Source organism: Ailuropoda melanoleuca, chromosome 5, assembly GCF_002007445.2.
Source record: "Ailuropoda melanoleuca isolate Jingjing chromosome 5, ASM200744v2, whole genome shotgun sequence".
Taxonomy (NCBI): domain Eukaryota; kingdom Metazoa; phylum Chordata; class Mammalia; order Carnivora; family Ursidae; genus Ailuropoda; species Ailuropoda melanoleuca.
In genome coordinates, this window is record NC_048222.1 from 21890066 (window position 1) to 21961511 (window position 71446).

Sequence of the window (71446 nt, forward strand, 5' to 3'; positions counted from 1 at the left end):
CATACAACTATGTAGACCACAATCCAGGATTCCCAATTAGCCGTTCTCTTTATAGGCTTCCAAACTGTGCTGTACATTAGAATCACCTGGGGAGTTTTAAATGATCCCAATGCCCAGATTTCACACCATAGCAATTAAATAAGAATGTTAGAGTGTGGGAGTTAGGCATCAGTACATTTTAAAGATTGCAAGGTGATTCCAATGCATAGCAAAATTTGAGAACCATAGTACCGTAATTACTTCTTGGGACTCAATTTTGCAAATATTAAATGGTGCCAACATACACATGAGCTGCTGTTCTCATTTTCCTTCGAGTGCCTGACTTTAGGGAAACTTTCTTTTATATGTTATATATAGGTGGTAGAAGACATTCACAAATACTTTTGGGATAGGATGCTTCATACATGTTCTATTATGCATGTTGCATTATGCATGGAATTGATCTTCAGGGCCTCATGCTGGATGGGCCCAGAACTGTTTTCTTTTTTTTTTATAATAATATTTTTTATTATATTATGTTTGTCACCATACAGTACATCCCTGGTTTTTGATGTAAAGTTCCATGATTCATTAGTTGTGTATAATACCCAGTGCACCATGCAATATGTGTCCTCCTTACTACCTATCACCAGCTTATCCCATTCCCCCATCCCCCTCCCCTCTGTTTTCTAAAGAAGATCTGAACTGGGGAGAATGTTCAGTTGGTCCATCACAATAATTCTTTATTGAGGCCCAATGTAATGGTGAAGATTTACCCAGCATAAGGGTGATGATTCACTGTGAAGTTTCAGAACACTGGACATAGAGAGGAGATCTTACACGCTTTCAGAGAGGAAAGCAAGACAAAATAAACAGGCCCCATATGAAAAGGTCAGATATCAGAATATCCCTGCTTTCTTAATAATAACACCGGTAGCCAGAAGATAACCGAGATGCACACCATCTCAAAAATTTACTTTCTACACACAATGTTCAGAAAGCCACTGGAAGATATGCTTTACAAAAACAAGTAAGTAAACCAAGAAAGAGAATGACACATAACATAGGAAACAAGATTTCCAACACTAGAGAGAGGCAAAGGAAATATCTACCACAATGGTGAAGGGAGAATTTGGATGACATCTGGCACCAACAGAAAGCAACAGGTCAAGACTGAAACAGATAAAAGGTTTAAGGAGAGACTTCTTTTGGAAGATAAGATGATAAACTACTTCATGCAGATGAATGTGTTGAGAGATTTAGACAAATGGTGAAGAATTTAGGGTTGAGTTAGTAATAAGAACATGGAAAACTTACCAAGCAAACAACAAGAACCTCATAATCTCTAGGAAAAACAAAAAGCTGTACAGGAGAGAAAAATAATCACAACTACTACATAGTTTGGCTCTTAATAGCAAAAAGAGTCAGAATAATTAAACTCTGAATTTTAATCCACTTAGAATTATAACATGACTACATTAGGATGAAGGGATTGGATAAGTTGGATGGAAGGGAAGGCAGGGGGAAGGAAGTAAGATAAATCCTCATCTTGAAGACTGGGAAGTCAATAGGCAAATACCTAAAATTCAAAAATTTCATATTAAAAAGTATATAAGTATATTATTTAGAAGTATGGAAGGCAATATACCAAAATCAGCTAAAAGAGTTGAAAGTACCTGGCATGGCAGGGGAGATATGTTGAAGATTGCTCTTTGCCTTGACAAATCTTATAATATCAGTGGGTTCTTTAAATCATATGCATGTAAAACTTGAATAAAAACTTAAAATTTAGGGGCGCCTGGGTGGCTCAGTAGTTAAGCGTTTGCCTTCAGCTCAGGGCGTGATCCCGGCGTTCTGGGATCGAGCCCCACATCAGGCTCCTCCGCTTGGAGCCTGTTTCTTCCTCTCCCACTCCCCCTGCTTGTGTTCCCTCTCTCGCTGGCTGTCTCTGTGTCAAATAAATAAAATAAAATCTTTAAAAAAAAACCTTAAAATTTAAAAACTTCTGAGGATTTTTATTTATTTGCCTGCTTTATAATGTTAAAGTGAACCTCATCTACCACTCCAAAAAAACGATCAGTATGATGTACATTTCTCATAAATATTTTGCGGAGTAGATACCTGTGGTAGAATTCCTGCTACAAGGTTGACACTGGCAAGCAACTTCCAACGAGAGGCCAATCACATACGGTTGGCTCTCATTTATATCTTTTATGAGGGTTCAACTTGAATACAGTTTTTATATATATTAAAATTAAAATTCCAGCATGAAGCCTCAATAATTTAGTTAGTCAATGATTTTTACGGTCTGTGCGAATTGGCTAACTTTTTAAATCGCCATATATCGACTAATAGCCTATGTTATTAAGCCATACATAATATAACTACAGCAATATAAAATATCGTAACCTCACAACATTATCGGTTCTTTTATTAGATTTATTAGATGTTTCCTATTACATGTTTTCTATTTAAAACCTTGTTAAGTGGGCCACCTGGGTGGCTCAGTCGGTTAAGCATCTGCCTTTGGCTCAGGTCATGATCTCAGGGTCCTGGGATGGAGTCCCACATCGGGCTCCCTGCTCAGTGGGGAGTCTGCTTCTCCCTCTTCCTCTGCCTGCTGCTCCCCCTGCTTGTGCTCTCTCTCTTTCCATGTCAAATAAATAAAATCTTTTTAAAAAATAAATAAATAATAAAATAAAATAAAATAAAATAAAAGCCTTATTAAAAATAGGCCATTACTACCTGTTGGGGAATACTGTGGTAACCAAATTTAAGGATCCACTAACAGGAAAGGGAAGGTGGAGAGGAGAGGAAGCAAGAGGGTGAAGGTAAGGCTAAAGGCTGGACAACCTTGACACATCAGCCTGTACAAATGGTGCGTGAATATGATCAATTTCACATGAAATACCAGTCTTCGTTCTCCTTATAATTTACAAGTACTTATCCCCATTCTTGCTGCTACATTTATAAATCCTCTTTCCATTTTCAACCTTTGCATTTTCCCCATGTTCTGTTCTACCATCACATTAAAAGTCAGTCATATTTCAGTTAAAAGTTTACCTCATTCAGCTTCACTCATTCTTCAGAACACTAAATTTTTTTTTCTCCCTAAATTAATCTCCCTACGTATTATAGTTTGCACACACACCCTTTTAAGAGGAAAAAACCGTAAGTGCCACTTTCCGTCGCCTGCATTGTGTACCTTTCTTTTTTACTACCTTTTGGGCTCACTGAGTATCTCTCTCTAAATGTATAGGCTTCTTTCCTGTCAATTAAAATCAGCAGGAGTATCAGTGATCTGTCCTCGTTTATGCTGCAAAGTTATTTACCGAAAGGACACTGTTAACTAGAATTTATCTAATAAGAACAATTTCACAAAGGAGGTTATATAGATATTTATTTAAACACACACACATGAATAAGAAATGAAGCATTCGAAATTATCTCCCTAATCCAAGCAATAAAAAAAAAAAAAGGTGAATAAAAGTGCCAGCTAAATCATCAAACTTTTTTTTCTGTGCTAATTTACCACAAAGAGGATCCAAGACCCCGAATTACACCTCGAAGGTAGCTTTATATGGCTTCAGTTGTACTCCAACAGACTATGAGATAAATGAAAAATAGGAACTCATTAAATAAGAGACCAAAGCCCCTACTTCCTCACTGTGCTGAATGGTACCCTTAAATCCCATGAAAAGGGTAGGCAAACTGTACATGTGAATCATGCATTATCTTTCGAAGATGTATCATAGCCTTGACGATTTTATTAGGTTCTCATTCCATTACTCTACATAGATTGAGAATTACTGGCAAAATATAAAAATAATTACACTGAGTATTAAAACTAACTTAAAATGTAACAATAAGTTAAAATAGTCATCGTAGAGATGATACTAAATTGACCACAAAGGACAAAACCATTCTTAAAAAAGTATTTTAATAATGAAAAATTGGTAATAAATATTTGATAAGTTGAACATAGATTTTACGGACTTTTCTATAATTATGGTGTATTTCACCCCCCAAAAATTCTTTTTAAAAAACTACACATCCAGACAGAAAGAGAAACCTGTGTTTGCAGTCCCTGATTACATTTTAAAAGACTAGAAATTGAAAAAGAAAGGATTAGAGAAATAAAAGCACGATAAATGTGTTTCCATGCATGGGGATGAGTTTAAAGTGTGGTTTTATTCTTGATTTTATAAATCAAGAAGTGCGTGTTTAATTATATAGGTAACAAACAAAAATAAACATCTTTTACTGAAATCATCACACAAGATGAAAAACAAAAAAAACCCCAAAATATAGTGTGCATACAGAAGAGGACAAGGAGGAAGGCGGGGAGGGACCGAGGGAAAAGAGAGCCAAAGAAATGAGATTGGCCATGCTTACACACACACACACACACACACACACACACACACACACACACACACGGAGATTAAAAGAACTCTCTTCTTGGGACAAAGGGAAAATTAAAATTATTATTTACAAACTACATTCAAAACATATGGAATATGTTCAAAACTCTACTCAAAAAAGAAGTCTTACATTTAAATACTTTCATTAGTTTAAAAGGAAGAAAATAAATAACTCAAAAAGACAAGAAAAACAAAAGGAAACAACACCAAGAGGATCCTCGAGAAAAGCAAAAGGAAAAAAAAAAAGGCTGAAGTTGCAGTTAATGAATGAGAAAGCAGAACATTTGTAGAACAGACAAAAAAAGAAAAAAAATCCAAATATGTCCTAGTTATTTGTGTTGTAAGAGGAAAATAAACAAAACCCTAAAATGAGGGAAAAAATGTGAATAAGAATGGAAGTTTTCTGTCACATATTTTTCTTTCACTTTTCTTCCTTCCTTCCTTCCCTTCTTTACTTTTTCTTTTTTCTTTCTCTTTCTTTTTCTTTTTCTTTCTTTTCTTTCTTTCTTTCTTTCTTTCTTTCTTTCTTTCTTTCTCTTTTTCTCTCTCTCTCTTCCTTCCTTCCTTCCCTTTCCTTTCTTCCTTCTTCCTCCTTCTCTCTTTCCTTCCTTCCTTCCTTCCTTCCTTCCTTCCTTCCTTCCTTCCTTCCTCCTTCCTTCTTTCGAAACCTTTAAAAATGTAAAAAACCGTGCTTAGCTCCAGGACAGCACAAATGCAGGCCCACTGGAGTGGCCCAGCAGCTGCAGTTTGCCAATCCCGGTTTGACCTATGAATTCAAAAACGGTTGAATATTAAGAAATATATTAGTTTTACAAAAGGCGTCAGGGGAAAAAAAATAATTCTTTCATTAATACCAAGAATATCTCCAATAAAATCCATCAGCCATTTCTGTTGAACACTCTTCAGAAACTAGACCCAGAATGATAATTCATTAATGTGAAAAAAGGTTCCCTCTCCTAAACCAAAAGCCAATTTCATACATAAACCCCTCAAGGACGGCCTCTACAGCCATTACCATTTTACAGTATTTGGAAAGGGTAGCAAATACAAAAAGGAAGATGAAACAGAAATAATTATATTAACAGGAGGGAACAGAACACATGTCATGATCTGGGGACAATATAATTATATTCCTAGTCGTCTGAAAGTTTATTTCAGAGTCTGTAGAGTTCTCTTCATTTTTGGAAACTTCTCTCCTTTTCTGGAAACTGTCCCCGTGCCCTACCATCATGTCCCGGTGGTCATTTAAAGAGTGTCCAGGTTAGTACAATGGACTCCACCGTCCGGCAACAGCTGACTGGTGGAGGAAAACCCTTAGCCTGAGCTGGGCTAAGCAAAGCCCCTTCCACAGATGTTTGGACTTGACCCTGCCTTAGTCTTTCTCCGAATACCTAAACTGTGGTATGTGAAACCCTGAAGTCGGTGGTAGCCATACTTGACTGCAGAGAGAAGAACAAAGAGGACATACAGAGAGAAGTGAAGACAGAGTATTCTGACCACCTTCAGTCCATGGTTCCTGAGCGTACCTGAGACTTTCTCTTGTTCTTAGACTCCATGAAGCATTCTTAAATCCTTACAATACGCTTTCCTTTTTTTTATGCTAATTCAAATGCTATTTCTGTCGCTTGCATCAGAAAATGTTTTAATTTGTGCACCTAGAAAGTTTCAGTGAATCAGATGAAAAATATTCATTTCTTTTTTAAATTTTGAAATAATATCAAACTTACAAAAAGGCTGCAAGCACAGTACAAAAAACTTTTTTCCTAAGCCATTTGAGAATATTTGTAGTTATGATAATCCTCACCTCTGAATACAGTGGCAAATATTTCTTGTAAACAAGGACATTTCCCAACATAAAAACAATGTAACTGTAAAAACCTCCACCTCTCCACGACGCAGATATTGACCTTGCTACCAGCCTAGTAGGGCTTTAGGATAGAATTTCCAGCAACAGAAGAGTAAGAACTATTAAATATTTTTTAAATATTAGAAAGATATCTGGATACAAGATGAATTAGACTTTTCTATTTGAGTTCTTAATGGCATGTGATTTATCATTAGGGAATACAATTTACAAGTATAAATTTCATAGAGATGGCTGCCAGGAAAAAAAAAAAGCTATTGCATGTCGGAAATTTTCTGCTCTGGTGTTTTTCTCACTGAAGTAGTTTTATAACATAATTTTTGATATTTCAAATTTTCTTGGAAACATAAAAAATATTAAAACGGGGGCACCTGGGTGGCTCAACTGGTTAAGTGTCTGACTCTGGATTTCAGCTCAGGTCATGATTTCCGGGTCTTAAATTAAGCCCCAAATCTGGCTTCATACTCAGTGTGGAGGATGCTTGAGATCCTCTGTCTCCCTCTCCCTTTGCCCCTCCCCCCACTCGTATGCTCTCTCTAAATAAAATCATAAATATATATATATGCATAAATATGTATGTGTGTATATATAAACAGGAGTCATTATGCATAAATATTGATGCCTTTCCTAAATAGCAGCAACGATCAGAAAACAACTCTAACTCAGATCTGACTTTTGAACTCCAAACCTATTTTTCCAACTCCCTATTTAATATAGTAATTTGTATTTCTTACGATCATTTTACACTTACTACATTCAAAATTAAACCTTTGATTTAAAATCTACCAAACAGAGGAGAAAGAGAAGATGGCGGAGGAGTAGGGGACCCCTTTTTCAGCCGGTCCCCTGAGTTGAGCTGGATAGGTACCAGACCAGCAGGAATATCCACGGAATCAGCCTGAGACGCAGGAAGATACATCTGGATCTCTACAAATGAACATCTCCAGCGCTGAGTATCGAGGNATCGAGGTACAAAGCGGGGAGCCGTGAAACCGCGCACAGATATCCGAAGCTAAACAGAAGGGGGAGGGAGCCGCCGTGTCAGGGCGCCGGGAAGCGGTAGCCACCTACAAGGGGGAGCGGACAGACCTCGGACCCGCACGCTTGAGACAGCAGACTGAGAAGGGAGCTTCGGGAGCGCAGGCGAGAAGGCGGGCGGTTGGCGGGCCACCTGCACGGGGGAGCAGGCGGACTCGCGGACGGCACCCGCGAGACAGCAGACTTAGAACGCGAGCTCCAGGAGCACGCGCAGGGCGGCTGGCGGGCCACCTACACCGGGGAGTGGGCGGACTGGGCGGACCCGCACTCTGGAAACGGCAGACTGAGTCCGTGAGCCGGGAGCGTGCACCACCAAGCATCTCACGGAGCTCCGGAGCTCCGGTGTGCTCACTGGATCGAGGCTGAGACCGGGAGCTCCGGGAGCGTCCGCGGGGCGGCTGGCGGCTGGAGGGCCACCTGCACGGGGGAGCAGGCGGACTCGCGGTCAGCACCCGTGAGACACCAGACTGAGACGGGGAGCTCCGGGAGCCCGCGCGGGGCGGCTGGCGGCGGGCGGGGTTGGAAACACAAAGGACAGAGACGTGCCGGCCCTGGAAGTGAGGGCTGGGACGCCGGGTGTGGGGCGCACAGCCCGGGATGCTGCAGGGTTGAGCAGCACCAACAGAAACAGAGTTAAAGTGGCCAGAACATCAGTGGAGAACGATCCGCGATCCCTCTGTTCTGAGACAGAGGCTGAATTTCAGCCGCTGCTGCTCTCTCAGAAGAGGCATAGCAAACCGCCAGGGAAAGCCGCCAGAGAACAAAAGCCCGGAAATACCGGCTCACAGGGTGCCCATCCCCATCCCCCCTCGCAAGGGACACAGAGACTCTACCCAAACAGGGTTTTCTGAGTACCTGCAGGCAGGCCCCTCCCCCAGAAGGCAGGCTGAAAAATCAAGAAGCCCACAACCCGGAGCGCCTGAGTGGCGCAGTCACCAAGCACCTGTCTTCGGATTAGGGTGTGATCACAACGCTCCGTAAGGAGTCCTTCATCGGGCTTCTCCACCGGGAACCTGCTTCTTCCTCTCCCACTCCTCTGCTTGGGTTCCCTTTCTTGCTGACTGTCTCTCTCTCTCTCAAATAAATAAATAAACTCTTTAAGGAAGAAGCCCACATCCCTAAGATCTCTATAAAACAAGGGCGCACGGCCTGGGTCCCAGTCAACACTTGGGCTCTGGACAACCCTGCAATCTCTCTTCATCAGAATGACGAGAAGGAGAAGTCCCCCCCAGCAAAGAAAAGATAATGAGTCTGTGGCCTCTGCCACAGAATTGGCCTCGGCCACAGAATTAATACATATGGATGTATCCCAATTATCAGAAATGGAATTCAGAGCAACAATGGTCAAGATGATGAGTAAACTTGAAAAAAGCATCAGAGAAAGCGTTGCTGAGAATATAGAATCCCTAAGGGCAGAAATGAGAGCGAATCTGACAGAAATTAAAAATTCTATGAGCCAAATGCAGTCAAAACTAGAGGCTCTGACGGCCAGGGTCACCGAGGCAGAGGAACGCGTTAGCGAATTGGAGGATGGGTTAGTAGAAGAAAAAACGAAAATAGAAGCTGGTCTTAAAAAAATCCACGCCCACGAATGTAGATTACGGGAGATTACTGACTCTATGAAACGATCCAATGTCAGAATCATCGGCATCCCTGAAGGGGTGGAGAAAAACAGAGGTCTAGAAGAGATATTTGAACAAATTGTAGCTGAAAACTTCCCTAATCTAGCAAGGGAAACAAGCATTCGTGTCCAAGAGGCAGAGAGGACCCCATCCAAGCTCAACCAGGACAAACCTACGCCACGGCATGTCATAGTGCAATTCGCAAATATTAGATCCAAGGATACAGTATTGAAAGCGGCCAGGGCAAAGAAATTTCTCACGTACCAAGGCAAAGGTATCAGGATTACGTCAGACCTGTCTACAGAGACCTGGAATGAGAGAAAGGCTTGGGGGGGCATTTTTAAAGCTCTTTCAGAGAAAAACATGCAGCCAAGGATCCTTTATCCAGCAAAGCTGTCATTCAGAATTGATGGAGAAATAAAGACGTTCCAAAATCGCCAATCATTAACCAATTTCGTAACCACGAAACCAGCCCTACAGGAGATATTAAGGGGGGCTCTATAAAGGTAAAAAGGCCCCAAGAGTGATACAGAGCAGCAAGTCACAACCGATACAAAGACTTTAAAGAGAAATGGCATCATTAAAATCATATCTGTCAATAATCTCTATCAATCTAAATGGCTTAAACTCTCCCATAAAACGCCACAGGGTTGCAGATTGGATAAAAAGACATGACCCATCCATTTGCTGTCTACAAGAGACTCATTTTGAACCCAAAGATGCATTCAGACTTAGAGTAAGGGGATGGAGTACCATCTTCCACGCAAATGGACCTCAAAAGAAAGCTGGAGTAGCAATTCTCATATCAGATAGACTGGATTTTAAACTAGAGGCCATAGAGAGAGATACAGAAGGGCACTATATTATTCTTAAAGGAAGTATTCAACAAGTGGATATGACAATTATTAATATATATGCCCCCAACAGGGGAGCAGCAAGATACACAAGCCAACTCTTAACCAAAATAAAGAGACATATAGATAAGAACACAGTAATAGTAGGGGACCTCAACACCCCACTATCAGAAATAGACAGAACACCCTGGCAAAAACTAAGCAAAGAATCAAAGGCTTTGAATGCCATACTCGACGAGTTGGACCTCATAGATATATATAGAACACTACACCCCAGAACCAAAGAATACTCATTCTATTCAAATGCCCATGGAACATTCTCAAGAATAGATCATGCTCTGGGACACAAAACAGGTCTCAGCCAATACCAAAAGATTGAAATTATCCCCTGCATATTCTCAGACCACAACGCTCTGAAATTGGAACTCAACCACAAGGAAAAACCTGGAAGAAACTCAAACACTTGGAGGCTAAGAACCATCCTGCTCAAGAATGACTCGATAAACCAGGAAATCAAAAAACAAATTAAACAATTTATGGAGACCAACGAGAATGAATACACAACGGTCCAAAACCTATGGGATACTGCAAAGGCAGTCCTAAGGGGGAAATACATAGCCATCCAAGCCTCACTCAAAAGAATAGAAAAATCTAAAATGCAGTTTCTATATTCTCACCTCAAGAAACTGGAACAGCAACAGAGGGACAGGCCTAACCCACTGACAAGGAAGGAGTTGACCAAGATTAGAGCAGAAATCAATGAATTAGAGACCAGAACCACAGTAGAGCAGATCAACAGGACTAGAAGCTGGTTCTTTGAGAGAATCCATAAAATTGATAGACCACTGGCAAAACTTGTCCAAAAACAAAGAGAAAGGACTGAGATTATTAAAATTATGACTGAAAAGGGAGAGGTCACGACCAGCACCATTGAAATTGCAAGGATTATTAGAAACTTTTATCAACAGCTATATGCCAAAAAACTAAACAATCTGGAAGAGATGGAGGCCTTCCTGGAAACCTATAAACTACCAAGACTGAAACAGGAAGAAATAGATTTCTTAAATAGGCCAATTAACTATGAAGAAATTGAGTCAGTGATAAACAACCTTCCAAATAATAAAACTCCAGGCCCAGACGGTTTTCCTGGGGAATTCTACCAAACATTCAAAGAAGAAATAATACCTATTCTCCTAAAGCTATTTCAAAAAATAGAAACAGAAGGAAAGCTACCAAACTCATTCTATGAGGCTAATATTACCTTGATCCCCAAACCAGGCAAAGACCCCCTCAAAAAGGAGAATTACAGACCGATTTCTCTAATGAATATGGATGCCAAAATCCTCAACAAGATCCTTGCTAATAGAATCCAACAGTACATTAAAAGGATTATCCATCATGACCAAGTGGGATTCATACCTGGGATGCAAGCATGGTTCAACACTCGCAAATCAATCAATGTGATACATCATATCAACAAGAAAAGACTCAAGAACCATATGATCCTCTCAATTGATGCAGAAAAAGCATTTGACAAAATACAGCATCCTTTCCTGATTAAAACCCTTCAGAGTGTAGGAATAGAGGGTACATTTCTCAATCTCATAAAAGCCATCTATGAAAAGCCTACTGCAAGCATTATTCTCAATGGGGAAAAGCTGGAAGCCTTTCCCTTAAGATCAGGAACACGACAAGGATGCCCACTCTCGCCACTATTATTCAACATAGTACTAGAAGTCCTTGCAACAGCAATCAGAAGACAAAAAGGGATCAAAGGTATCCAAATCGGCAAAGAAGAAGTCAAACTGTCTCTCTTTGCAGATGACATGATACTCTATATGGAAAACCCAAAGGAATCCACTCCCAAACTATTAGAAGTTATAGAACAATTCAGTAAGGTGGCAGGATACAAAATCAATGCCCAGAAATCAGTTGCATTTCTATACACGAATAACGAGACTGAAGAAAGAGAAATTAGGGAATCCATCCCATTTACAATAACACCAAAAACCATACGTTACCTTGGAATTAACTTAACCAGAGACGTAAAGGACCTATATCCTAGAAACTATAGATCACTTTTGAAAGATATTGAGGAAGACATAAAAAGATGGAAAAATATTCCATGCTCATGGATTGGAAGAATTAACATAGTTAAAATGTCCATACTACCCAGAGCAATCTACACTTTCAATGCTATCCCGATCAAAATACCGAGGACATTTTTCAAAGAACTGGAACAAATAGTCCTTAAATTTGTATGGAACCAGAAAAGGCCCCGAATCTCCAAGGAACTGTTGAAAAGGAAAAACAAAGCTGGGGGCATCACAATGCCGGATTTCGAGCTGTACTACAAAGCTGTGATCACAAAGACAGCATGGTACTGGCACAAAAACAGACACATCGACCAATGGAACAGAATAGAGAACCCAGAAATGGACCCTCGGCTCTTTGGGCAACTAATCTTTGATAAAGCAGGAAAAAACATCCGGTGGAAAAAAGACAGTCTCTTCAATAAATGGTGCTGGGAAAATTGGACAGCTACATGCAAAAGAATGAAACTTGACCACTCTCTCACACCATACACAAAAATAAACTCCAAATGGATGAAAGACCTCAATGTGAGACAGGAATCCATCAAAATTCTAGAGGAGAACATAGGCAACAACTTCTATGACATCGGCCAGAGCAACCTTTTTCACGACACATCGCCAAAGGCAAGAGAAATAAAAGATAAAATGAACTTATGGGACTTTATCAGGATAAAGAGCTTCTGCACAGCCAAGGAAACAGTCAAAAAAACTAAGAGACAGCCCACGGAATGGGAGAATATATTTGCAAAGGACACCACAGATAAAGGACTGGTATCCAAGATCTACAAAGAACTTCTCAAACTCAATACACGAGAAACAAATAAACAAATCATAAAATGGGCAGAAGATATGAACAGACACTTTTCCAATGAAGACATACAAATGGCTAACAGACACATGAAAAAATGTTCAAAATCATTAGCCATCAGGGAAATTCAAATCAAAACCACACTGAGATACCACCTTACGCCAGTTAGAATGGCAAAGATAGACAAGGCAAGAAACAACAATTGTTGGAGAGGATGTGGAGAAAGGGGATCCCTCCTACATTGTTGGTGGGAATGCAAGTTGGTACAGCCACTCTGGAAAACAGTGTGGAGGTCCCTTAAAAAGTTAAAAATTGAACTACCCTATGACCCAGCCATTGCACTACTGGGTGTTTACCCCAAAGATACAGACGTAGTAAAGAGAAGGGCCATATGCACCCCAATGTTCATAGCTGCATTGTCCACAATAGCCAAATCATGGAAGGAGCCGAGATGCCCTTCAACAGATGACTGGATTAAGAAGCTGTGGTCCATATATACAATGGAATATTACTCAGCTATCAGAAAGAACGAATTCTCAACATTTGCTGCAACATGGACGGCACTGGAGGAGATAATGCTAAGTGAAATAAGTCAAGCAGAGAAAGACAATTATCATATGATTTCTCTCATCTATGGAACATAAGAACTAGGATGATCGGTAGGGGAAGAAAGGGATAAAGAAAAGGGGGGTAATCAGAAGGGGGAATGAAACATGAGAGACTATGGACTATGAGAAACAAACTGAAGACTTCAGAGGGGAGGGGGTGGGGGAATGGGATAGACTGGTGATGGGTAGTAAGGAGGGCACGTATTGCATGGTGCACTGGGTGTTATACGCAACTAATGAAGCATCAAACTTTACATCGGAATCTGGGGATGTACTGTATGGTGATTAACATAATATAATAAAATAAAATTAAAAAAAAAAAGATGGGTCTTTTAAGGCTAAGAGTTTTGCCCTCTGATTATATTTGCAATAAGAATGCTTTCTTCTAATTAGACAAAGATCATACCATCCTGGAATACACCCTACTCTCCTTCAGCTGGAAGTCTGGTTACGCATTGACCTCCACCACGCCCGCACATTACCCATCTCCACCTCTGAAAGTCTGCTCAACTCTGATCTGCTCTCAGAGCTTCTCAGAACCCCTCCTCAGTTTTGAGGGGATTCTCTTTCCCACTTCTCCTTGATTGCACCACGACGATAGCACAAATAACTGTCTGGACCTTAGATAGAAATCCACCTGAGCTCAGTGGAAACCTTAAAACCAGAAACACTGCCAAGATGCAGATAAGGTGTGAAGCACCTGGTTCCCTGGCAAAGCCCACGTGGGGGACTCCCTGCCACAGCCCAGTCCTGCAGCCCCTGTGACCAAAGTCAGCCATGGCTCTATGTCTTCACGGCAGCCCTGGAAAGGAGACGTTACCTCTCTGGCCCATTCCTACAAGACACAGGGCTTTCAGGGCTGCTTTCTAGTAGTTAAATCTGTGACTACCAAATTAACTTTCCAAGTGGACTTACCTAGTTATCTGAATCTCACAGCAGGCGGGACGCTGCTGAGGTTGGAGGTACTGTGTTGTTCTCTTTGGTCTCTCGGAGTCCCAACCACAAATGGGTGCTCAAGAACTGTGGTTGAATCTAATTGTCTTAACTGCGACTTAACACCTTCATTCAGAAGTCTAATACTCACTTTTATAACAGTTGCATCACATTATATTTTTATATAATTATTACATTATCTTAAGAGGCATATTACCCAAGACGAAACACTCTTCATTCCCACCGCACTCAACTGTTCCTGTCCTAGGCTTTAAGTGTTATCTGAATTGTACCACCAAATCAAGCCAAATGCCTAGAATTTATCCATAATTCTTATCTTTCCTTCATCTCCCATATCCATCCATTCATCCTAAGGTCCTTTAGGTTCTCCCTCCAAAATACACATCAAATCGAACTACTTCTCTTCATCTTTTCTGCTCCATTCGGTTCAGGTTTATTTCTTATCTGAACTACCACACTGACCCCCTCACTGCTCTTTCCCTCCTTGATCCATTTTCCAACACTACAGCTGGACTGGTTTTTATAAAACATCTTCCTACTTAAAATTTTCCAATGATTTCTCTTGAATTTTAGGATAAAATCTGACATCTGAACATAACCTACAAGGTCCTAAATGCCTTGTCATCTCCTACTTTCCTCTTTGACTTTGTCTGTTCTCCAGTCGTTTGCCAGATTCACACCACATGAGTCTTTCCTCTGTTCCTTGAATTTCCCAAGTTTCTTCCTGCCTCAGGGCCTTGGCACTTGTTTCCTCTGCTCAGCACATTCTTCCCTCAGATATTCACATGTGTAGCTTCTTGCCGGGGTTTCAACTCAAACCTGACCTCCTCCGAGAAGTCTTTTTTGTCAAACTCCTTCCTAGCACCTTTTAAAATCAGTATCCTGTTTGGAGCGCCTTGTTAGCTCAGGCAATAGAACATGTGACTCCTAATCCCAGGGTTGTGAGTTTGACCCCCATGTTAGATGTAGAGATTATTTTTAAAAAAATAAAATCAGTACCCTGTTTTATTTCCTATACAATACCTGAATTTTTTTTTATGTTTCTGCCATTGTCTTTTGCTTCCCTCCACTAGAATATGAACTCTATGAAAGCAAGACCCTATCTGTCTGGTTTACCACCATCTCCCTGGTGCCTAGGACAGGCCTGGTATATGATAATTCTTCAATAAGCATCTCTTGAAGACATAATGGGATAAATTCCAATTTTCAATATCTGTGATTTATCAAAAAAAGTTAACATATTTCTGTGGAAATTTTCAATGAAAAGGAATAAAGTTATCCAGAATATCTGGAATATATACAGAATATATGTTTTTAAACAGTCTTGAAATCAACAATTAGAAATTAATATGAACTCAGGGTACCTGGGTGGCTCAGTCAGTTAATAATCTGCCGTCGGCTCAGGTCAGGATCCCAGGGTTCTGGGATCAAGCCCTGCATCGGGCTCCCTGCTCAGTAGGGAGCCTGCTTCTCCCTCTCCCTCTGCCTGCCGCTCTCCCTGCTCATGTTCTCTCTCTCTGTCAAATGAATAAATAAAATCTTTAAAAAAAATAATTTAACAGAATTCAAAAAATAAAGTAGCAAGAGACAAGTTGATCCTCACTCCTGAAAATTAATAAAAGTGAGTACAAACTTTAAGAAATCATTGCCTTGAAATCCACAATTAAGGATTTAAAAAGCTACAATTAAGATTTGTGAACTTTGGTTTATCTGTCATTACTTTATTTGAGTTAAGAAGGAATTTATTGTTAAATACCCAGCATCAGCAACAGAAAACAGCCCATGGATCATCTCATACCTTAGCTACTATTTCTCTTTAAAATACATGCTTTTAGGGAGTCCTTATTCCAGAATTCCCTGAAAGATGCTTAACTTTAGCACTCTCTACCTTCTATGGAGTTCTTAAAGAAGATCAACAGTGCATACTGTAGCATATATCCTACAACAGTGCCTACTACTGATCTAAAAGTCCGCTATTTGCCATGCAGTGTGGGCTTTGACTACTAAATGAAAGTAGATAAAAATCTTCTGAAGATCGAGTATCTTTCCCCAGTTCCCACGTATCCACATTCTTGCCACATTCCGAAGGCCTTCCCTGACCACCCCCATCCACAGTGGCTACTCCCACCTCCAACTCTTCAGTCTGCCTGTTCAAATTGTTCCATACCGCTTTCTGAGACACATAACAAGCACACTGTGTAAACAAATATTTATTCAGTCTCATAGTGTAACTGGAAAGTGAGGCCACCAGAACAGGATTCGAAGAAGCACAGTTGTGCAAGAATGTTCGTTATCTGTAGTGTCAGGGCAAAGAGACAAATAGGGGCTGAAACCCAGCCAGCCCAATTTCCCAAGCCAGGTGCTGCCTAAACTATGTGTTCATGGGGCTGCATATGCCCAACTGACTTATCCCTTCTATTTCAAATAAAAATGTGCTATGTGGATTAATATTGACCTTGTTCTTCTTCTTAAGAGAAGACAAACAAGATTCTTCAACTCTCCTAAGACCTGTAAAACAAGGAGGTGGTCTCTCCTCTTAGACCAAACTTTTATTTTTTTCATTGAAAAGAGATGGAAATTGCAGGATATCCATGGTCAGAGACTGGCCCAAAGGGTTTTTATGGTCCCTTCATTCCCAAACAGATGCAGTGCTGGGAAAAATTCAGGTATTGCCTATCTCGCTCCTTCAGTCATCTGGATGGTGCTCACTCCTCATTTAACTGAAGGTTGATGACCAAGGGAGCACCATGTTTTCCAGCTGAATGTCTTTATCCTGTTGGGACATCCTCCAAAGGAGGGAGTTACTCATCGTCTTTTGACTTGCTCTGGGACATAAATTATGGACCAGTGGTGATCATTATCATAACTCAGGTGGTTCAATCAAACCTCTCTTAACTCAATTGGTTCAACAATTGAGTTGTTTTCTAGTATAATTGCTTTCTAGTCTTATTTTTCTGTAGAAAATGGAAAGCTAACTCACACAATTTATAAACCAAGAGTATTCTTTTCCCAGAAAATTTGCAGAAATTACCTATTCTCCTCACTTACTACAACATAGAACTTATCTTTTAGGAAAGATAGTCACAAAATATTTGGAGATCCTTGGTTAAAAATAATCGACAACTGGGTATATACTTAAAAGAATTGAACACAGAGTACACCTGTGTTCTTAACAACATTATTCACAATAGCCAACAGGTGGAAGCAACCCAAGTGTTCATCGATAGAGGAATGGATAATCAAAGTGTGGTATACACATTCGATGGAATATTGCTCAGCCTTAAAAAGGAAGAAAACTCTGACACAGGCAACAACATGGATAAACCTCGAAGACATCATGCTGAGTGAACTAACCCTTTTGCAAAAAGACAAGCACTGTATGATTCCACTCATATGAGGTCCTAGAGTAGTCAAATTTAGAGACAGAAAGCAGAAGAGTGGTTGCCAGGGGCTGCAGGGAGGAAGGAATGAGAAGTTATTATTTAATGGGTATAGAGTTTGAGTTTCGCCAGATTTGGGTTTTGGAGATTGGATGCACAATAACGTAAATGTACTTAACAGCTTTGAACTGTTCACCTAAAATGGTTAAGAAGATAAATTTTATGTTATGTGTATTTTACCACAATTTTTAAAAACAATAATAATTGCGGGGCACCTGGGTGGCACAGCGGTTAAGCGTCTGCCTTCGGCTCAGGGCGTGATCCCGGCGTTATGGAATCGAGCCCCACATCAGGCTCCTCTGCTATGAGCCTGCTTCTTCCTCTCCCGCTCCCCCTGCTTGTGTTCCCTCTCTCGCTAGCTGTCTCTATCTCTGTCGAATAAATAAATAAAAAATTTAAAAAAAACAATAATAATTGAAATCCATGAATTTCATGTTTCCTTTAAGAAAATAAAAACCTGAAAATATTAGTGTTGGATGGTCTTAGACCCTTAAATATATTTTCCTCAGAGTTTTCCTCACATCCCTCTAATCTGTAATCCCTTTTCATTCATATCAATTCATTTATCTAAATTCAATTTAGCATCGATTAAATTCATTGGATTAAACAGTAAGGTATTTGATCTTTTAACATGATATTTGTATTCTCTGGCTTTTTAAAAAAAAGTATTGCTCAGCAGAAACTCTGTGTGTTTTCACAATAATCATTTCCTTGGTTCTCTGATCACTGTGGGAGTGAATTTGGTTCAGAATTTGAGCTTCCAGATCAGAAAGTCACTTACTGACTCTCAGATTTGGGGCAAGCTATTTAGACTCTCTGTGCTTCAAATTCTTTATCTGTAAAATAACAAGAATAATTGTACCTATCCCTAAGGTAATTTCAGATAATACATGTGGTACATTGTGTCTTATTAATATTGTTGAACTTAAGAGTTACTGAACTCTTATTGATGCTGTTGTGTTGTTATGGCAGAGAGGGCCCTGAGATCCTTCCTCCCTGGTGTGTGACTTCCTGGATTTGTTCTGCTGCAGGCTCACTCTCCCTTCTCTGTATCAACAGAAAGAGTGGAGATTGCCATTGCCTAGCTTCTCCTCCACAAACCTGTCACTCCACAGGTACCCAGGGCTCGACATGAAAGCCTCAGCCCCACTCCAACAGAGTTCTCTGCTACTGCCTGACACATAAAAAATGTCTGCTAAAGGAAGGACTGAAGAATGAGTGAATGAATGAACCAATCAATTAATCAACTTTCCAGCCTTGCTAAATGTTGCCAATATCTTAATGAAGCAGGTGAGCAGGACAGATGAATGGCAGATTATGTTAATGAATGCTTTGTCTGAACTTCCTGTGATTGACAGCAATACTCTAAGACATGAATTTCATCTGACCTAGGTACCTGTGAAGTCTCTGTAAAATACAGAATTAGATTTATGAGGGTTGCCTGCAATTATAATTGGGCTGAAAATGTTGGGAAGTGTGGAATGTGCACTACATTTCTGGTCCATGAAATTCCACAGATACTTGGAATGAAGAGCGTTCTTCAAGATAATAATCACATTGTAATGAAGTATTACACTGGCTGGCTTGGAACTGTGAATTTTCTATCAATGAATCCACTCGCTTCAATTTAATTCAAATTGTCCAGCATGATTGAAGACATTGCTGAGGGAAGAATTAATGGTTCTAATCTAATCATCACTATTAGTAGCCTAGCTGAGGGCCCAAGACATACCTTTGACGTGGCACTGTCAAATGCAAGACTGCCCAAGGCAGGACTGAGCTATGAGGGTAGAGTTGCCCATCAGACAAGCAGGAGTGCCAAGGCGTCAGAGACAGAGAAAATCCAAGAGGTCAAATGCAAGAGACCAAACCTATAGGCAGTGCAGAATAAAACCAACAAGAATCAATAATTTAAAGAACTCACTATTACCCTCCTCCATGAGGTAAAAGTGAATACGTCTGAAATGAAAATAAAGATAGGTGTTGTCAGCAGAAAAAGAGAAACTAGTCAGATGAGCCAAATAGAAATTGAGAATGAAAAAAATAGAATGTCTGGGGCACCTGGGTGGCTCAGTCAGGATGAGAGTTCAACTCCTGGTTTTGGCTCAGGTCATGATCTCAGAGTCCTGGGATGGAGCCCTGAATGGAGCTCTGCACTCAGCGGGGAGTCTGCCTTCCCTCTCCCTCGCCCCTCCCCCCACTCGCACACTCTCTCATGAATAAATAAATCTTGAAAAAAACAGAAAAAAATAGAATGCCCGAAAGAAAAAAATTTACTAGGTAGTCTCAATAACAACAGAGATGACAGAGAGGAGAATCAGTAAAGTTGAAAATAGATCAATAGAAATGATCCAGGGGTGCCTGGGTGATTTAGTTGGTTAAGCATCTGACTCTTGGTTTTGGCTAAAGTCATGATCTCATGGGTCATGGGATGAAGCCCCAAGTAGGGCTCCATGCTCAGTGGTGAGTCTGCTTGAAGATTCTCTCTCTCAGCCCCTCCCTCCACTCCTGTGTGCCATCTTTCTCTAAAATAAATAAACAAATCTTTAAAGAAAATAGAGATGATCCAATCTGAAGAACAGACAGAAAAAGGATTAAAAAATAAACAGTCACAGGGACCTATGGGATAATATCAATATCACCAGAGTCCCTAAAGAAGAGGAGAGAGATATTGTGACAGACAAAATATTTGAAGAAATAATTAGTAAAAACTCTTCAACTTTGGTAAAGACATAAATTTATAAATTCAAAAAGTTCAGTTAGCCACAAACAAAATAAACTCAAAGAACACCATACTTATACACATCAAAACCACACTGCTGAAAACAAAGATAAAGAAAAGTCGTGAAAGCAGTCATAACAAAATGATGCATTGCATAAAGAGGAACAACAATTCAAACACTTACAGTTACTAGAGAATACTAAGGATTCCTCATCAGAAATGATAAAGGCAGTGGAGTAAAATCTTGAAAGTGCTGAAAGAAATGTCAACTCAAAATTCTATAATCAGTGAAAATACCCTCCAGAAATAAAAGTAACATAAGGTTATTCTTGATGAAGAAAAACAGAGAATTCATTGCCAATATATCTGCTATAAGAGAAATTGCTGAAGGAATTAAGGCTGAAGGAAAATGTTCCCAGAGGGAAACTTGGAACTTTAGGAATAAAAGAAAAACAATGGAAGTGATAAATGTCTGGTTAAATGATATTTTTCTTTTTTAAGTTCTCTGAAATATGTATAAAGGTTGAAAGCAAAAATTCAGCATTGTCTGGGAGGTGTAAATGCGATACATATGACAACCATTAGGTAAAGGGGGGAAGATAAAAGTGACCTATATGGTTACAAGTCCTACATTTTACCTGAAGCTATAAAATATGATCTCTAAGTAGATGGAAAACTTAGTCATGTATATTATAATCCCTACAGCAACCACTGGAAAAAAACACAAACAGATACAGTCAAAAAACTAATAGATAGGGGCACCTGGGTGGCACAGCGGTTAAGTGTCTGCCTTCGGCTCAGGGCGTGATCCCGGCGTTATGGGATCGAGTCCCACATCAGGCTCTTCCGCTATGAGCCTGCTTCTTCCTCTCCCACTCCCCCTGCTTGTGTTCCCTCTCTCGCTGGCTGTCTCTATCTCTGTCGAATAAATAAAATCTTTAAAAAAAAAAAAAAAAAAAAACTAATAGATAAATTAAAATGGAATACTCAGAGGAAGACAGGAAGAGGTAACAGAACAACAAAAAACACAGGAGACAAAGAGAAAAATAGCAAAGTGGTAGGCCTAATTCAACCATATCAGTTATCACATTAATTGTAAATATTTAAAAACACCGTTAAAAAAAAGATTGTCAGATTGGATTTAAATAAAAAACAACTGTATTCTAAAAAAAAAAAACCCAACTATATTCTACCTATAAGAAACCTACTTTATGATGATATACATATATTAAAAGGAAGAAAATAAACCACACAAACCCCGATCAAAAGAAAGCTGTATTGTTTATACTAATATCAAATAAATTAGATTTCAGATCAAGTAAAATTACTGAGTTATCAGGGATAAAAAGGGACAATACATAATGATGGTCAATTCATCAAGGAGACATACAATCAACAATTTGTATGCAACTAACAACAAAGCATGAAGCAAAAACTGATAGGACTAAGAGAAACAGACAAGCTCACAAATATACTTTGTTACATCAACATACCTCTCTTAGTCATCTATAGAACAAGTAGACAGAAAATCAGTGTCATTTAAAGACTATCTACCAGACAACCACAGAAAATACACTCTTTTCTAAGACACATGGAACATTCACCAAAATAGACCATATGCTGGGCTTTAAGACAAACTTATTTAAAATGAATTTAAAAGAACTGAATTCATACAAAGTTTGCTCTTGGACCATAATGGAATTAAACTCCATGGCATGTGTTCTTCATCAGCTCCCAGAGTGCCTGGGTTGAGTTTCAGTTGCCCACAGAAGTCATTTATTTGATTAAGTCACCCTTTATTAGCTGCTTTTGCTTTTCTGTCTCACTTCCCTAATCCCACACCAATGTTTCCTGGGATCACTTCCAAATAAACTCCTTTCTGGAGGTCTGCTTCTGGAAGCCCGAGCTAACACAGCTGCATATACAGTCAAGTTTCACTATTTGTGGAAGTGAGATTTTCTAAAGTCACTGCAAACACTGAATTAGCGAATACTGAACCACATTGCTCCAAGGGAAAATACAGTTAGGTGCCTGTGAGCCTCTGGTCACGACATTTTCATCAACTAATCAGTACATTACCTTGTTTTATGCATGTTTCTGTTTAAAGACAACTTATTTAATATGCACCGAAAATTTCCGTAAGATGGAACTCATGCCAACAGCACTAGTACTCATGTCTAAATGAAGCTTATCAGGCACACATATTTTCCCCGTAAGACACATCACAGCCTTCTCTCAGTTAGATATGCTAGACAGCACTTCAACACTACACTTGGAGGCCGTTTTAAACAGCAGATCAACACCACCAACAACAATAAACAGACGCGCACACACACACACACACACAAATGTGGAAAACAAGATCCAAATAGACCATGAAAAGGACACTTGTTTACAGTATGAGAGCTGGAACAAGAAGGCAGAGAGAACACCACCTTGTTCACCCTAGCTGGGAACACGCATGTAGGGAAACGCCAACGTTTTAATGTTCTGCACATATCTGTGAATAACTGTGAAAGACCCAGGAGTATTGATTTTGAGGTTACAAGTGAATTTTAGTAAGTAAGTGAATTCTCAAGTACAAGGTGTGAGAATAATGAGGATTGAGTGTGTCTTCTTAAAGTCACCACCAATTGGGTGGTTTATGGATATAACTTTTAATTTAATTCTTCCTTATACAGAAAGGAGAGGCCAGATCAACCTTTGCCAGTCTACAAGGATGTCATCTGGTTCCCCAACCAGGGATGCCATTCTCTGACCTCTTTCTGAGCCCTGGAATCGGAGTAAATTATTTAACGTCGTGCTGAATGCATCGCTGATGATTCTTTTTGTGACTCCCCTTGGCTCATTTTTTATTATAGCCATCGTTCTTGTTCTTTTCTATGCATTTGGATAGGCTATAAGTTAAACTTCGGTGTGAACAAGAAAAACTGGGAATTACTCTGGAAACAACAGCCATTTCCTACATGGTAATATCTATTGGTTCCAATCATTCTCAGAGCAGAATACCTGAGGGAGATTTCTTTGCATGAAAAAAGGAGCTGAAAGGTAATCCTCCAGCACAACTGGTTTAATGTTTGTGCAACACACACACATACACACATAAAGGTGGATAAAATAGATGTGGGTGAATGAACAAATCATTCAAGCATAGGGCACTCAGGCAGAGGTGATACAGTGAGTCAAATGTTTACCTCTGAGGGGCGCCTGGGTGGCTCAGTCATTAAGCGTCTGCCTTCGGCTCAGGGCGTGATCCCAGAGTCCTGGGATCGAGCCCCGCGTCAGGCTCCCTGCTCCGCTGGGAAGTTTGCTTCTTTCTCTCCCACTCTCCCTGTGTTCCCTCTCTCGCTGGCTGTCTCTCTCTGTCAAATAAATAAAATCTTAAAAAAAAAAAAAAAGTAGTATGTTCTATTGTTTAAAAAAAAATGTTTACCTCTGAAATGTCTTTCTTCTCTGAAAAGACAAATAATATGCAAAAGCATAGAAGATTGCAGAATATTATTTTTAATATCATATATTTATCATATATTTTAATAACATATAAGACTGTATAGGAAGATGATACAAAGCCTACGTAGAAAAAAAAGAGGATTAATTTGGTAAAGAAAACATAACAGCAGAGGTTTAACTGATCGCAAGCAATGTCATAGAACTCAAGCAAGAAATAGTTATAATATGGAGCACGTAATTGAAGAAAATATATTTCCAACCCCCCCCGAAATTTATAGATTTAAATAATACCTTAGTTTCCTTGATCCCACATTTTCTAGTTTGTTTTAATCCGGGAACCTGGCCATAGTCAAATTCCTTCTCCTTGAGCTACCACTCACTGAAAAAGAAATAGTTCAAAGCACAAAAACATTGATGTTAATTCCTTCTGACAACTTAATAAAAACATAGAAATTTACTCACAACATATTATCAAAGGTGGAAAAACATGGCCTCGATAGACACTTTCAATAGCCTATCCATCGTTCTACACACATTTACAGATTGTTGTGTCAAGCCGCGTGTCAGGAGAGAGGACCTGGGGTTTCCTGTATGTGGAATTCTTCTCAGTGTGTGCCCTTGGGTGAGTAATGAGACAAATTACTACCCAGACACACAGGCGCTATGAGAAAGAGAAATACGGGGGTTACAGGAGCTCAAAAGGAGAGAATACACCCAATGGAGGGTCAGAGGTAACTTCATGGATAAGATGATTATATGACGACTCAGAGAAACAGAGCATCCCAAATTCATCTGAAATGGAAGGTTCAAGTGTGGGGTTGGTGAGAGATAAACTAGACTGGTAGGCAAGGACCAAACCTTGAGGGCCTATAGGTCAGGCAAAGTTTGAATTTTTTCAGAAGACAAAGGGGACCCACCATATGATATTCAATCATGAGGGGAGATTGGGGAGAATGACGAGCGTAGTGTCAGGTTTACAATTTAGGGAGACCAGTTAGGAAGCAGATTGAGAATGGGCTGCAGATGCGGGGCTGAGGTCAGCAAACCTGGTAAGTGGCTGTTATGGTAACCTTAGTAATGATAATCCAAATAACAGTAATCCAAACACGATGAGGGCCTGAATTAAGACACTGAGAGAGGAGAAAGGGAAAGAAGTGAAGAAATACTGATGAGTCAGAGTCACTAGGGTTTGGCAACGATAGAAGTGAGGTATCAGTGGGACAGAGGGATTCCCGGATGTTTCCAGGCTCCTAGCACGCAGTTAATGGGACAATGGTACCAAACACAGTTCCTCATGACTGAATGTGACGGCCTCCTTGTATGTCATACAGTATCTGATGGCTTCAAAATCAGAAATAAAAATAATCATTATGACTGACAGAAGACTCACAAATGGTAGACTGCACTCTGTGATCTTAAAAAATAAACATGTTTAAGATAAAAATGGCCCACCACTGAGCACAGCCCTGTGCAGTGGACATCCTGGCTCCAAGAGTCATTACAGCAGGACACAGGTGCTCCTCCTGGACACAAGTGACCTCCAGGGCAGTCGGGGGTTCTCTGTACACAGAACAGCATCAAACTCCCTTCTAGGCAAACCCATGCCCTACAATCAATGTTCTAAACTAGGACCTGATCAGATAGGACATTCCCCTTCCAAGGCCTTCTTCCTAAGCACTAGGAGAACCTGATCATATAACAGCGGAGATTAGAACTTTGGATGAGGTCTTGACTGGGCTTCTGCATTTCTTACTCTTATCTAGAAGCATCACACGCTGAGCAGAGAGTGGGAATATATGATTGTACTAAGAACTGGAAAACCACACATACCAGTTATACCCTCAATGGCTCTCCCCTACTCTCAACACAAAATCCAAACAATTTAGTGTGTATACAGTGATCTTCCAGGCTCAGATGGGACATCTAACCAGCCGTTCCCTTTCGCTGAGAACTGTTCTCTCTACCCATAGGGCCATCGTAATCATGTTTAAATGGCATGACCTGAACTTCTAGTAACAATTTAATAGACCAAAGGTGGATCCAAGATGAACTGTCAGGAATGTCTGCCTTCTCAATCATCTCCCCTCACTCATTCACTGGCATTTAATGGTCTTTAGTAAATACAACTAGCAGAGATGCCAATGATTTGTCCAACAGGGGGGAAAAAAAATCACCCCAGAGTTTATGGTTTTATTGCTCTCTAAGACATTAACAAATTTTGTATATAACCTTGCAATCTATTCCAGCATTCTTTTTTTATACTAACTACATAAACCAGCTTTCCAAATTGTTTTTTTTTTTTTACCATCCTGTTGGTTCCCTAATCAACGAGTTAAGTAAACCTCTGACAACTGCTCCTTCTATATTTTTTAAATTATACTTTGGCAAAGATAGCTAATTTCCCAATCCCAGCTTTTTGTGTGAAATATAGTAGGCCTAAGCATGAGAGGAGTTCACTTGTATTACGAAAGGTTTCAAATCCAAATATGTTCACTATTAAGGGACTTCTTAAAAATACTAATATTTCATTGAGAGTTGTTTCATCTTCAGGAGTCCAGAGAATTTCCCAGTATTTCTGCAGTTTCTGACTAGTGTATTTCCATTGCCTTTGAGGGTCACCTAAGTCAGCCCAGGAAAGGATTCAGGTCTTTGACAGACAGCTCAGCCTACCAGCCACCACCTAGTACTACCTTAAGTTTTAGAATAATTCCAAATTATTCTTCCCTGGCCTTCCGTCTCACCCCCACCTGCACTATTACCCAGATCTGCCCGATGAGTCACAAATACTAATGGGCCCTCAGCATGAAATAATAAAATTGCTGGGGACTACAACACTGAGCTCTGAGTTGACACAGAATTCTGACCACTTCCAAGTCTCAAGCCTTTGGGTAAGCCACCTAACTAATCTTTCTTGACCTCTGTTTCTACATGGCAAAATGGAGTAACACCACTTTTCCTACAGGAATACAGAAAGAATTATGGGGCGCCTGGGTGGCACAGCAGTTGAGCATCTGCCTTCAGCTCAGGGCGTGATCCCGGCGTTATGGGATCGAGCCCCACATCAGGCTCCTCCGCTATGAGCCTGCTTCTTCCTCTCCCACTCCCCCTGCTTGTGTTCCCTCTCTCGCTGGCTGTCTCTGTCTCTGTTGAATAAATAAATAAAATCTTAAAAAAAAAAAAGAAAGAAAGAAAAGAAAGAATTACAATTAGCCTGGCCCACTACATATAAGTAATCCTGTATGAGTTTCAAAATTTGGCCCCAGTCTTCCTTGTGAATCCGGTACCAAGCCATCTGACATATAGAAAAGAGCTCTGATGGGATGCAGAAAAGGAAATGTTTTTAAAGGCAGAAAGGGAGCAGAAAAAAGGAAATTATTAGCAAAGAATGCATTGTTTTTGGCAAGGTCACCCTCCTAAGAGGACAGAAGGGGTTTATCAGTAAATTTCCTTTTATCTGGTTGAAGGTTACATGGGGATTATGAAAAAAATTTGGTTAGGTATTAAGTCTTAGCTTGCTGACCCTGGGGCCTTACCATAAGTAACTGTTTCGCACCTGTGGTTTTCTTTTTAGCCCAGTTTAAAGCAGTGATTTTTTTGTTCTTGAACTGGAGGAGGTGACGGCCAAAGGCCCTCCCAACTCTTAAGAATTCTTTCCCAAAGAAAATACTTTCTTAAAGGCTTTGGCAGAACTCAAAAATATCCACAGAAGGTTAGTGACATGAAAAGACGTGTTTAAAAATATTCAGCGGACAATTTCCGATCCCCAGGTGTTCTACCAGGTCTGTAAACCTTTCACCTTTGCCAGTAAATAAGGGGTGTGCGTGTGTGTGTGTGTGTGTGTGTGTGTTTAAACACGGCCTCATTGTTTTCCCCTCTTAACGCACACACAGCCCATTTTGGTGGCTGGGGGGCTGAGGGGAGGTGGGGGGGGCGGGAAGGAGGAAGCGACCGCCCCAGCGCTGGCAGAATTCCAGGGTTCCCATTACACACCTTCACTCCTCAGAACGCACCCCGAGGAGCTCGGACCGCCTGCGCCTCCAAGCTCTCTCTTTCCGGTTTCCGTCTGGAGGGATGCGCGTCCACACAGCACGCCTTAACCCTGCGACGCCATCCTCTTCCCCTCCTCCTCCTCCCCCCTCTTCTCCCTCTCTCCCCATCCTCCTCCTCCCCCCTCGGGGTCAAAGCGTCCCCCTGGGCGCTGGTACCGCCCCCGCCCCGCCCCGCCGCCTACTCTAACCTATCCGTGAGGCTCTGCTCCCGGCTCCGTAGTCTCTGGGCCATTCAGGTTCTAGATCCCGCCCCCGAATTCCTGCCGCGCCCCAGCTTCGGGCTTAGCGGTGGCTATGGCTGGGGTAACCGGCCGACTGGTCCGGGGCTGGTGTCCGAGAGCGGTCAGGAGGTGAGTGCTGAACCAGGGGTCCAAGGTCGCCCTTGGGATCCCGGCGTCCAGAGGCGGTCGCCGCCCGTGGGAGCGGCCCTGTCTAGTCTTGTCCGGGTAGCCACAGGGCTCTGCTTTTACAGTTTTCCAGGGAGAGCGTGATGGCCAGTGTCCTTAAACGCGCGTCCGCTTCTTCGGCTGGGCCCGAAATGGTCCGGACGGACGCGCGGGGAGGCCTGAGCTGCTACCCTCCTCCCCCCCGCGTTCGCGTCCCCCCTCACCTCGGGCCACACGCCGGGCAGGTGTGAGTGCCGCACAGCCCTCGGCCCGCGCGCCGCCACCCTGGCCGCTTCTAGGTTGCAAACATAGTTTGCTAAAATGAAGTCGAACATCTGAGCACGCTTGGCTTTTCTGCTGAATGCTGTAGAAACGCAAGCCGTTATCATCAGTGTGGGATTGAACTGCTTCCTGGAGAACCCTTCTGTAATGTTAAGTGACGGGATGCACAAACTATGTAGAAATCAAAAAAAAGCAAGCTATGCATAAGGAATCAGGAAACCCTGGAACATGGTGGTTGGTTGCCTTGAGGTGGTGGAGTTTTATGATTTTCCCGATTTTATGTATTAAACGGTAGTGTTTTGTAATTTTTAAAACCACTTTAAGTTTGTGCCATTATTTTGTGAGAACTTGCATACGTAGGCTTTCTAGTAGACATTTTGTTTTCCTTTCGTTTTCTGTTTGGAACTTAACGTGCATCATGTGGGATGCAGAGTTTTTCCCTTTTTGGAAAGAAACTAATTCAGTTATTTACTATTAAAATTTTTGAAGTCTTTATTGAATTATTAGTATTTCAGAGTGTGAACCTACGGTTCTTTATATTCTTTGAAAGGCATATTATTGCAGAAGAAGTGATACCTTAGGTGTGGGCGTTATTAAAACTGTATTATTTTAATCATCTATGATCCCATTAACTTTAACTCTGTATGCCAGGGTCATCATTGTGAACATCAGTTTTTTGCTTACGGCCTCAGTACTGTGCACTGAAATTTTCTCTTCCTCTGCCTACTAAAAACTGTACCTGGTTGTGCTTGCTGTTTCTGCTCTGCTCCTAGTTGGCTGGCTGAACTTCCTGGGGTGAGTATTTAGTTATGTCTGTTCAGCGCAGCTTCACAGACTAGCAGCGACAGTAGTTAGATGTCCCCTAGGTAGGTCCCCCACCTACTAAGAAGTGGCTCTTTGTCTGGAATGCCAAGGACAGCTCACAGCTCCTCTGTATCTTAACCCATTCTTCTCTCCTTCTGATGTGGGAAACAAAGGCAAAAGAATTAAATTTTCTTACTACTTACAACGCATTGACAAGTCCTTGAAATAGGCAGAGCATATTCATCTAGGAACCCAAGTGCCTTGCTGTCAATACTTTGCTAAGGGCAAAGGGCAATCTTAGCCCAACCCCCAGGCTCCTGTAAATCTACTTTAACATATAAAAATTCCTTTGACAATGTCCTTTATCTCTACCCCCCAAGATACGTGTTGACAATCATGCCCCAAGCTTATGGCCCACAGATATCCATCTGAAGGGTTTCATGACTCAGGTTTTATTAGACAGTAATAAATGACCTTTTCCCAACAACAGCTAGCCCCCTCAAGGTCCTGGAAATCTTGCTTCCAAAATTCCTTAGAGATTTAGGCTATCCCTAACCCCCTCCCAACTTGAAAGTGTATAATGGGCCACTCCTCACAACCCCAGCCCAGCTCTTTCTGCCCCTGGGTCCTGTCCCCGTGCTTTAATAAAACCACCTTTTTGCACCAAAGATGTGTCAAGAATTCTTTCTTGGCCCCTGGCTCTGAACCCCAGCTTCTTTCCTGTAGGACTCCCACCTGTGTGTTGGGACACACATTTTGGTGAATGGAAGAATTGACCTGATAATAGTTTATACTTAGTTAATCATAGAGGGCACAAAGGATTAAATTCTGTGCACTTGACCTTTTCAGGCTCAGTCTCCTGCTCACTTCCATCTTGCAGTGCCTTTCATTCACTTTCTTGCCTGTGGCAAAATTTACACAGCCATTCAGGTGGGTTCCAGCTACTTTTATCGGTATTTAATTTGAATTGCTGCAAATGCTGTGCTGGATTGTAACTTTTCCTTTATTTTAAGATTACTACAGTTAGCTTCTGTAATGATTTCTCTTTTTAGGAATCATTTTGGAAACCACTGTTGGGAAAGAAGAAATTTATTCTGCCCTTCAAGGTCCTTCTAGGTGGATTAAGAATCAAATTGATATGAGACAGATTAACGGGAGAAAATCAAATTTGGTTTCATATATATAGGGAATCCACACGGACATGAAATTCCAAAGACAGGCAACATGAGGCTTACATGACTTCTATTTTGAAGCTTACGTTCTGAGCTAGGAAGAAGGGTTGGGAGTCTGAGGATACAAAGTGGAGGAAGACCATTAGGAAGGTGAGAGGAGATCTTGGGAACACAAAGATTGTCCCATCACACAAATAAGTTTCTTAGATTAAGAGGAATCTCTGTTAATGGCTCTCTTCCTGGTACAGGCTGTTCTTTCCAATGTAAACTTAGGCAGTTGGTGGGCAGTCAGAGAGCTTTTCCTGCATCTACTGGGCTTTGCCTTCTTTTAATTTAAAATATTGCTCATGCCAAAGTGGCCCATCTTGGGGCGGCCTGCCCTTGGCCCCTACACCACTAACCGTTTGCAGCCAGCTTGTATAGGGGCAGGTATAGGGAACATATTTCAGGAGAAACAGAGCATTTTGGTGTCTAAGGATTGGCAGCAATTCGAAATCAGTCTGCCTGTTTGCAGTTCCCTGCAGGTCCCAGCACAGCTGCACATGAGCAAGACAGCAATGGGAGCCAGTCAGAAGGATTTTGAGAGTGCAATGAATCAGGTGAAACTGCTGGAGAAGGACCCAGGAAATGAAGTGAAGCTCAAACTCTATGCGCTCTATAAGCAGGTAGGTGCCTGAGCTCTGACATAGAGACGTTCCGTGCAGATAGCTCTGCAAATGGATGCACCTTTCCTATTTTTAGGGCTTGTATTGCCGCTCCTCTGAAGAGTGTCTACATGACAGTTTTTGTATGTTAGTCTTTGCTGTACTGTTAAGGCAAAAAGTAACGTGTCAGGGTCACTCTGGAGTCAGACTTAAAAGAGATAACCATCACAGGTGTAGACCTTATTTGGCTTCTGACCAGAAAAAAATCAACTGCAAATTTTTTTTGAAGCCCCTGGGGAAATTTAAATGTGGACTGACTATTAGCTGATACCCAGGAGTTGTTATATAAGAACATGGTTATATAAGAAAATGTTGGTGTTCTTTAGGAATGCGCACTCAATATGTAAGGGTAAAATGGAATGGCGTTTGGGATTCGCTAAAATGAGAAAAAAAGAAAAGGATGGACAAAGCAAGTATGGCAAAAAAAATGATAGTTATTGAGTTAGGTCGAGTATTGGGAATTCATTATAACATTCTACTTCTCTATATGTTTGAAAATTCGTATAACAAAAATTTAAAATTGAAATTTGTAAATTGTGATGTCTAAGGACCACGTTGGGAAGTCAGCTGGTCGGGGCCCCTGTGTGTGATCTGTTTTCCTCTTCCCGTGATCGGTCTGAGCCTTCCTTAGTGTCTTACAGGTGTGTATAGTGAAGAATTTGACTTTGCTCAGAGAGAGGCCAAGGCTTTGCCCTTGACTTCTGGGAGGTAATCCCTAAGCCCTCCCAAGATCATGCCTGCTAAGGAGTGTCTTTGTCGGCCTGAGAGTCTAACAGTGTGATTTTGAGTGAGGGCTCCTGGCTACGTATTCATTCGTGCCTGCCGGCACCATGGAGCCCCAAACGAAAACTCTGAACACCAAGGTTTGAGTGAGCTTCCCTGGTGGGCAGTCCTCCCTGTGTGTTATCAGACATCTGTTCTGGGAGAGGTATCGTTTCCTGACTCCAGGCCCGGTGTGGGGAGGGGGGCTTGCGGATCCTGTTGCCTCTCACTTCTCAGGTGTCTCCCTCTTGCAGGGTGACCCTTGTCTCTTTGTCTTTGGAAAGTCTAAGCCTCCTCCACTGCCTTTGTTTCTCAAAGCCTCTTTCTTCTTTCCTCTTTTAGCTAATTATGGAATTTAAAGTTTTTACATTTGGCTATGTAAGCGGCGTGGGATATTCATCTCAAAACACTCACTCCACCTACTCTCAAACAAGTAAAATTTAGTTGCTTTCATGGTTCCTATTTGCATGGGCTTCATTTAAGTTTCCAGAGGACCAGTGGCTCTGACACCCTCCCATTCCTGCTACCCCAGGGACTCTGTTCAATTGGCAGAAACCCACCACTGAATTAATGGTATTTTTTTTTTTTTGTACCTTTGAGTGGGCTTTCAGAATATACGGCAGGTTTCCAAATGTTTGTTGGCTGGGTACTTTTGAAGATGGTTTGCTTGAATATTTTGATTGTCTGTGAAAAATGGAATCATCAATATAAAACTAATGAGCTCTTAGAAGTTTTTAAAAAGCACTTTGCCGACACCCTTGTCTTGCATTGTTTTCATATGCAGGCATTTATAACTTATTTTAGGGACTGATAGCTGATGGCACATTTTGTCTCTCCCATCTTTTTTCTGTTGTGTATTTTTAGCGGCAGCATCGAAGAGAGGGCAAGGGGAAAATTAAGATGAATTTATGTATCTTCTAAAAGTGTTTGGGAGGGGAAGGCACATTCACCCTAGCTGTACATTTTGTGGATCTTAAATATTTGACACTCTAATTTGCGTGGACATTTGACCGATAATTGCCCCTCTCCCTCTCACAGGCCACTGAAGGACCTTGTAGTACACCTAAACCAGGTGTGTTTGACTTGATCAATAAGGCCAAATGGGATGCATGGAATGCTCTTGGCAATCTGCCCAAGGTAAATTTACTTGCTACTTTGCTTTTATTTTACTTGCTGTATTCCTGAAGGAAGTTGGGTGCTTCTCATTATTAAACCATTGGAGGTGGAACCTGCAAGATCTGGTTGGATTCTGTTGAATCAGACTTCTTTCTTCATTGCAAGGTGGCGTTTCTTAGCATCATAAGTTTCTCGAAGTGCTTATTTATTGACCATGGCTGAAGTTATTTGTTACCTTCTCTTCAGGAAACTGCTAGGCAGAACTATGTGGATTTGGTGTCTGGTTTGAGTTCTTCGTCTGACTCCTCTAGCCAAGTGAAGCCTGAAGCAGACAGGGAACAAGCTGGTTACGAAACCCTGGTGATGACTTCTGAAGACGGCATCACAAAGATCATGTTGAACCGGCCCACCAAAATGAATGCATTGACCACACAGGTAACATGACCTGCCCTGGGCATTTGTCCTGCTTTTCTTTCCTCCGTCTCATTCACTCAACAACTAGAATGTTTCAGCATCATTGCTATTTTCATGATCTCTTGTTTGATTTGTGCAGGAAGATTAGTAATGGTGGCTACTTCTTCATACAGCTGAGTTGAACATTTGTTATTTAGAATTTGTTGGCTTCGGGTAGGTTCCATGTGTCCAAAAAAGCACTGCAACTTTCCTAATGATGGAAGCACAAATAATTAAATTAATAAAAATGAAATATACATTGATAAAAGAGAGTATGTCTAGAGGTTCTCTAAGGTTGATGTAGACTGTCCCCAGACTTTACTCATGTCACTTAGACTTGAGAGTGAGTACTGTTCAAGCTGCTTGGACCTTTATTTTATATACGTAGAGGGCAAGAAGGAAAGAAGACCTTCATCTTAAATATAACATAACCCAGCTCTGCCTCAAGTGAGCTGCCTCACAAGAGCTCCTTTGATTTTTGAGTCTTTCATCAAACTAGAATGATAATAAAAATAACCTCTTCCCCCGCTTCCTCTTGAAAAAATTATAGGGAATTAATCGGATGCTTGGTGTTGAACTGCAAGTAAAATTTGAGGGGCTAGAACCCTTTTCATTGGGTTTATCATCTACATTGTAGCAGGAAGAGCCTGCTCACTTAAAACAGTGTTAAATAAGAATTCCATGAAGTTGGATATGTGCCATTGACTTAGTAAAACATTTGATCCTCACAGTTTAATTGCCTTTGCCTCATTTCTGTGTAATCATGGTGATGATGGTGGTGGTGATGGTGGTGGTGGTGATGACGGTGATGATGGTGATGATGATGGTGGTGATGGTGGTGATGATGACGGTGGTGATGATGACGGTGGTGATGGTGATGATGATGGTGGTGGTGATGATGGTGATGGTGGTGATGATGACGGTGATGGTGGTGATGATGACGGTGATGATGGTGATGATGGTGATGGTGATGATGACGGTGATGATGATGATGGTGGTGATGGTGGTGGTGATGATGGTGATGATGGTGGTGGTGATAATGGTGATGATGATGGTGGTGATGGTGGTGGTGATGATGGTGGTGATGATGAGGTTAGTAACAGCAGCTATCTTTACAGAGTGCCTAGTGTGTGTCAGCACTTTCCACACAGAGGTGTCTTTAAATCCCAAAAAGAGCCTACTTTTAATACTATTTAACAATAAAATAATTAGGTTAAGTAGTAACTTGCTCAAATTCACATAACTAATAAGCTGGAAAACCTAAATTGAAACCCTAATATATCCATCTCCTAATCCCAGCTCTGGCCAATTGCCCTGTCATGGTGCATCATCATAACCATAATAATAATGGAGTTATTTCCTCATTCCCTCCCTCAGTGAATACGATTTCACCTTTACTCATCTATTATGTCAAGTCCATATTTTTTTTTCAGTATCTGTGTGTCCATAAATATCAACCCTCTTCATCATTCTCTCACACTAACGTCTTATCTGAGGTAAAAATGGCACCAGTGCGTTGAAAGCTATTAACGACACCTCCAGGATTTTCAGAGACATTGCTGATTTAAAATATTGGACCCCTTGTCTTTGGCTACCATTACAGTGTCTTGAAATCCCAGCCTTGAAGACTTTCCAGACTGCCTGCGACACACATGCTCTTTTTTAGGTCCCAGCTGAAAAACTGCTTCATGGAAATCTGCCTCTGGCTGCCTCCCGTGCTACCCATGCTCGACACCAGTGCTTCCTCCAAGCTGTCTGCCGTGTTGTACTGTCCACCATTTTAGAGCTCCCCCTCTCTATCAATTCCAAAAGCTCAAGGACTAGGTCTTATCTGTTCACTTTTGGGGAAAGGTGGCTATATCCCCCAGTGTCCACAAGAGCACATGGTACATAATACACGCCGAGTAACTGTAAAATGAATTACAATCCTTTTGACTGTTTTGGGCCGCCTTTTTGGTTATGTAAATACAACCAACGTAACAGTTGGCGCTTTGCAGAGGACAGGCTTACGGACTGACTTTTAGTGAATCCCACATGATAGTTGTCATTTTCAGAGTTCCTTTCATTTTCTTGTCTCCCCCTTTCACATAGATGTATCAGGAAATCATGCTTGCACTTGAAGCTGCAAGCAAGGATGACTCTACCATAACTGTTTTAACAGGTAAGACATTTTCTTGGATTTCTTAATAATTAAATTTCTATTTGGGGGGATTTCCTACCAAATAGGAAATTGAGTAAATAGCTCTGAAGCCGTTTCCAGTACTGAGATACTCTGTTCTTTTTGAGGTTTTATTTTTATTATTTTTAACTTTTTATAAGCTTTCTTGCAACAAACCCAGTGAAGTTAGGCCCTATAATTACCCTTATTCTATAGATGGGAAACCCTGAAAAGTTAAGTTTTGATAAATTCTGCTTTTCCTATAGTTATTTTCTATATATTCTTCACTTTTGGTTTCTATTTCCTCTTTGATCCAAGCGTTACATAATAATGATAGTTCCTTAAATTTCCCAAAAGGTTTTTTTTGTTGTTGTTTATTTGGTTGATTAGTTTTTTATTTTCCATTTCTGTTATTGATTCCTGGCTTCAGTAAATTATAATCAGAGATGATCAGTTTTACTAGATTTACTATTTATTTATTTATTTATTTTGGGCATTGGGTGGTAGGTGGAGGACGAGGGAAAGAATGAATCATAAGCAGGCTCTGTACCCAGCACAGAGCCTGACACAGGGCTCGATCTCACGGCCCTGAGATCATGACCTGAGCCGTAATCAGGAGTTGGAGGCTTGGGGCGCCTGGGTGGCACAGCGGTTAAGCGTCTGCCTTCGGCTCAGGGCGTGATCCCGGCGTTCTGGGATCGAGCCCCGCATCAGGCTCCTCTGCTGGGAGCCTGCTTCTTCCTCTCCCACTCCCCCTGCTTGTGTTCCCTCTCTCGCTGGCTGTCTCTGTCTCTGTCAAATAAATAAATAAAATCTTTAAAAAAAAAAAAAAGGAGTTGGAGGCTTAACTGACTGAGCCACCCAGGCACCCCACTAGATTTACTTTTTAAAAATCTATTAAATTTTGTGTATATTGCTCTATATTGAACTCTCTACCTTGAAGATAAATAACTGGAAAATGGCCCATTTTTTGTATCATCCAGGAATTCAAAAATAAGTTCATTCTTTTAAGGTACAGAGTTAAAAATCTATCAGTTAGACCTTTCTAATTTATGTTAGATTCCCCCATCTCTGTTTTTGTCTTCTAATTAATCTCAGACTGAAAAAAGTAAATTAAAGGCATTTATTGCTATTATGTTTCTTTCAGCTTCTCCTTCATGTCAAAAACAAATTTGCTTTAAAGCAAGTTTTTTATCTTATTGACACTAGAACACTTGTGAAGAGTTATCCATTAGTATAAAATGGTCATCTTTGGTCTCACTTCAAGTCCACCTTGTCAAATATGAATGCCGTAACACCTGCCTCAGTACTCCTTGCACTTGCCTGGCAAACCGTTACCCGTCCTTTCAGCTTTCTGTCTTTCTGAATTCCTTCTTGCAGTCTGTGTCTTACAGCACACATTGTTGGATTTTTCCCTCTTCGATCCAGTCTGAATTTTTTTTTTTTGTAAAGGCCCCTTTACCTGTTGAGATTTATGTATAGGACAGATTGTTGCATTTTCGTTCTGGCACCTTCCATGCTTACTACTTGTAATGCTTCCTTTCACTGTTATTTTTTACTTCATGGTCTGTTTTTTCCTTGGGATGTGTTTTACTGCTCATAGTTTGAAAGTTATTTTTCCTGCTTTTAGTAATTGCTTTGATAGCTTTGTATGGTACCCATCAATATCTCTAGCTTGCACTATTCCCCTCGGACAGTGTCTGTTGGTTGTCCCTACGAGAGGCGAGGAAGGGAGCATGCGTTTCCCAACACCCCACAGAGCCTCTCTTTCAAGTCTATAGTCTGTTACGAAGTGCTTCACTGTCTTCTAGCCTAGAATGTTGCCCCGGAGAAGTTCAAGGCTAACATTAATTTTGTTTTTATAAGATCTTTTTTTCCCCCTAGATGACCAGGAGATAACTTTCCCATTCTTTATCACTTTTCCATAGAACATATGTACCATGTTAAAACTGATTAGTAAGGCCTTGTTTTAAGTTTTCTTTGATAATGTCTCTGAATGTTTTTGTTTCAATTGGTCTGTTCTTTCTGAAAGAAACCTAGTTATAGAAGAGAATGTCTGGTCTGCTGGGACTGTTGTCTTTTATTTTCTCTGAATTCTTAACTCTTGTCTTCTGTTGCTTTGCTCACTAGTCTCGATCTTATACTCCGGTTGCATTTTTAGCAATGTCTGTCCTTTTTACAGCCTCTAATGGCATCATTCTTCAGTGGTTGTGGTTTTCTCTCTAGCTTTCTTCCTGAACACTCCCAGGCACTTTTCTTTTCTTTCTCTTGTCCATCACTTCCATTTTGAGTCCATAGAAAAAGCTCCGCTGTTTATTTTTTATATATACATTGAGGACCAGCGTAACAATGTGCTTGGAAAAGAAGTTTTATTACCCATGGAAGTATTAAAAATACTACTTATGACACCATTGACTCCTGATAGTAATGTAAGAAAAAATCAAAGAACATTTATTATGTAAAAATACTGCTGTTAACAAGTATAGCTAGCTGTTTCTCAGTTCCCCAGATATAACTGTCTAAAGCCCAATACAAAACAAACATGTCTTCTGAATTTTTCCTTTGAAACTTTCCCTTGAGCCCATTCCAGTGTGGTCTCTACCTTTTGCTTAGATCCCCACCCTCACCTCTGTATCATTAAATCCTTGGGACCTTTTTCAGGCTTCGTCTGACCTTCCCTCCTTCTTAAACGTCTGTCTGCCCTAGGCTTCAGTGGCACAGCCTGCCCCTCCGATCTGCTGGCCCACATCTTCTTTGTAGGTTCATCCTCTGTGTGGCCAGCAAGAGGGAGGGAGGGTTCCTGAAGGCTTAGTTCTGGGCGGTGTTCTCTTCTCGCTTCTTGCTCTCCCTGGACCCCGCATCCATGCCCACTCTCCAACGGAAGTCCAGATGCTGGTGCTTCCCCCACTTGGTGTCTTTGGTCAGGACACTCCCAGGGCTCCCGACCGGTGTACCCACCTGGCACTTCTTCAGAGGCACCACCTCCTGCGTCTTTCTCTCCGGAGCTTTTCCCGTGTTCCAGATCACACTGGGTGGCTCCACGTCTACCCTGTCACGTAGACCAGAATCCTAACATTCATCATTGACCTTGTCGCTCTCTCCCCTCCCATGTCCTGTCTGATCCCATTTCACTTCCCCAGTAGCTCTGGAGTCAGCCCTTTTGTCTGTCTCCTCCGCACTAGTCCAAGCCACCGTGGACTCTTGTCTGAGCTGAAATAAGGCCTGTCTCATCTTTCTGATTTCCTTTTGTCCTCCTCTCTCCCATGCTTTGTCCAGTCTCACTACATCCAGTGGAATCTTCTTCCAAATACAAATCTTATTCCTCCCCCATTTAAAAGTTCTTCAGCACCAAGACAATTCAGTGGAAAAAGAAAACTCCTTTGACAAATGGTGCCAGAACAACTAACTATCCATATGGGGGAAAATGAACTTCAACCCCATCTTACACCCTGTACAAAAACTAATTTAAAAGTCATGTAAGCATAAAACCCAGAAACATAAAGCTTCTAGAAGAAAACAGTTTCTTTGTGACCTCGACATAGACAGAGATTTCTTGGACTGGGCACAAAAAGCATTAACCATAAAAGAAACTATTTACAACTTAGACTTCATCAGAATTTAAAATATGTGCTTCTCAAAGATGATAGTAAGAAAACGAACATGCAAGTACTACAGGCTGGGGGAGGGGGAATATTTGCCATACATAAATCTGATTAAGGATTAATATCCAGGATATATAAAGAACTCCTTAGAAATTAACAACCACCACCACCACCAGACTTTAAAACTAGATAAACGACTTGGACAGTTCATAAAAGATGCACAGATTGCCAATAAATACATGAAAATGTGCTTAATCTCATCAGCCTTCAAAGACATGCAAGTTAAAATCACAGTGCAGTATTTCACCCACTAGAATGACTACAATCTAAAAGACGATGCGAAATATTGGTGATGTTGCAGAAGAACTAGGACCTCCGCACATTTCTGACGCGACATCACTTCAGGAAACTGCCTGGCAGCTGTCTATGGACCGAAACACATACCAGCTCAGCGGCGCGTCAGCCCACTCCTAAGCAATGACTTCAGATAAATTAAGCCTGTATCCACAGAATGATTTGTGATCCAGTTCACAGGAGCCAAAAACAACTCATGCCCACCAACAGATGAGTAAACAAATTGTTGACTAGTCCTACATGGAAAACTACTCAGCAGTATAAAGGATTGAAGAACTGATATGAGAATAGAGGCAAATCTTTTTTTTTTAAGATTTTATTTATTTATGTGACAGAGAGACACCAAGCAAGAGAGGGAACACAGCAGGGGAGTGGGAGAGGAAGAAGCAGGCTCCCAGCCAAGGAGCCCGATGTGGGACTCGATCCCGGAACACCAGGATCACGCCCTGAGCCGAAGGCAGACGCTTAAAAGTTGCGCTACCCAGGCGCCCCACAGGCGAATCTTGAAGACATAGTTCAGGGAGGAGAACACAGACCCAAGAGTATATATTATAGGATTTTGTTGATAAAATTTCTAAAATAGGCAAAAGTATTCTATGGTGATTGAAGTCAGAAAGTGGTTGTGTTGGGGCAGGGTGGGTGGGATGGCTGGAAAGGAGCTTAAGGGAACTTTGTGGGATGGTAGAAATGTCCCGCATCTTGTTTCAGGTGATCACGCAGGTATTTGGGGTCATCAAAAGCATTGAACTGAGTGTTTAAAATTGGTGTTCTTGGGGCACCTGGGTGGCTCAGTCATTAAGCGTCCACCTTCGGCTCAGGGCCTGATCCAGGGTCCTGGGATCGAGCCCCGCATCAGGCTCCCTGCTCCACTGGGAGCCTGCTTCTTCCTCTCCCACTCTACCTGCCTGTGTTCCCTCTGTCACTGGCTGTCTCTCTCTCTTCATCAAATAAATAAATAAAATATTTTTAAAAAATTAAAAAAATATATAATTGGTGTTCTTATATGTAAATTATGCTTTAACACAAAACACCTTCAGTGGCTCTTAGAATAAAAGTCAAAACATCTTAACAGATCAGCAAAGACCTGCATGGCCCATCCTGCCTGTCCTCATCCTACACCAGCTTCCCCTCTGGGATTTTCTGCTCTGGCACAGTGGCCAGAGTTACCCCCTTCACAGGACCTTTGCACATGCTTCCCTCTGCATGAATTCTTCCTACCTTTCTTTTTCTAGGGATCTCAGTTCAGTTGTTCCTTCCTTAGAAACATCCCTCCTTAAACCTCCAGGTTAGAATAAATCCCCTATGACACACTCTCATATTATCATCAAGTACTTCTCCTTTGTATCAGAGTTGCATTGCCTACATTTGTTAGTATGTTTTTGAATCGATGTCAGCTTATTCACCTTTCTGTAAATTAGGGCAAGAGCCATGGCTGGCTCGCCAGTGTATTTCCAGTGCTTGCCATGGAGACTGGCACATAGCAGATACTCAGTAATTAAAGAATGAATGAATGGTGACTCTGTTGATTTTATTTACAGGAAATGGTAGTTATTTCTCCAGTGGAAATGATCTGACTAATTTCACTCATATTTCCCCTGATGAAATAGAGGAGAAAGCTAGAAGGGGTGCCATTTTACTGAGGTAAGACTGACGTTTGTCTGATCCCAACGGACTCATTCATAGTCATCAGAGTGTTACTTAGTGCAGCAGAAGTAAGATAGATGCTTCTTTGTGTCAGTGTCGTTCATGTGGCTTTGGACAAGCGTATTTCTCCAGACCGCCTCTATCAATATGTGGGCATTTATCCTATCACTTTAACTTCTGTTACCTGCTCATCCTGCTGCTTTGCGTGAGATTTGATTAGAAGGCATAAAAGTCAACTGCAGTTGTTAAAAAAAAAAAAGTTCTCTCCTATTGAAGCAGAGAGATTTAGCCAATTCTCATTCGGCCAGAGGAATGCCTGACTTCCATGACTGCTGGTCATGGGACATGTGAGGTAGCCTCAGCACAGAGGACGTGAAGGCCTCTCTCTTCCCAGCTCACGTATCCCTACCGGGTTCCTCATTCCCAGGAGCTATAATATTGCAGCATATGCTGCTCGGCCAGCCACCCTAAGCTCTCAGTCTGCAGCTTGCGTACAGCCCTGCCCTGGCCTAGAATACACAGTGGAACCAAGGTCCAGCTTAGAGACTCAGTCTAGCAGTTTCCATCAGATGCCATCCAGATGGGTGTTCAGGCTGGCCAGAGTTCATTTCAGACTCACGTTGTCTTCCTTATTGTACTTCATTCATGCCGTGTTGGGACATTTTTTATTGTTATTATGTTCACTTAGCCAGTATATGGGACATCATTAGTTTTTGATGCAGTGATCAGCGATTCATTAGTGGCATATAACACCCAATGCTCATCACCACGCGTGCCCTCCTTAATACCCATCACCCGGTCACCCCGTTCCCCCACCCCCCTCCCTTCTGTAACCCTCAGTTTGTTTCCCGGGGTCCAGAGTCTTTTATGGTTTGTCTCCCTCTCTGATTTCTTCCTGTTCAGTGTTCCCTCCGTCCCTGTGGTCCTCCCGCTCTTCCTTATGTTCCATAAATGAGTGAAACCATACGATAATTGTCTTTCTCTGCTTGACTTATTTCACTTAGCATAATCTCCTCCAGCTCATTTAACTATGCTTTTGTATTTCCATTTCTGTAGGGATTTTGTGGGCTGTTTCATAGATTTTCCTAAGCCTCTGGTCGCAGCGGTCAATGGTCCAGCTGTGGGAATCTCTGTCACCATTCTTAGGCTATTTGATCTTGTGTATGCATCTGACAGGGTAAGTCAGCCCCCAGAAACATAGAGCGTCATGAAGTAAAAATGAGGGCCTCTGAATTCTCTTTTATTGTTGGCTGGTAGTAAATAGATTGCATGATTTATGGTAGAATGGATTAAATTTCACTTTTTCCCAAAGAATTACTCTAATTTAATTTGACTTGTTTTATTTGTCCTTCATTATTAATTTTGGTTTTCCTAAACACCAGTATTGTTGTGAACATTGTCCCAACTATTTTGGTTCTATTGTCTAAAAAAATTACATAACAGTTACTCAACTTCTGATTTTCCAATTAATCTAAAATAGGAGATCGCGAAAGCTTGCTGGGCGGGGGGGGAGTTGCATTTTGGCATGCTCTGCAAGTGGATAATTTGACACTTTTTTCCAAGTAAACAAATTCTGGAGTTTAGAATTTTAGAATATTAGAATTTTTGAATAAGAAGGAACTTTGAAACACTCTCTACCCTCACTCCCTTCTTTGCAAATAAGTAAACTGAAGTTTAGGGGCGCCTGGGTAGTTCAGTCGTTAAGTGTCTGCTTCGGCTCAGGGCGTGATCCCGGGTCCTGGGATCGAGCCCCACATCAGGCTCCTCCACTGGGAGCCTGCTTCTTCCTCTCCCACTCCCCCTGCCTGTGTTCCCTCTCTTGCTGGCTGTTTCTCTCTCTGTCAAATAAATAAATAAAATCTTTAAAAAAAAAAAAAAGTAAACTGAAGTTTAAGCTACTTGCCAAACAGGTTAGCCTTCTGTTCACCATTGAACTGCACTGATGTTAATTTCTGTTCTCACTACAGTATTAATGTAGGTCATAGTAGAAAATAAAATTTTGAAAAATCTGCATAAAGGGTTAAATTAAAAATCACTTCTTATCTTACCACTCAGAGATAACCAGTCCCTGACTGCTGGAACCCTAGGCTCTCTCCTTATGAACAAAGATGTGATGACCATTTATCTTAGAACTTTTACTGTAGAACTAGTAACCACATGGAGGGTTATTAGATTCTTAGAGTAATTTTTGCTTATGCAGTGGTACAATTTCCTGCTCTCCAACCTTGTGGGAAACATTCGGTTTTTACCACTGAAGAGATTCCTAGTTTTGTTTGGAGGTATTTTCCCTACTAATAGACATGACCATATTTTAAAGATCCTTGTCTCTTGAGTTCATTTTTTCTACTGGATTCGGTTTGATTTGATCGGGTATGTTTCCAGAGCTAATTGTTTTTAATAATTGCCTCATGAAAATAGTGAGATTCTACATGCTAGGCTTCCTAACCTTTGTAGGTAGGAAATTCTGCTCAAAGGCAGAAATCAGTAGCCTGTGGTCACATCATGTGTGTGAGAGGACTGACTGATCAACCAGTCTTGACCAGGGGTGGGGTCAGGAGTTCCTGAGCTGAACTTAGGGATCTCATTCTTCAGTACTTAGAGGCAAATACATCATCCTATTTGAATATTCTCCTGATTCTCCCTCAGAATTCAAAAGGACTGTCACATCCATCATCTTTTCAAGGTTTCTAGAACTTCAGTCCTATGATACAAATTGGAATTGAAATAGAAAGAAAACATACTAGGGCACCTGGGTGGCTCAGTCGTTAAGCGTCTGCCTTCGGCTCAGGGCGTGATCCCAGCGTTATGGGATCGAGCCCCACATCAGGCTCCTCTGCTATGAGCCTGCTTCTTCCTCTCCCACTCCCCCTGCTTGTGTTCCCTCTCTCGCTGCCTCTCTCTCTGTCAAATAAATAAATAAAAGCTTGAAAGAAAGAGAGAGAGAGGGAGGGAGGGAGGGAGGGAGGGAGGGAGGAAACATACGTAGATAATTTAAATGCTAAAACATTTGGCCCAGAGTAAAATATTTGACAAATAATGACCACTGCTAAGAGTTCACCCAACTGAATTAAACCAAGGTTCACTCTAAAATCAGAGAAAGACAGAAGAAAGAACCTGTGAAGAGGAATGCATTTTATGAGATTTATCATTATTGGCTTCATAAACAAATACCATATTAAATGTGGGTTTAACACACATTCAACCAAATTGTTTTTTATTATGGGCAAGAGTTAACAATGCCCATTAGCTTCTTTGTCAGGAAATTATACGTTTCCCCTATGAGTTAATAAAAGGGTAGAAATCATAAAAATAATATTTGAGTACTCACCACATCCTAGGCACTCTGTTGCTGCACATGAGACATACTCACTTAATGCACACGCCAGCCCTGTGAGGTTCGTACTTTGGTCTCCATTTTACAGAGGAGTCCACTGTGGCACAAAGAGGTGAAGAAGCTTCTAGAATCACCAAGCAGTCAGACGCCAGAGCCTGACCCTTAGTCACATTTACTCCTCTATTTCTGAAAGTAAGTTAAATGCCACTTACTGTCAGTTCAGCATATACCTGTTTGTGGCCCCTTCGCTACGATTGGCGTTTTCCTTCACTTTCCTGCTTATACTCCTTAGGTTGTGACTTCTCAGTACATCTTCTGGAATAAGCTTGCTTTTGGGGGGAGGGGATGATAGGTGACATTAGTAACTTTTTATTTTATATATTTTTTTCACATATATGCTGCGTATATTATGTATTTATGTCTTCTCACACTATTCGTTAAGAAATAGCACCAATCTGATTATGGGAAGTGAAGTCTAAATGTTCTGTGTACATATTGTCAATTATAAATTAATTTCCTTTCATAAGGACTTCTCATTCATCAAGAAATACACAGAAATATTTCTTGAATCAAAAAAAGGGGGGGCACCTAGGTGGCACAGTAAGCTGAGCTTCCAACTTTTGGTTTCAGCTTAGGCTATGATCTTGGGGTCGTGAGATCGAGCCCCATGCTGGGCTCTGTGCTCAGCAGGGAGTCTGCTTAAGATTCTCTCTCCGTCTGCCTCTGTCCCTCCCCCCTCCCCCCGCCTAAAATAGGTGAATAAATCTTTAAAAAATAAAAAAACAAGGGGCACCCAGGTGGCTCAGTCAGTTAAGCATCCAACTCTTGATCTCAGTTCAGGTCTTGATCTCAGGGTTATGAGTTCAAGCCCCACACTGGGATCCATGCTGGGCATGGAATCTACTTAAAAACAAAACTAAAACTAAAGATGGCTCTGGAGTCTAAATAACCAATATTGAAGTAGATTCTGGTATTTAAAGGCAATTTAAAAACCTCTGGGGTAAAATCAAGATGGATGACAGACTGAGGAAGGAATTTTCCAATTGATATAATAAAAACTAAGCTCTCTAATAAGTTTTTAAAATACATTGATAAAACGATAGATCAACGACTTGATGTAAACATGAGCAATGGAGAGGAGTGCATAGCCCACAGAAAATAAAGCATAAATGGCTCCTTAAAACATAGGAGAAAGACCCTATTAAGAAAGTTACTTGCAATCAGAATATGTAAAGAACGGCAAGTCGATAATAAAAAGACAACCAATCTAACTTAAAAATAGGGGCAAAGTATTATAACGGTTACTTCACCAAAGAAGATATGAAAAGAGCTAATGAGCATAAATAAATGTGCTCAACATCATTAGTCGTTACAGGAATGTAAATTAGAACCACAAGACACTATCACACACCTACCAGGATGGTTCAAGTTAAAACAACAGACGGTAGGAAGGTTTAGCAAGTATGTGGAGCAACTGGCCTCGTCCCTGCTGGGGGGAGTGGTACGTGATACACCACTTTGGAAATTCTTTTGGTCTTAAACTGCAGTTTACCCCCACAACCTTGCAATTCCACCCCTGGTTACCCCAGAGAACTGAAAACACGTTCATGCAGAGACTGGTATGCAAATTGTCATGAACGGTCTTCCTCATCATAGCCAAAATGCTGGACATAACACTGGTGGCTTCCGCTGGTGAATGCGCACAGGAACTGTGACATCTGTACAGTGGAATTCTACTCAGGAACGACAAGGAACAAGCTACCATTACAACAGCGTGGTGACTCTCAAAAAGTCTTACGCTAAGGACCGAAGGCTACAGAATGTATGATTCCATTTATATTACACTGTAGAGAAGGCGAAACAAGGGACAGAAAACAGATCGGTGGTGGTTTGGGGGTGACAGGAATGGACTGACTGCAGAGGGCACAAGGAGCCCTTTGGGGTGATGGAGATATTCTCCATCTTCACGTGGCGGTGCCTACATAACTGTTACCTTCGTTAAAACTAACCGAGCCGCGCATCTAAGAGTGAACTTGGTGTATGTACAATACCACAGCAATCCTAATTTTTAAGAAGCTTTGTCAATTAAGTATTGTGAAGATATGTACAAATAGTGATTTTTAAAAATCACATACAAAAAGTAATCGTTTTTCTTTTCTTTTTTCTCCAAATAGGCAACATTTCACACTCCTTTTAGTCACCTTGGCCAAACTCCAGAAGGGTGTTCCTCTTATACTTTTCCGAAGTTAATGGGCCCAGGCAAGGTAACTCTTGGAAACTGTGAAAATGTGTTGTAGTAAGTAACCTCTGGGGGCGCAGTCAGTTAAGCATCAGACTCTTGATTTCGGCGTAGGTCATGATCTCAGGGTCCTGGGATCGAGTCCCGTGTCAGGTTCTGTGCTCAGTGGGGAGTCTGCCTGAGGATTCTCTCTCCCCCTCTGCACCTCCCCCCACTTGCACTCTTTCTCTCAAATAAAGAAATAAATCTTAAAAAGAAAAAGTAACCTCTGTTCGAAAAGTAACTCTATACTCTCTTCTTTTCTTTGATAATATAGACAAAAAAAGTGAGTTATTTCCTCCTCAACTCTGAAAGTTTCAAAGATAGAAGAGCTAGGCTATGGGAAATGTCTGGTATGAGGGAAAATTAGAAACTCTCCACGACTCCCCCGACTGGGCTCTGCTCTTGCAGCTGGGTGCCCGGTGCCTCGTCCTCCGCTGCTGTGTCATGTGAGTCCTTGGAGGACCAGGGCTGTGCCAGCTCAAGGCCTCGCTTGATTTCTACGTAGATGAGCAGCATCCCCTGGAAGCTGTAAGATGACATCTCGACTTTGAGAGGTGCCAGCAGAGGCGAGTCCTCATGGGGGTTACGCCTTCCAGAGCCGCGCCCAGTCATGGCGGCCTCTTCATCAGTAGGTGTAGGCAGGTGTTCAGGCTCCCAGAGGGGTTCCGTGGCTGCCCAGGTCTGTCCCCGTGTCTGTGGAAGCCTGGGTGCCCAGGCTCAGTGTGCATGGCTCCAGTGTGACCGTGATGAGACTGAACAGCGGAGAGCCGGGATAGGGGGCGGCTTAGCAAATTTCTGGAGGTCTGAACGAGGTGGGGTTGGAATGGAGCCTGTTTTCATGGACTGCTAGGTTTTCATTGCAGATAGTAGTTTTTAAAGCTCATTATTCTGTCACATGCCCTGAGTCATTATTACAGATTTTAATTTTGAAAAGTTGGGCAGAACCAGCTCTAAGGCTTAGGGCATTTGACTATGAAGCATTATTTTTCCAGAAGCACCATTGGAAATATAGAAGATATGTGCTTAGGGACCTCAGTTTTGTTAGAAACTGAGTATTAGTCCTTCCTTGCTTTCCTTTGGTCGGGTAGAACTAATTAGTAGTGCCTGTGCAGGGAAAGAAAACTGTCAGAGCTCGATGGACCACTGCATAGAGTTTCCAAGGAAGGGAAGTTTGAAAGTTAGGGTGTCCAAAGTTTGGTTGGCATTACTGTGACCTGGATTTTCCTTTTTTTTTTTTTTTTAGTTCTTTTTTTGTTAATAATTGTTTATGCTGTATAAAACGGAAGATTCTAGCTGTGTGGGTTACTGGATCAGCATCTGCTTCAGGTCCTTTCTGCCCCGGGCTCCCTGCTCTTGCCTTCCCAGCACAGACCCTTACAGAAGCAAACATACTTGCAAACCTTCTAGAGAGCCTGAGATGCTCTCAGCATGGTTTGCAAAAGCGTTGCTGATTGAGGTCTTCAGTTTTTCCCTTAACAAGAAGTACTGGCAATCTCAAAAGACCGTAAGGCAACTGCCCTCTATCTCCTGAAAGCAGTTAGTTCTGAGGTGAACGGACCTGTGTTTCAGTAAGTTAATGTCTTAATCTTGCTTTTTGTTTCAGGCAGCAGAAATGCTCATTTTTGGGAAGAAGTTAACTGCTGCAGAAGCCTGTGCTCAAGGACTTGTTACAGAAGTTTTTCCTGATAGCACCTTTCAGAAAGAAGTTTGGACCAGGCTGAAAGCATATTCAAAGCTCCCCCGAAATGTTAGTATTGTCTTTTGGGGTTTTTGTTTTGTTTTGTTTTTTTTCCTAGTACAAACCACGGAAATAATTTATTTGCCTTAAGAGAATAAGCGTTTTAAAAAAACAAGATATACTTTGGTTGGCTTTAGGCAGATCTAAATTTGAGATTTAAAATAACCATAATAATGTCAGCAGTACTGATTTTTTAAAAACTTCTCAGGCATTTCATTGCTACGATACGGATAAAGGCAGAGGGATAGTTCTTTCTGGGGATAACTTTAAGGAAGAGGATGGGCCGTATTTGCCAAGCACTGTTATTCCTGAATCCAGGTGAGAAGCCAGATCGTTTGACTTTTAGGACATTCTTACAATGTAGCACTTTGGTTTTTATATATGATAATTCATAACTGACTGCTCTTATAATCTTTCTGCTCAAAATGTGGTCTTGGAACCAGAAGCTTTAGTCTCTGGGGCTTTTTAGAAATTTGTGATCCCAGGTCCTCTGCCACGTCTACCAAGATGATTTGTGTGCACCTTAAAGTTTGAGAAGCGCTGTCCTATGTCACACGTACATATGAAGGCATGACAAGATTCCGTGAACCATGGAGACACAAAAATCAGCTCTGTAGAATTATCCCACTCCCATTAGAATGCCTCTTTTTTTTCTTTTTAAGATTTATTTATTTATTTATTTATTTGGCACAGAGACTGCCAGTGAGAGAGGGAACACAAGCAGGGGGAGTGGGGAGAGGGAGAAGCAGGCTCCCAGCGGAGCAGGCAGCCTGATGCGGGCTCTATCCCAGGACCCTGGGATCACGCCCTGAGCCAAAGGCAGATGCTTAACGACTGAGCCACCCAGGCGCCCCCTGTTAGAAGGCCTCTTAACCTTATTGTTGGTCTTGTGTTTTCAGGCCTTGCGTATTTCAAAACAGATGATCAGAAATCACGAGAAAGAAAAGCTGCATGCTACTAACGCTGAAGAAAGCAGAATCCTCCAGGAAAGGTGGCTGTCAGACGAATGCATGAATGCGATCATGAACTTCTTATCCCGAAAAGCCAAAATGTGATGCCTGTTACAGCAGAGTTACACATTTCAAAGGAAGGGATTGTGCTGTCATTTCTGATTTTCAATACTGGAACTAAATAAACTGTGCCTTTTCTCAGTGCTAACATATCATTTATGATTATCATATTTCACTAGAGCCCTGATGACAAACAAATTATGTACCACAAGCTTTAAGAGTTTACATAGGATTTGGATCATAGGGAGTCTTACGTCTTTCGACATGAATCTCTGTTGCCAGGAGCACTGAAACATTGTGCCTGGGGTCCTGCTTTGAAAAGCGTTTACAGCATTACAAGCTGAAGTCATGTCTTTGAACACCACGATAGCACTCTGCCGTCCACAGAGGGTGACTGACTTAATTGGCCCAAACACAGACAGCCTCTGGATCACTGACTGAAGGTCTTCGGTGAGTTGCATGTTCTTTTTCAACCACCTAGCAAGGGAGCAAATGGAGCAGTAGTATTAGAAAATAAACACACACACACAAAAGAAACAACGATCTTAGTTCCGTTTTTTCCCCATAATTTAATAAAAACGTCATGAAGGGAAAATTAGGTTATTTCACTGGAAATAAAAGCAGTGTCTGAATCAGTTATTATATACTTATTTATTACATAGTCTTCATTCTTGTTTAACCTGCAAACTGCCGGAACTGTCCTTGCAACTTTCTGTTTTGATTAGTGCCATATCTGTTGACAAGGATGGGAGTATGATTCCAGTGGCCACCAAACTGGCATGGACTATTTTGCTCTTCTAAATCCCTCATTTCTCCATAGAACCATCAAATAAACTAAAGAAACATCTACACCAAACAAGCAAATGTCCAATGAAGAAAAATCACATTGAAAATTATAGGAAATTGTGTGGAGTTCTTACTTGCCCTCGGCAGCCCCCCCCCACCTACACGGCATGCTGTGGTTGGAAGAAATTCGCCTAATCCCCAACTCCCTCCCTTGGGATGGAAGGAGCAGAGTGGAACTTGTTTGCAACCTTCTGGTCTATATGTAGGCTCCCTGAGGGACTGGTTGCTATCTTGCCTGACTCACAGTTCAAGAGGGAAATGCTGGCCTAGTTTGATTGTGAGATAAGAAACCATGAGAGGGAGTGGCACACAATGAAACACGTGAAAGGTACAAGCTGACTGCAGACCCTCGGATACTAGGAAGGAGATCACAAAACAGGAATCATAGAGCACTTAAGTCCCTGAGAAGAAGCTGGAGCCTCTTCAGGAAATGAAGTCATTTAAAAGCAGCCGAGGGAAAATTGAAAAGAAAAAAAAAAAGAAACAGATAAACATACAGGCCTAGACAGGAAGCATGCCCAGAAAAGATCTGAGAAGGCCTGGGCTGACATGAAGACTCACAGGCCCACCCATGAGAGGTCTCACAGATCAGTGTAAGAGGGGCTTGTTTGCAAAAATGCCCAATTTTCAGCAAAGGGTCAGAAGGTGTGCAAAGAAACAGAAAAACATAGACCACTCAAAGGAGGAAAAATTCCAGAAACAATTCCAAAAAAAAAAAAAGTCATCAGATTTACTAGCTAAGGACTTTAAAACAAATGTTGAATACCTCAAAAGAGCTAAAGGCAAAGATGGACAAAGAACTAAAGGACATGAGGAAAACAGTATGTGAAGAAAATAAGAGTATCGACAAAGAGTCACATTATCATTTTTTTAAACCAAACAAATTCTGGGGCTGAAAATTATAATAACTGAATGGAAAGATTCACTAGAGGGGGTTCAAAGGCAGACTTGAACAAGTAGAAGAAAAATCAGCAAACTTAAAGAGAAGTCATTTGAAGTGATCAAGTTCTAGGAGCAAAAAGAAGAAAGAATGAAGAAAAGTGAATAAAGCCTCAAATACTTAGGGGACAGACTCCATCAAGCCAACCAATGGACAGACAGTGGGAGTCCTAGGCAGAGATCGAGTGAGGTGAGAGAGGAGGAGAGAAAGGGACAGGGTGATTACCAGAAAAAAAGAATGACTAAATTTGAGGAAAGATGTAGATATACAAATCCAAGAAGTTCAATGAACTTTAGGATGAACACAAAGAGACCTACAGTGAGACACATTAATCAGACCTGTCAGAGACAAGGAGTGAACCTTGAAAGCAGCAAGAGAAAAGCCACTCATCACAGAAAGTGATTTCCAATAAGATATTTAGCAGATTTCTCACCAGAAACCTTACGGTCCAGAAGGCAGTTAGGATGCCATGTTTAAAATGCTGAAAGAAAAAAAAAAATGTCAACTGATTACATCTGGCAAAATTGCCCTTCAAAGATGAGGGAGAAATTTAAGACATTACTGTACAAAAACTGGGGATGTTCATTACCACGAAATCTATCCCCACCAAACATACTGAATGGTGTCCAAGTTGAAATGAAAGGATGCTAGATAGTAACTCAAAGCCACATGAAAATATAAAGTTCTCCAGTAAAGGTAAAGGTAAATACATGCACAAATATAAAAATAGTATTTTTATAATTTTGGTTTGCAACTCCATTTTTTTTTCTAAAGAACATTTTTTAAAATTTTATTTATTTGTCAGAGAGAGTGAGGGAGAGAGAGCACGAGCAGGGGGAGTGTCAGGCAGAGAGAGAAGCAGGCTCCCTGCTGAGCAAGGAGCCCGATGAGGGACTCGGATCTCAGGACCTGGGATCATGACCTGAGCCGAAGGCAGATGCTTGACTAACTGAGCCACCCAGGCATCCCTCAAGTCCACTTTTAATTTTCTATAGGATTTAGAAGACAAATGTGTAAGATGTAATTATATATCTATGTTAATGGGTTTAAAGTAATTTGTGAATCATAACGTAAGTGGAGGGACAGTGTAGCAATTGAAGTTAAGTTGGTAACAAAGATACATTGTTATAGATTGTTAGAACTACATATAATATATAGTTAATAATCTATAATATAGATGGTTATAACTTTAGGATGTTATATGTAATCCCCATGGTAACCACACACACAAAAATACCCATAGAAGATACACAAAAAGAAAGAGAATCAAAATGTGTTGGTACAAGAAATCAACTAAGCACAAAGGGAAGCAGTAATGGAGGAAATGAGGGACAAAAAAAAATACGCAAAACATACAGAAAACAACATGGCAGAAGTAAGTACTTCCCTATTAGAAATTACTTCAAATGTAAATGGATTAAACTCTCTAAAAACCGTAGACTGATAGAATGGATAATAAAACCAGTCAGTATTCAATTATATACTGCCTATAAGAGTCTTACTTTAGATTTAAGGACGTGCATGGGTTAGAAATGAAAGGATGAAAAAAAATATTCCTTGCAAATAGTAAGCAAAGGAGAACAGGGTTGGCTATACTAATATCAAAGAAGACTAAAAAACTCTTACAAGAGATAAGGACAATGGTAAAAGGGTCAATACAGCAAGAAGATACAACAATCATAAACATTTACATGTCAAATATTAGGCCTCCAATATGTATTAATAATATATAATACACAATGTGTGGTATGGCATAAGGCAACCCTATAAAGAATGGAATAGAATAGAGATCTCAGAATAAACCTTTGTGTATATGATCAAATGTTGTTGTTGTTTTTGATGATCATATGATTTGACAAGGGTGCCAAGACCATTTAATAGGGAAAGGATGATCTTTTCAGTAAATGGTGGGGGTTTTTTGTTTGGATAAAACAAAATGTGTTCTCTACAGACAATGGAATGTTATTCAGCCTTTAGAAGGAAGTTCTGACACAGGCTACAATATGGATGAGCCTTGAAAACATGCTCAGTGAACTAAGCCAGACACAGAAGGACAAATACTGTGTGGTCTTACTTATTTGAGGTGACTAGATTAGGCAAATCCATAGAGACAGAAAGTGAAATAGTGTTTGGGGGATGCTGGAGGGATGAGGGAAAGGGGAGTTAGTGTTCAATGGGGACAGAGCTTTAGTCTGGGAAGATGAAAACGTTCTGGAGACGGATGGTGTTGATGGTTTATACAACAAGCATGTACTTAACGCCACTGAACCGTGCACTTTTAGAAAGTGGGAAAAATAGGGAATTTTATGTTATGTATATCCCACCATGATAAAAATATTTTTAAAAATAATACAATATTAATACCATATTAATAGAAAAGATAAATACGGTCAACTTGATGGATACAGAGAAAGCATGTGACAAAATTCAGCATCCATTATGATAAAAGCTAAGCAAACCAGCCACAGTCATGAACTTCTTCAAACTGATAAAAGGAACCTGCAAAAACCAATAGCCAACAAAATACTGAATTATTTTCCCCTGACATTAAGAGCAAGTAAAAGATGCCCGCGTTTACCAGTCCTAGCTTTTAAGGAAAACAAATGAATATTCATAGAAGGAAATGTGAATAAATATGTCATTTCTTATGTTCTAACAATTGAGCTATCTTTTCAGAAACCAAGCAAACTAGGATGTAAATTAAAATATATTAGTTCATGTCAAGACATTGTGGCCTGAAATTGAGGTGTATAAACTTCCCACGGTTGTGTATTTTTTCTCTTTTTTTTATAGGCCTCCAAAGTATGGTCAAATAATCTTAAGTAATGAGGAATCATCACTTAAAATAACTTATCTCCTTAATCGGGATGCAAATTTAGTGCCTTGTATTGTCCAAGAAGAAAATACCACCCTTCTAATTCTTCTATAACATACCTTTGCCTTCTTCGAATATGGATTTTTAAGTCAAATTGTCAAGTTATGCCACTGAGGATACTGGGGGGACAAAAGTAGACAAGGAAATTATTTCCATAGAACAATGATCCCAATGGGAGCGTCCAGTACAGGCAAATTCATGAGCTGGAAGTCTCTCCCTGTGTCTGTTACCTTCACAGCAGAAAGAACGCTGTTTTTATAGCAAATTATATATGTCTCTTGTCAGCCAGGCTACATATTTGGAATACCTACTAAGTAGAAATCCTTTATTAGGTATTGTACAGAAACACACGTAGCAATACTAGAAGCAAATATGGAAACATCATCTGTCGGCATAATTCGGGAAGGAAGTAGACCAACAAAGATAATTTGCCAAGGAACCAAAGCTTATAACTTGTTTGGGGTTTTCTTTGTTTGTTTTGAGACAGTGTGTGTGAGAGAGGGGGAAGGGGAAGAGGGAGAGGGAGAGCGAAAATCCCAAGCAGGCTCCACAGCCAGTGCAGAGCCCAACACGGGGCTCGATCCCAGGACCCTGAGATCATGACCCCAGCCAACATCAAGAGTCAGACGCTTACCAAACTGAGCCACCCAGGCACCCCCAAAGCAGTTTGAGTGTCAGAATCCAAGCAATTCCAAATCCCCGCTGTCACCACCCAGTCTGAGGCCCACCACCCCCTATTGCTTCCACACTTGCTTACACCCCTCCAGGCCAGGGAGGTTTCCAATCAGAGCACGTCACCCCTCTTTTTAAGACCCTGAAATGGCTCCTACTTCTGTCCGTGCAAAATCTGGCAGACTACAGATAAAGCCAAGTTTCTACTATTTCTGCTATGGGATCCGAGGCTGCTGGTCATGCTGGGGGTGAACGGGCGCCACAGCTCAGTGGTTGGTCCCTCTTCAAGAATCCCATTCCAGCCCTGCTAGATCTCTGCTCACCAACCTGCAATGCAATGGCTCCTCGGGGACCCACACACCTGCTTCTGTCTCCCTGAGTTCTCTCTCAGTGAGGACTCCTCCAGACACTGGGGTGTGTGAAAATGGGGCTTATGTGCTTTAATACATTGCTGTACTTGTTTTCAGGCTTACCATGTATACCAAAGGCCACATCAAGTCATTTTGTAGCTAAGGCATATCTCTAAATACGTCAGCGGCAGACACAAATTAGACACCTACCTGACCACTATGGTCGACATTGGAGGTTCCTCCATGTTTTTATTCCCCAAGTGGCATTTCTTCCACCCACGATTTGCATTATTGATGGATTTTCTTTTCCGCAGGGGCATGCTACTTGGCTTTGGGGTCGCATTAATCTCTTTTGGAAACTGATGTCTTGCTAAGATCCTTTCTAAGCCAGAGAATTCAGAATTCTGACCTGGTAATAGAAGAAACATGAATGCGATTCAGCATGCCTTTCCATCTTCGCATAGCAAGAGTAACATGGCACTCACGTAGAAAGAATGTTTTTGCCACTTCATAATTGCTATTGAGCTCTGCCCTTGCTCCATTGCAAAAATATTCCTGAGCAACATACTTACACCCTAGCCTGGTCCTGGACATCTAACAGACCCACAGCAAATGAATGAGTGAATGAACACACAAACCAATGCTGGCACCACCACAAATACTGAAGCCTATTTAAGCCTATTTAATTTGTGCCTGATCTCAAATTAATGGCAACTGACTGCACAATTATTTTTATCTTCGGAGATGTTAGCCACACTCTGTATTTACATCACATGCACCGCTTCACATGGACACCGTCTGGCCCCTAACCAATGGCTCATCTCCATGGGACAAAGAGCTTGTGGCGGAATGTAATTCAAGACACTGCACCCTTCATCAGAACAGTCCCGCTAGCAAAAGGAAGGAGGAGAGGGACGGACGGAGGGAAGGAAAGGGAGTCAGTAGGATTGCATCGCGGATTTAGTGACATGACATGACATGACTGTCTTACACTGTAGTGTAACAATTGGAGAATCAAAAGCCAGCGTGCGGTCTGCTCTGTGCCGGGCTCTGCAACCATCTAGGTGTATGAGAAACGAAGACACCGTCATCAATCCAGTGCAGGAAGAGGAGCTGAGCCCCAGAGATGCAGGGCGACCCCGCATAGAATTAAGATCAGAGCTCGTCCAGCCTCCCTTGTTTCTCAGACTGAACCACACAGTCATTGGCACAGACCCCAAGAACCAAGAATTGGCCCAAGGGGCCATCGCTCGGCAATCTAACTGATGTAATGATTAATAGATCGATCCTTAGAGGCCTGAAAATCCTTCCAAGTGAGTCAGAAACAGGGCTGGAATCTGGGACTCCTGCCCCGTAGTGCCAGGCCTGGCTCAGACAGCTTCCACATACGGCTCTTAGAAGCGGTATCTTAGCTCGGGACCCCACAGCGGGGCACCCAGAAGCTCTCCCAGGCACAGGAATGATAGGAATAGCATATGGTTTGCTTTGGTTGTCAGAATTTCAAAGCTAAACTTAATATTAAACTGAATTAATTAACCCAATTCAGGTATTTGATGACATCCAGCTAAAAACATTTTTTTTTGCCTCAAATGAATTTTTCATTTTCTTGTACACACCTACGTTTGTATTGCAAATTGCCTCAAATCCTTCATGTAAGTAAACGGGAATAGATTAGAGAGAATAGCATTTAGCGATTACTACAAATTCTCATATCCTCCAGTAGTTAGTACCACACACCAAAACGAGATAAAACTCAGAACTCACTTTGAATAGAAGTCACGGATTTGGTGGCCATCAGTGGCCAGCCTGCACGTGAACCACACACACACACACACACACACACACACACTGCTTCGAGACTTGCCCCACTGGTCTCCTCCCCGAGCCCACTCACTCTATGGAAGCCACTCCTCCTACCTGCTTTGTCTCTCCGTGCATCCAATGAAGCAAGCTCCCGAAGCATCTGGTGCAGGGGGGAAGCAGTGAATTAACTGAGAGAGGCATCTTCTTAAGCATTAAAAACAATATACAAAAGCTTTATTTATTTATTTTTTTGAAAATTTATTTATTTGACAGAGAGAGAGACAGCCAGCCAGTGAGAGAGGGAACACAAGCAGGGGGAGTGGGTGAGGAAGAAGCAGGCTTCCCAGTGGAGTAGGGAGCCCGATGCGGGGCTCGATCCCAGGACCCTGGGATCAGGCCCTGAGCCGAAAGCAGATGCTTAACAGCTGAGCCATCCAGGTGCCCCCATACAAAAGCTTTAAACTTCCTCCCCCTTCCTAGTTTTCGGGTTGATGCCAGTCATTGAAAGCACTGGTTTGGACAATGTATTAAACATCATAAAACCAATACTAATGCGATCTCAGGAGAGCGCCTTACACAGCTGTGCTGGGATGTGGGGTGGGAAGAGGAAGAGGGTCGCTCATAGAGGCTTGTGGTGTTTAGGGGACAGTTATCTGGGCACGGAAGATCCAAAGGTACATAGTATAACGGAGTCTCATCCCTCATTTTATGTTGCTGGTATGATTTTACTTCCTATTATTTAAAATTCGGGGGGGGGGGGAAACCTGTGTTTCTAACTATAAATATTCAGTTCATCTTTCTTCTTTCTTCTTCTGATGGCTCTGGATAGCAAATATAGTCTAATGCAGGCAAAGCTTCCCTGCAGGTGCAGGTGGGGGTGGTGCTAGGAGAAATAAAACCCATTTTTAAGGTCAGGTGAAATTTCGACTAGACAGAAGGCTTCAGACACGCAGCAGTGAGCCGTTGGTATCCATGACTGAATTCGTAATCTGACGGATGAAAGAGTGAGAAGTAGGGTCATGTCTTGCAGATGCACCTTCGAGGCAAGCCCCGGAAATGGCAGTCTGGAAATGAAACAGCCTTTGAGTGAAGAATTCAGGATCTTGGAGGCTAATGTCCCCTCAATGACTGGATTCTGCCTCAGGCGCAGGTCCTTCAAGGCTCAGACACAGGACTCTGAGGAAACATTTCTTCCTCGGAACGCGGTTCACCTCAGCTCTGTCATGTACTTTCAGCTGATGTCCAACCACAGCCAAGAGCCCTGCAACCCACCCCTCTCAGGCAAAGGGACCTCAGTGACCATGGGCACAGGTTTTATCTGGCAGGAACACCACCACTGGCTAAAGGTGTATCAACACCCATCAGTGTCTACACTGGGAGGCTAAGGGAACAAAACTGAAATCCACATATAATTGGAATATCACTAGAAAATCAAAACCTACTTCTCCAAACTCACATAAGCACTGAATGCATTTTCAGTGGTAAAATTGTATTTTAATTACAAAAATACATGAAAGGATTTCCATTGGAATAAATAAAATCAGACAACTTAAAGTAGTGTACATAGTTAAAGGGAAGGTCTTCATTCCTCTTTCTCCAGAGGTAGCCAGCCGCTGGCCTGAACGTGAGGTGTCTCCTTCCAGAACTCTTCCCTCCGCATGTACGTACATGTCTGTACGTACAAGTAGACGGTCTTCTTTGGGTATAAATGGAATCAGCGTTTCTTACCTTGCAGCTTATTTATTAATATTCTACAGGGCGTTTTGTAAATATTTTAACATCGCTTCCTTTTTAATAATATTCCACAATATGGATGCATACGTTTATTTAATCGTTCTGCTGTTGAATGACATGATGCTGTTTACAGTTTGTCACCGTGATAAACAACGCTTCAGCGCACACACTTTTTCCTGCATCTGTGGGCACAGGTGTAAGAATTTCCCTAGGACACTAACTAGAAGTGGAATTCCTAAGCCGAAAGGCATGGGTATGTAATGGGATGTTAAAATGTGAGTTTTTCTGTGGTTCTCAGTTTTGTCCTAAGGTCACACGGTCTGAGAAAAATCTGGTAGGTGGCAGTTACCCACCTACGTACAACATACCTATCTATACAAGAGAAAGCTGAACATGGGACGTCTGGTGGCTCAGTCGGTGAAGCATCTGCCTTTGGTTCAGGTCATGATCCCAGGGTCCTGGAATCAAGTCCCACGCTGGGCTCCCAGTTCAACCAGGAGCCAGCTTCTCCCTCTGCCTGCCACTCCCCCTGCTTATGCACTCTCTCTCTCTCTGACAAATAAATAAATAAAATCTTGAGAAAAAAAAAACACAAGGAAAAACCAAGCATTCTTTAAGGCATGTGGGGATTTCCTTAGGCTGAGTTGTAACGCTGTGCACTGTAGCATTTCTCCTCCCCCTGGCAATTGAAGGTACTTCAAGAGAACTCCCTGGGCCCCACAACTCTGTCAACTCATCTTCAACAAAGCAGGAAAGAATATCCAATGAAAAAAGACAGTCTCTTCAACAAATGGTGTTGGGAAAACTGGATGGCAACACGCAGAATGAAACTGGCCCACTTTCTTACACCATACACCAAAATAAACTCAAAATGGATGAAAGACCTAAATGTAAGATGGGAACCCCTCAAAAAACAAGAGATGAAAAACAGGCAGCAACCTCTTTGACCTTGGCCGCAGCAACTTCTTGCTTAGACACGTCTCCAGAGGCAAGGGAAACAAAAGCAAAAACGAACTATTGGGACTTCATCAAGATAAAAAGCTCTTGCACAGGGAAGAAAACAGTCAATAAAACTAAAAGGCAACCTACGGAATGGGAGAACATATTTGCAAATGACATGTCAGATAAAGCGCTAGTAAGCAGAAACTACAAAGAATTTATCAAAATCAACACCCAAGAAACAAAAAATCCAGTCAAGAAATAGGCAGAAGACATGAACAGACATTTATCCAAAGAAGACGTTCAAATGGCCAAGAGACACATGAAAAAAGGCTCAACATCACTCAGCATCAGGGAAATACAAATCACACAAAAATACAAAAATCATACAAAAAACCACAATAAGATACCACCTCACACCAGTCAGAATGGGTAAAAATCAACAGCACAAGAAACAACAGCTGTTGGCGAGAATGTGGAGAAAGGGAAACCATCTTCAACTGTTGGTGGGAATGCAAGCTGATGCAGCCACTGTGGAAAACAGTATGGAGGTTCCTCAAAAAGTTAAAAATAGAACTACACTATAATCCAGCAATTGCACTCAGGCTCCCTGTTCAGAATGGAGTCTGCTTGTCACTGTCCTTCCCCCCTCTGCCCCTCCACTGGCTTGCTTACTCTCAATCTCTCTATATAAAATAAACAAAATTCTTTCTTGCCTCTTCTGATGTTTCACTACTTGCAGGCAATCCCTGGTGTTATCCCGACTTACAGATGCATCAGTCCAATCTTTGCCTCTGTTGTCATATGGCCATCCCCTCCCTCTGTGTCTCTGTCCTCTTATAAGGAGAGTCATATTGCATTAGGAACCCACCCCACTCCCGTCTGACCTCATCTTAATTACACCTGCACCTCTCTCAAGACCCTATTTCCAAATAAATGCACATCCTGGAATACTAGGGGTTAAGACTTCAACATATCATTTTGGGGGACACAGTTCAGCCCTAATATCTCAGAAAGTATAATTGGCTAGGACCACAGCTGCCTGTGGCCACAGAGGCAAAAGGTCCGTGTTGGGAGCCAGTTGTATTTTCACCAGCTGGGTGAAGGTATGAAGGACAGGGGGTCAAGTTTTCTACATGCTATCTGCAAACCCCCTGGAAAGGGGTTAGTTTTGAGTCATCTTGAATAAGCTCCCAAGAGGGCTTCCGTCAACCAGTGATGCAATCTCCACTACAATACATTGGGAGCACAGCCTACAGAAGCTGGCGCAGGGGTGGGGTTGGGGGAGGAGAGATGTCAGCAGGAGGTTGAGTGAATGAGAGATCTCCAGCAAGGGAACCCACCAAATCCCCTGGAAAGAAGAGGCCAACTTTGGAAAGCTGCCACCCCTAGAAGGCCCGAGTGACAGGTCACAATCTGATATTTCACAGTCAAGGACATCTTTTCAGTTCTTCCTACCCTCACCCTTGTCCACCCAACAGCAGCCAGTGAGTGAGGATGGAACGATTAAAAAAAAAAAACAAAAAACACCAAATCACAGGGCAACTCCCAGTCTCTGAGTCTACATCAGGCCTGAGCGGTGGGGAGCAAGGAGGTTTTTACTCTGGATGAGGGTTTGGAATTTGGACATTAGAGTGGATTTTTCATTATCTGAATGAATATGACCAGGAAAGCTATGAGATTTGCTTGTAATTTCACCCAAAGATGATGAGCAAAGAGCAACAGAATGGGCCAAAGGGGGAAGTTGTGAGAAAAAAAGAAAATTAGTTTCTACTTACTCTTTGCCAAGATCAACCCATTTAATAGGCCAGTAACATACATTTTAAATTTTGACAAAGACTTTCAAATTATCTTTGAAAAAGCCTGAATCAATAAGCACGCTAATAATGATTGTGAGGGTATTAATTTCCCCACATGTTCATCTTTATTGATCTTTCAAGATTTGACCAGTATGTTGGCCTAAAAAATATTACCTTGATTTATCTTCTATTTCCTTGATTACCAGAGTGTTTGAACATCTTTCATGCTTATTGATAATTTGCTTTTCATCTTGTGAATTGCCTGTCTATGACATGTATCACTTTTAGTAGATTCTTCATAGTTTCCTTGACTATTTTTATGTAATTGTTAGTGTAATCTGGGTATTGGGGTCAATTCATAATACTGTGCATTCAAGGACTAGGGACCAACCAGAATACAAATGGACAAATTTCCCATCAAACCTTCCTACCCATGACTTGTGTATTAATCACTGTGGCAACTGCTACTTTGCTTTCTAAGTTCACGGGCACAAGGGGTTACCAGCTACCTTTGTCCTTCATGGAAGCATGAATAAATCAGGAGGCAGGCTCAACCCAATTTTGCAAATCAGTCCAGTTATCAACTGTCCTGACAGAATTTCAGAAGTGGTGGACCACTCCAAACTCCCGACAGGGAAGGTCATTTGTAATACTCGGGGGTAATATCCGGCTTCTTTCTGGGGTGGTGCAAATGGAAGAAGCAGCAGCAGGAAATAGAGCAAAGGAATAAACTTGAAACCTGAGCTTCAACTTGGAAATTCTCTCACTCATCTCAAAATCACATCTACTCCTGTAAATTTAGTGGTCATTTCCCACTTAGTCCACTTTCCATCATTCTACAGGCCAGCTTTGCTAAAAGAAGGGTGACAGACCTATCTCCTTATCTCCATTCATAAAAGACCGGTGAAAGAAAAGGAATGTGAAGGAGTGATGGTGGAGTCCATCACTGGGCACGCTCTGAGAGCCCGGGGCCCCTACAGCATAATCAGTAGGCATGGGGCCATGGGTCTCAAGGAAGGGCCACACCCTCCATGTAGAGAGTCAGTTCTTGGGGCACCTGGGTGGCTCAATTGGTTGAACAACCAACTCGTGATTTCGGCTCACATCATGATCTCAAGGTCGTGAGATCGATCCCCCTGTAGGGCTCCATGCTCAGTGGGGGGGGTGTGTGTGCTTGGGATTCTCTCTCTTCCTCTGCCTCTTCCCCTGCTCTCTCTCTCTCTCAAAAAAAAGTCCAGTTCTCACTTGTGGCTAAAAGAAGCAGTTTGTACCAATATAAAGTGTGTGCTTGTTAAAAGAGTTCACACCACCCTCTGCCCACGTACAATTTTGTTTGTCCTCTTCCCTCTTGTAGGAATGAAGTGTCTCCATCAGATGGTTTGGCAGCAGTCTGTGAAGGCTGGACAGAGTCTCAAAGGTGTGACGCAGGACCTCAGGCTGTGCGTAGTTTTTCGGTGTCTTGGGTTTGTCTAGGAGAGGAAGTTTTAACATGCAGTGGTTGTTCTTGGCTGTCCCCATGACGACCCGCTGAGTTAGAGAGAAGAACAAACAAAGAATTAGGAGGCTGGAGCCCCTCGCCGTTGCTCTTCCTCCATGTTTTTCTCCATCTCTGAGGAGATGCCATGGAACCCCTTTTCTGCTCTCTGATCACTTAGCGTTCTGAGAGTCACAATGGCCCGGACCTTCGCCTGGAACCCTGAGTGCTCATCCTACCTTCAAACCAGAGGAAATCAGCCAGTCCAAAACACCTTGCCAAGTCTTACAGGGATTTCAGGCAGAAACTCCAGGTTCCTCTGAACATGAGCCGTACCTGACGAAAGTAGGGTGCTTTCCCGAAGGGAAGAGGGGAGGCCAGGGCGCACGCCTCCGGTGCTGTTCCTCACCCGGCACTCCGCACGGGCCATGCTCCCTGGGCGCACGTCATCAAGGCCACCAGGGCCCTGAGGGAGAGCCGTTACCTCAACACAGTTCTCGAGCAGAACCGAGGAAAGAGCTCCATCGTTCCAAACTGAGGAAATGTCCAGATTAACACAGGTAAGAAGCCAACCTGCTGCTTATTCTCTCATCCAATCCGACAAGGGAAACAAAATGCTCACTTCCAGCTCCACTGGCAGAAGCCATTCTTCACGGTGGACCCCGAGCAGAAGTACTAAATCGTCTTAAGCACTCGACGGCACAGCCCTGAGCAAGATAGAAGGTGCCAAGAGCTACTCCCAGATTTGGGGCAAACATGCAAATAATCAGGGTTGTTCTAGCTACTTCTTCATGTCAGCATGCTCCACTCAAGGAGCCAGGGTCACCGTCATGGCTCTGTCCCATGAGCTGTCTGGGAATGGGCGCCAGGCATGCCAGGGCACAGCTGGGAGTGTTTGCCAGCTTTTCACCAAACTTAAAAAACCCCTGGCCAAGAGTATAAAAACTTCAGGATTATCCTGTAGGCTACATTAGCGCCCAGAGCAGAAGATACCAACTTTCACTCTGTAACTTTCAAGTTCATTTTCCATTTGTAAGCTTAAAAAGTAAGACTTTTAAAAATACACAAAAAGGTATACTTTAAACGTATTTAAAATATAGAATTATATTCTATAGAATATAATTATAGAATCAGAACCGCTCGAATAGAATGTGAGTCTCATAATGTCATGGATGTTTTTAGAAAGAGAAGGGAACTGGTGGAAGTGAGGGGGTTAGAAATATGTTGATAGACGGTGACTTCTTTCTTCCAAGCAAACTTGAGCGTATTACTCTAAATATTTATATAAATTGAAAAGAACAAACCATGTTTTAAGCCATTCAACAGGCCAAGGAAGTGATACATTAAAATTGATTTTTTACACTGATGTAAATTGATATATATGTAGAGAGAGAGAGACACGTATCAATACATATATATATAAATTGATATATATATAAGATATATATATTTAATGCTGTTACAATACCGTTGACTATATTCCCTATACTGTGCCTTTCATCCCCACCGTATGTTCTTAATCATCTAAGTAGCAACTGATGGAATGTTTCTAGTTATCTGGTTTATTGACCTTGGCTGAAATCAGAAGTAAGCCACAATTATATTTAATTTGTAAATCAACTATCTGATGGATAAATGTCTTTTGCAATGGATAAGACATCTCCAAGGAATCCATCTCTTTCATGTTCTCTCTAATCGTGCTGCAGTGGGAAGAACACCGTTCAGGACCAGCGTTGGCCCTCGGAGGCTGGAGACCCCCTGCTGCTAACTAGCCGTGAGACCTTGGCCAGGTCTCAGCCTACTAAGGATGTGCTCTCACAAAACAGCCTTCTAGCTTCTATCTTGTTTGGAATTCAGCTTATTTCCAATTCTGTTCTTGCATGATCAATACATTTACAGTTCCACAAGCACAGTGGTAACATATTGTTATTTCTCAAAGAAAAGACGAGAGAGAATCCTCCTAAGCCCGCGCTCCCTTTCTTATTGCGACAGGGAGTTGCTAGGAGGGGCCAGCCACGCGGCTCGGTTAGGAGTTAAGTGTTATTAACTAAGTTGGTCCCACAGCATAGCACCTTCAGGACGCGGGGTTGTTTTTCTAGTTAGGCTGATCTCTTATTCACGACTTTTAGGTAAACGGCAATTCCTTTTTTTGTTCCAAAGAGGGCTGTCGTGTCTCCCGAACACCTTCCCCTTCCCCTCTGCCACGGTGGCTGTGACAAGACCAGCTGGCTTCCAGAAGGCAAAGTATTCAGTAATGTTCAAAGGGAAAAGATCATCTCCAAGTTCCTTAAAGAAAGCGTTCTGAAGAGAGTGTTCCGTTCAAAGCAGATGAGGTGGGAGGGTTCCGGCCGCCAGAAGGAGGACCCAGGCCACACCTTTCCTGGCACCAGAAAGTAAGTCCTGACCCTGCAACTTAAAACTTCCAAGTACATTGGTGATGGAAGGCTAAGAAAACACGACTGTGGAGCATAGGCGTGTGAAGGACAGGAAGCCATAAAGCTATTCCAACTACAGGCATCAAGCCCTGCAGAAAAATCTAGATAGAGGTGGACGTATACGATTGAGAATTTATCCGAAACTATTGGCTGCCACTTCTGCAGGTATAGAATTTGCCGATGCGTCTGTTTCTCTTTTGGAAAGATATTCCTAGCCATGGCTATCACATTCCTTCTAGGAATGAATAGATTTTAAACAAGATTTGTTACATTTTTGCAACAAAGTGGGAGTCTCCCAAACAAGGGAGCACAGTGTTCAAGGTTAATTTTTAAAAGAGAAACACAACTTCTAGCTAAAAAAATATATTTTTAAACATATTTCCTAAAAAGAAATTGTACACACCCAAGAAAGTTAGGTCATTTCCGGTAAATGCTCACAGAAATGGAGTCCTAATTACAATTACAATAAATGTAATTGGTCACGAGTGAAAGAGAAAAGAAAAGCTGAAAGCAGGGGAGGCACAGGACTAGTTACTAACCACACATGAAGTACAAATCGCCCAGAACTGAACTGAAATGTTTCCCGCTGAATAACATCTTATTTACTTGAGAACAAAAATGCATGCTATTAATTAGAAAATATGGCCTTGACTTTCTGAAAATATTTACATAATTACACTGAACAAGATTCCATTGCACTGAATAGCCAGCCGTGATGTTGATAACACAGAAGGGACAAATAAAGGGAAGCGGAAGCAAACGCACGGATAATATAAAAATATGAAAGGTTTTGAAAGAGATGGACTAAAATAGAAGGATTTCCCCGAAGGTTAATTAGAAGCTAAGTACGGTCGTCATGACATTTCTTTGCATCCCCTTGGGGTACAAAAAGGAATGTCTATCAGAGTGCTTTCCAAAAGAATTTCCTGTGGGCCCACATTGTCGCCTCTCTCAGAGTAGGAGAGACTGAGGTGAGCAGCAAGGCATGCTTACCTACCAAGGGACTGGCCCAAGGCTTTCCTTCTTTCCACCAATTCAGACCACCTCGTGGTAATGAATGTAAGAGCTTGTTAAATGCCACGAGACAGAACATCTTCCTTACCTTACCTCACTGGGTTAGCTAAAGAGGTACAGATTTAAAGTAAGACAAGCCTGATGCTACCTCTAAAAGCTGAATTCCCAGAGGGGCCTTGGGCTGGCCTGACAGGAAAGTGCGGTCTGTTGGGCTAAGGACTGATATTAGAGCTGCCCCCAAGCTACTATGGAGAACAGCTCCCTGTCTAATGGCTCCCCTCAAGGCTGGATGACGACCAACCCAGACTCAAAGGCTTGGAGCGGGTATGATTCTCTTCCTTGTTGTCCTTGTATTTCCCACGACCACAACATCTCACACTTACTTTTCCTCTCTCTCAGCCTTGTCTCCCCACCGCCTAGACTGCGTGCTCTCTTGTCGAACTCTCTAGGCTGTCACTATAGTTTTAAACCTGTAATACTAACAACTTTAAATTCGACAAGTGATGGGGGGCGTGATTTTTATGCTGATGTGAAAGCATTCAAAAAGTCTCCAGAGAAAAGCAGAAGAGTCAAATTGATAAAGAAGGTTTTCTACGAATATGTTCTGTCAAGGAAAAAAAAAGAGAGAGAGAGAAAAGCTTAGAGGGTGTGTTTATGGATGACAAATCTCAGAGGGACTTTAAGGGATCAGGGATCAGTTCCTGTTCTGAAACAAAAGGAAAACGCAGAAACCAACATAAAGCAAGGAAGGTGGGAGGTACGGGGGCTAAATAAGACATGCTCGCATACACATATACACATGTCACTTCTGTCTCCTATCCAGACAACAGGGAAAAAATTTCCCAGCTACATACACTTGTAGAAAGTGTTAGCTGGGAGTACGTGAACCCCCCATATTTACCCAATTCCCTATTTTTCAAGTAACTGTAAGTTGGGAAAATAATATATTGAAGGCTCGGGTTGCTCATTTATAAAATAGGAATAACTAGTAGGACCAACTTATTTGTGTGGTTAAAAGTATAATATTGGTTAATCTATATAAAATGTTCAGCATTATGCCTGCCACATGGTAACCATATCATAGCAAATGTTATTTCTAGCATATGTTATTTTTTGGAGTAATTAATTCAAACATTTATTGAGTGCCTACTATATGCCAGGTGCCAGGACAGATAGAATAAGGCCAGGTCTTGCCTTGAAGGTATTGGAAAAGATAGTGAGTGAGATAGTGTAAATGAATCATTATAATGTAGCTGTGAGAAGGGAATTGTAATCAAATACATCATAATAACCTGACTGAGGGATCTTGGAAGAGGTAGCAATTTATTCTTCTTTGAGGGGTCAGAGAAGATGATTTGTGAGCTAGATTTATATAGATAGGACTTAACTAGGTGGGTAAAAAGAGGGGGGAGGAAAAAAAGGAGGAGCTATTACAGGAAAAGAAAAATGTTGTATGTCCTGGAGGAGACAGAGTGTTTAGAAAATTGCAAAATATCTGAGGCGTTGGACATATAGGCACTGAAAATGATAAGCAGACACTTAAAGCCTGGCTCCTTCTTTGGGAATAGGAGGGCATTAGAGCAGACCTGTGTTTTTTATCATCAGAATGGAAAACAATCTGAATGAGGAGAGCACCTAGGAGGGAGACCTCCAAGGAAGCCTATGCTAATCTTATATTCATTCTCCTATATTTACTGTGCTCCTACTATGTGCCTAGCACAGTTTTTTAAAAAGATTTTATTTGTCAGGGAGACAGCACAAGCAGGGGGAGTTGCAGGCAGAGGGAGAAGCAGGCTCCCCAATGAGCAAGGAGCCTCATGCAGGACCCTGGGATTATGACCTGAGCCGAAGGCAAATGCTTAGCCGACTGAGCCACCCTTTATTATAAAGAATATCTCTGACATTTTTAGTATTCGTTTACTTACTTATACACATATATCAGTCATAAAACCTATTTACTTATGTTATATATGTATGCACATAATAATGCATATATAATAATATATCCATATTATATATGTGTATATATATTCCTTCCTCTCCCACCCGCACACTTATTTCAGGGAACTGAAGTAAGAGATCGGCATTTGGAGGGCAAAATTGGCCTCCTATCATCTACATGTAGAAAAAAAAAAAATCAGCTTTTGTTCTTACTGTCACACCAATAACTGATCTGGAACGGCCAGAGCTGGGCTTGCTCTCAGCTGGGATACTTCCTTCTTCTATTTTAATCATTTAAGTATTGGGTACTATAAGCACAGCTAGAACTGTACATATATCCGTGCAAATGCAGGCGGCTAGCTCTGTCTAGCGCACTACACGCCCAAGCGCCTGGCTTTATTCGAACAGGTGCCAGGGACCTGCTGGGCGCCACGCAGAGCTCTCGGCTCGGGGTCAGGGTCAGGGCCAGCGCCAGGGCGGGAGAAGGCCTGGGAAGGCCCAGCGGCCGTGACCTCTGCCCGTTCGGAGCCCCCGGGCGGCCCCTGCACCGCGATGGCCGGNGCCGCCCAGCGTCGAAGAGGCCGTGCTCCCGGCCGCCCGCCGCCCGCTGCCCTCCCTGTCCTCCCGCTGCAGGAAGGCCGAGTCCGAGGGGGCGCCCGTCAAGCCGTTCGCCCCGCACGCGGAGGGGCAGGGGCCTTGGGGCCGCAGCGCCCTCGGAGACGACGCCGAGGACGACACGTGGGCCTGCGGCGCTGTGGGGTAAGAGGCCGGGGCCCGGGGCGCCCCCGCGAGCCCCCCCTGCTGCCCCCCTGCCCTGCGCTTCCGAGCTGCCCGGGCCCCGGAGGGAGGGGAGGGAGGGGTTGCTCGTCCGCGGGCTTTGGGGCGCCCACCTGCACCTCTCTGCTCCCCTGCCCCGAGGCTCCTTTCCCAACGCTTTGTCCCGAAGGCTCCCTTGTCCTCGGCCCCTCCTCCAGGTGCGGCGGCCTTTTCCAGGCGCCCTACTCCGTGGCGCACACGGGGGTGTCCCCAGGCAGCGCCACCTATTGAGCAAACTCCTTCCTCCTTCATTGTTCCATCCCAGGCCCGGCACAGAACAGGTGGATCAGTACTTACTGATTCCAAACTTCCCTGGACTGTATTTTCTATTCGGGATACACTTTCCCTCTAGGAGGCAATACATTGTAAAGGATTCGCAAATATACTGATTCCTGAGGTGGCTTTCATTTGTGATTCCGGATAGCCCTACCTTGACCCAATGCTTGTTTTACCTGTTATCTGATAGTTCTCTGATACTTCTGCCTTAAACAGTAGTGGGCTTAGATACCATGATAATTTGGCGTGGAAAGTAGCACTTGGCCCTTTGGGCCTTTTATTGCCCCTGAAATACCTGTGGGGTGCCTGCTCTGCCTGTAAGGTTGACCCTGCTTTCAAACGGAGCACCTGTTTTGAATAATGAAAAGCAGAGTTCATGGCCCTGCTTTATAAATTCCAGATAATTCATCATGTTTTTTCTAATTTGTGTTTTTCATCTTTCTGTCTGATAATGTCTCCGTTCTCACCTAAGACCTTAAGTTCCTAATCTTCCATCAGTCAGATCTTAACAATTTGCTTTTCTTAGCGCTTTTTTGTTGTTATTGTTGTTTTTTGGGTTTTTTTGGGCTGGCTTGCCCCTTGTTTCTGGTTGATTTCTTTTTTTTTTTTTTTAAAGATTTTATTTATTTATGTGACAGAGAGACAGCCAGCGAGAGAGGGAACACAGCAGGGGAGTGGGAGAGGAAGAAGCAGGCTCCCAGTGGAGAAGCCTGATGTGGGGCTCGATCCCGGAACGCCGGGATCATGCCCTGAGCTGAAGGCAGACACTTAACGACTGAGCCACCCAGGCGCCCCTCTGGTTGATTTCATATTGTTAGCCCTCCTCTGCCCTCACAGTCCCGTTCGCCTGTGCTCCAAGCATTGCTGGACCTCTTTTAGACAAGGAGCCAAAGCTCAAGGTTTTCAAACAATTGTTGTTGTACCTTACCCATAAATGTGCCTACCCCACAACCTATGTAGGATTTTAAGGAAACAGAGGAGCAAATTGGGGAGAAGAAATGGTGAGAACAGTGGTACCAACCCACAACCGTCCAACATCTCCCACGAGGTAAGGCTAATGCATTCACTTGAGCTTTCGGGCGTCTCCCCTGGTCAAGACCTCACTCCCACTGAATCTGACTGCCCAGATCTCTGCTGCTCTCTCTCTTTTTTGAGCATTTTGAACTGAGGTTTTCCTCTTGGCCCATTTGGAATATCAAATGGGAAGTTTTTTCTTTCTTTGAACAAAGGAAACATTAACCAGTTTCTCTCCAAATCTCAAAGCGGTTCTTACTGCAGCTGGAGCTCCTGAAAGGTGCGACCTTGCTCCCTCCGGCTGTGCTCACCTTTTTTATTCTCTCACACACAGTCTGTGGAAAACTTTGGTAAGGCAGGGGGGACATCAGAAAGCGTAATCAATTCCCAATCTGTAAGGAGTTTGCAATCTAGCAGACTACGTATGTAGTGGATAGCCTCCCTCACCAGTCGACAAATTTGGTTATATTAATCTTATTATATGACCTCAACTGCAGTTTTCATCAGCTTCCCTTTACATGTCACTGTAAGGGGATTTCTGTCACGTTATTTTGTATGTTAGCAGACCAGGGTCAGAGAACTGAAAGAAGCCTGGTAAATCTGTCAGGGATGTTTTAGAAATATAAATAACTGAGACTTACCTTCATCCCATGGAGTCAGATCTTGTAATTCTTTTCAAGTATTATTTTTTAACGATTTATTTATTTTATTTTAGAGAGAGAGCGCGCCCAAGTCGGGGGAGGGCCAGAGGGAGAGAGAATCTTGAGCGGACTCCCCACTGTGTGCGGAGCGCAAACAAGGGTTCGATCCCAC

General features: G+C 42.0%; 3 protein-coding genes and 2 long non-coding RNA genes across 11 annotated transcripts in view; 2 read left to right on the forward strand and 3 right to left on the reverse strand.

Annotated features, from left to right (window-relative positions):
• Positions 1 to 18003: 18003 nt before the first annotated feature.
• Positions 18004 to 23655, reverse strand: LOC117802296. The gene is made up of 3 exons (XR_004625393.1): positions 23601 to 23655; positions 19417 to 19555; positions 18004 to 18055 (listed from the first exon to the last, which is right to left on the reverse strand). It is a non-coding gene; the product is annotated as an uncharacterized LOC117802296 (long non-coding RNA).
• A 57-nt stretch (positions 23656 to 23712) lies between these two features.
• LOC105239768 lies at positions 23713 to 27996 on the reverse strand. Its single transcript, XR_002143723.2, has 3 exons — positions 27847 to 27996; positions 24148 to 24235; positions 23713 to 23768 (listed from the first exon to the last, which is right to left on the reverse strand). It is a non-coding gene; the product is annotated as an uncharacterized LOC105239768 (long non-coding RNA).
• A 104-nt stretch (positions 27997 to 28100) lies between these two features.
• ECI2 (enoyl-CoA delta isomerase 2) lies at positions 28101 to 51035 on the forward strand. 7 transcript variants are annotated; one of them, XM_034660389.1, is made up of 13 exons: positions 28123 to 28255; positions 29225 to 29368; positions 30227 to 30307; positions 30430 to 30699; positions 31064 to 31214; positions 33054 to 33152; positions 33378 to 33566; positions 35676 to 35745; positions 41237 to 41339; positions 42399 to 42519; positions 46851 to 46940; positions 48561 to 48704; positions 49595 to 50337. In XM_034660389.1, exons 5-13 carry the CDS (start codon positions 31092 to 31094, stop codon positions 49748 to 49750), a joined length of 1095 nt encoding a protein of 364 aa, XP_034516280.1. In that variant the 5' UTR covers positions 28123 to 28255; positions 29225 to 29368; positions 30227 to 30307; positions 30430 to 30699; positions 31064 to 31091; the 3' UTR covers positions 49751 to 50337. The 7 variants fall into 7 exon arrangements, with proteins under 7 accessions (XP_011229356.2, XP_034516280.1, XP_034516281.1 ...); XM_034660390.1 differs by lacking the exon at positions 30430 to 30699; XM_034660387.1 differs by lacking the exons at positions 29225 to 29368; positions 30430 to 30699 and adding an exon at positions 48904 to 49013 and having other exon boundaries at positions 28163 to 28255; positions 49595 to 51035.
• Positions 51036 to 55591: 4556 nt separating this feature from the next.
• C5H6orf201 (chromosome 5 C6orf201 homolog) lies at positions 55592 to 63311 on the reverse strand. The gene is made up of 2 exons (XM_019804854.2): positions 62989 to 63311; positions 55592 to 55797 (listed from the first exon to the last, which is right to left on the reverse strand). Exons 1-2 carry the CDS (start codon positions 63179 to 63181, stop codon positions 55595 to 55597), a joined length of 396 nt encoding a protein of 131 aa, XP_019660413.1. The 5' UTR covers positions 63182 to 63311; the 3' UTR covers positions 55592 to 55594.
• Positions 63312 to 63363: 52 nt separating this feature from the next.
• Positions 63364 to 71446, forward strand: part of FAM217A (family with sequence similarity 217 member A) — a 14034-nt gene continuing 5951 nt past the window's right edge. The window contains 4 exon segments of the mRNA XM_019804855.2: positions 63364 to 63697; positions 65298 to 65530; positions 69161 to 69286; positions 70580 to 70667. Of these exon segments, the coding sequence (XP_019660414.2) occupies positions 63680 to 63697; positions 65298 to 65530; positions 69161 to 69286; positions 70580 to 70667 (465 nt within the window). The 5' untranslated portion in view covers positions 63364 to 63679.

What these genes read in the sequence shown, in the direction of transcription:
- ECI2 (XM_011231055.3), top strand. Translation starts at nt 28,200, where the DNA reads ATGGCTGGGGTAACCGGCCGACTGGTCCGGGGCTGGTGTCCGAGAGCG. An exon ending in TGTCCGAGAGCGGTCAGGAG is followed by an intron (nt 28,256 to 30,226) that starts GTGAGTGCTGAA and finishes TGACCTTTTCAG; the next exon opens with GCTCAGTCTCCTGCTCACTT. An exon ending in TACCATAACTGTTTTAACAG is followed by an intron (nt 35,746 to 41,236) that starts GTAAGACATTTT and finishes TTTTATTTACAG; the next exon opens with GAAATGGTAGTTATTTCTCC.
- C5H6orf201 (XM_019804854.2), bottom strand. Translation starts at nt 63,181, where the DNA reads ATGGGGACAGCCAAGAACAACCACTGCATGTTAAAACTTCCTCTCCTA. An exon ending in GGAAGAGGACAAACAAAATT is followed by an intron (nt 55,798 to 62,988) that starts GTACGTGGGCAG and finishes TTCTATTACCAG; the next exon opens with GTCAGAATTCTGAATTCTCT.